The sequence below is a fragment of the Dermacentor variabilis genome, chromosome 9, assembly GCF_050947875.1.
Source record: "Dermacentor variabilis isolate Ectoservices chromosome 9, ASM5094787v1, whole genome shotgun sequence".
Lineage (NCBI taxonomy): Eukaryota > Metazoa > Arthropoda > Arachnida > Ixodida > Ixodidae > Dermacentor > Dermacentor variabilis.
In genome coordinates, this window is record NC_134576.1 from 136062300 (window position 1) to 136134388 (window position 72089).

Genomic DNA, 72089 nt, shown 5'->3' on the forward strand with positions numbered 1-72089 from the left:
ATGAAAAGCATGTTAAGCCCACGAAACGTTAGCCTGATAAGTGATTATTTCAGTGTGGATTGATCATTGCTAGTAACGTATTGAAAGACACTGAGATAGCGAACTCGGGAAGTGCATTTGCTGGAGCATCACAGTTACTCAGACAAATAAAGTGAACGGGACACATGATTTACGTTGAAACCACAGCACAGCGGCTGTCTAGAAAGAACTCTCGTGTGCTCCGACAATCTCCTAAGCGAGTAGATGAAAAAGCATCGGAAGTCTTTTACATCAAAAAAGCAAGAGAACAACGTGTAAGCATCCCATCGCAGCTACAAAAGAAACTGCCTATTCGGCAGGAAAGTCTCTACATTAATGTCTTATATTTGCGTGCCTACGGTGAAAGGAAACTCAAAGCTGCTTATCTGCGTCTGCGCTCAGTGCAACTTATCGTTTTTCATCTAGAAAGCGCAGAGTATCAGTTAATGTGTAACGTCGTGTGCATGCGTCCCTCTCAATTTGGTCCGGTGCATTTTTAGAGCTGGTGACAACTCCTAGCGTCGTAACAGACACCAACTAGAATAGCTTTCTTCTCTATAGATGTTCCTGCGAAAAAATTGGCCGGTCGTGTACTTATGCTACTGACAACGTTATATGTTGCTCGAAGATTAGCTTGTTCGGAATTAGCCGTAGTTAAAGCGACAAGTGCAAACTGTTAAACGCGTGGTTTTTGTGGTACCGAGCAAATAAGAATACTTACGCTGTTTTTGTTCCATTCCTTCACTCACAGGGAGACGACACGGTGAACTACGAACCGTTGGTATTCTTCTTCGTCTTCCTTAAAGCCTTGAACCATGCCTGTTTTTCTGTCATCTGTAGATTGCGCATTCATACAGGGACTGGTCATATAGTTGGTTGGTTGATGATATGCATTCAGCTGGCAACACAGCTGTGGCTCCAGAGCTTCATCCGAGACTCCAGGCACGGCATGCTTACGCCCCGTTCCTCCATATATATAGCCAAGTGGAGCGCGCAGTAAATGTTTCATTCTATGCTGACCACGTAGTCGTCTCTGTGCCATGTTTGGATATATCAGTTGGTTTGCCTTTATGAATGGATCGTAGCTACAGTGGATTGGCTATGAATCGAATGAGTTAAAAAATGAGTAGCTCAGTCTGAAAAAAGAAACACATATAATTTTGTCACTGCTGTCGCTGCTTCTACTGTCTGTCGTTGTTATTGTTGCCGTCTACAGTAAATGGCGCGTATGCAGGAGGGGGAATTGGTCAAGGTTGGCCGTGAAAACCAACAACGAAAGACCTCATTTTCCCGCTAACTTAGTAATAAAAGGTTACGCACATGCGCATATAAGAAAGCCCATCATAACGCTATTCATATTCATATTAAATTGAGAGTATTGATTTTTGACGTAGGCGCAATGGTAAGTTGAAAATGAGAGCTGCAATAATATTGCAGAAAAAAGTTGCTTTAGCACGTCAGGCTTCCTGTAGCCACTACTTAGTTGCAAAAAACACACATTTCCTTCTTGTTTCGACCGTGTATTTTATTCCCCTTCCACTGCCTTGGCCTGAACGACATTTGCCAGCGCCGAGAGTGATTCAAACCGTTTTTTCTTTGGTGAGAGTATTTATATTTATGGCTACTTGCCCTGTTGCCGTCGACACGTCACCCACTCTTTCACACGCGAGTGCGCTTCTCAATTCTCTTGGCAAACATTATTGTGCTCAGAAGACGACATTCTCTAAACGACAACAGGTTCCGCGCACTGCTTGTCACGCCAAAGCCTTCTGCCTCTTGAATAAGACCAGTTGAGAAGGACTCCTTGCTGGGCGAGTTGGTGCATGACTATGTTAGGAAGAGTTGTGCGTACAGGAGGACGAACATAGGAAAAAACGAAGCAGACGGAAAGAGCGCAGACTAGAACAAGTAGAATAGCTAGCATAAGACTAGAATGCCAGCTAACTGCGTTTGCTGTTTAATCGGTACTGCTGTCTTGCTTGCTCTTGTAACGTCAAGCCTGCTAGCTTTCATTCCGTCGCTCGCTGCACTGCTCTTTGCTTCCTTCCAGTGTTTGGTTATTCTGCAGGCTTACGCGCCACAGGTTAGTATTGACAGAGCATATAGATGATACACTTTCTAGAGCAGTCCTTAAGCTGCCGTTCGTGACTTGGTAGTGGATGCGAGATAAATACTCTGCCACCCATTTTTGATTAAACTTGAACAGCTTTCTCTGGCTGTTTCTCCCGTTTTCGTGGTCGGAGCAGTACGTGGCCTCAATTGGACGCATACTGATCTCGTGCCAACGACAGCTAGCTCTTCGAGACGCACGTGCGCTCACGCGAGAGCATGTGGCTTCCAGGGGCTTATACTTCGGTCACACGGGAGACTTTCAATCGCGATCAAGCCCAATCTCGATTGAATATGCGATCGGATCCCTCCAACAGCTTGCGCAAAGCAGGCAATCGTAATGAAAAACGTTCGTCGGCACTCACACGCTTTCACTCATAAGGAACCTCACGGCGACGGCGACAGCGACGCCGTTGGCAGAAATCCGCCTGGAGTGTCCATATAATTGATATCGCAATAAAAACAGAAATTCGATCCCTATCGGGCTCAGGCGCATTCTAAAATGATCCGTGTGACTAGGGTTATTAGGTACAGTGTTCGGCAGCGGCACCGTGTCGCGCCTCTCCGCCGCCTTGGCCTAGGGGTGCACGGGGCGTTCTTTGCCCAAGTGGCTGCGCCTCCCTTGACGAGATGCGCCGCTCCGTCTTGCCGGCTCACCAGACTTTCGCTTAGAGCGACTCGGACAGTGCGTGAGATCTGAACGATGCTTTTCTTCAGATTCCCTGCGTTACGGCGCTGGGCTTGCTTAGCCCGTCGTCGCGTTCACAATTTCCCAGCCACTGGAGCCGCAATCCGCCATCGCAATCTGACAGGGGCAGATTGCGGCTCGTGTACCGAGATTTTAAGCCCCGCACCACTACGGTGTCACCCGTAGCCCCTGTGTTGCTCGTCGAAATTTAACCCTATCGCCGATCGTCATTTCTTACAATTTGGTTCCCTTGTCCGCTACGTACGCTCGGCACTGGCAAATGAATCAAGCGGGCACCAACGGCGCCCGTTGTTTCGTGCTATTTGGTGCTGATACACAATTACCTCTTGCGCAGGAAAAACGGTATCTCATCGCAAGGGCAAGCTGTCAACCGAAATTTTACGGTGGCCTTGCTCATACTCGTGTGCTGAAGGAATTCATATATGAGCAGGATGAAACCAGAGGCCAGTCACGTACATGCCTGGTCATCATCCACCACTGCACACAGCGCAAATTTAATTAGGTCGTCGGTAGCAACACGGTGTGCCAACACCGCTGTCGCTCATGTCATCTCTGTAGTCTTCGAAAATTCATTCCAATCAACGTTTACTCAATTTCTGTATCAGTTCTTTGTGATATTCAATTCCAAGCCAATCCCACAGTGTATGAGCCGCTGATAAGAAGGGCTTCCCCTGCTACAGACTACCAGTGCTATCATCGTCACCACCACGATCATCTAAGGTTGCACACCGTTGGTCTCCCTTTAAGCGACGGTGCACTTTTTTAAATTCGGGCATCCACAAGCTTGTGCTGCGCTTGTGTTGCATTCGTGTAATTTTCTGTGTTCTGGAGCAGTAAAAAAGCAATCAAGCAGACGCAAACGATGGCCACGTCCAGAAGGCAGCGCTTTTATAATATCCCCAGTGCGGCGGGCGCCATGACCGGACGGTTTCCCGGCGCTGCCAGAGCGATCGCTGCGGCTGCGGCCTCGCTGGCCTCCTTCCGCGTGACGCTCAGAAAGATCTGCTCCAGCGATGTGTCCGTGATGAAAAAGTCCTGCAGCTTGAACCTCTTCTTGATGCGTGCCATGCGCGTGAACATCTCGCTCCACAGCATGTGAACCTGCGACATCTGAAATTCCAGCAGGCCCTGCAGAAACAAACGCCGAGACTCTTATAACAATGTCGAGGATGCGCACCCCCACGTTCGCGTGTTGACAAACGTCGCCGGAGTATACCCGACTTCAACAAGCAATTCTATTCGCTCTTGCTGAAGTCGTGCGTCATGTTTGGCGAGCAGAAAGGTGCCATTTTCGCTAGTACAAACCGATTCGCCCACGCGACGCTGCTGCCACGTGTAAGAGTCAACTTCGAGATAATGCTCAGGAGCATTTTTAATTAGCTCTGAACAGTTGACCAGCGTCGCTAGTTCTGACAATCAAGCTCTCGATACGACGCCGCGTTGGCCTGCACATAAGAGAGAGAGAGAGAGAGGAGCGTTTCAAAGATGAAAGAAGAGCCTATTTTGCTGAAATTTATCGGAAACATCACCGTACAGTGTCACAAAATTGGCGCGCCGACGACACTGCCATCTGCCTCGTTCTCCGCTTTCTCGGCCGGCACTGAAATCGCTCTAGTGGGCCGTGGCACCGTGTTTGCCGTTTGTGTGACGAGGGCGTAAAGATGTGCTTCCAGTTATTCACGACTTTATGATTGAATGTCTGACCGCAGGCGCATAGCGAGAAGGCGATTTCGTGGAATGTTTTCTGTCTGCATGTGAGCTGTTCCTTGATGTTCCCACAATGCTTAACAAAGTTTAAGATGACGATGGAATACCGATGAAGCCCACCATGAGCTTAAGGCCGCTGCGATGCACTGAATATATACATTTGTGCATGTGTATCGTAAAAAAAACATGTTTTCCATTAAGTGCTGTACATTGGACATCTGTGTTTATATGTTTTAGTGATAATTTATTGCATGTTTTCTGATACTTCACAATTGCCATTGTAGCGTAAAGCTCTTTTAAGATATGCTACCGCGCTTACGTTGCAATAAAACAACTCATCGGAAAAGTAAGAACTTGATGACAACTTCGAAAACACTTTCCGTTTCGTGGGCATTTTCGACGGCATAAACACCGAATAGTATCTCTGGTGCTCTATTAAGTGCTGTTATTGCAATGTTTAGTAACAAATGATCTCTTTTTACTTAAAATTAATGCGATGGTTAGAAAAAAGGCATTTAAATTTCGTTTTTTTTTTTAGAATACTGTCGCCAAAGAGGAAGCGGTGCTAGAAAGAGTTAACCGCAAACAGGCGCATACCTCATAGCTGTGCACTAGCTCGGCATCCGTAAAGTTCTTGCGCACGTCTTCAGCCACCTGTCGCTGGTAGAAGATGTCCTGCTTGCGGTCTGGGTACGTCTTGACGCTGATGGTGTAGCCCTTGCCGAACTTCTCCTTGAGGTGCGCCAGAGAGCCGAGGCACTGGAGGTGCCCGCCGCCCAAGATGGCGATGCGGTTGCAGAGGAACTCCACGTCGACCAGACTGCGATGCGCGGCGAGTGGTGACATCGTCGTCGATTTGCCAGCGGCATACGCGACGCACGGGGTCAGTGGACGCGCAGCACGAGTGGCTGAATCTGCCTACCTGTGCGAACTGAGCAGAACGGAGATCTTGCTGACCTTCTGCAGTGCGCAGATGAAGTTGATGATGCGCTTCCGAGACGTCGTGGCGATGGCGGCGTACGGCTCGTCGAGCAGCACCAGGCGCGGCATGCCCAGCATCGAGAGGCAGAGCGACAGCTTGCGTTTGTTTCCGGCGCTGGCCGCCGAGCAGAGAGCGAGGCATTTTACTTGCGATAGCGACTTACACTTCGTATTGCGGTAAATAATAAGGAGCAAGGGAAACATTGACCTAGTTAGCTCAAATGGTAGAGCGACCGCCCCGGAAACGCAGTAGAACTGGGTTCGAATCACGGACCACGGCGAATTTTTCTCCGACTACAAGGCTTTCTTTCTGAGAAACCTGTACGGGGTTGCCTTTTGTGGCTCCGTGCCACAATTCAGGTGGATGACAATTCGTTCCCTCTCATCAACTTATACTTTGTGGTTACACGGATTTGTAAAGTTGTTTTTTTTTTGTCTGAAACCTTTCGCGTGTCATATGCGACTCCGAGAAATCAGACAGAATGTCATTTGCAATGGGAATTTATGCGATACAAAGTTCGCAGGCTTTCTACAGGCAATCGATAGACTTCACAGAAAAAGATAAAAGTGAAAACATCCCCAGAGTTCTCTAAATGGTATATCTTGAAATGGTCCATTTTTTTTTTCAGGTTTCTCAAGTGAATGGGCGCAAGTTCACTTTGCCCCAACCTTAGTCCCCTTGCGCCTCGCATTGCAAGGACGTACCTGTAGGTAGAGACGAGCTGCCCTCCGATTTCATCGAGGTGGAAGATGTCGAGAAGCGCATCCACGTACTCAGGAGTCATGGATATGCCGCTGAGACGTCCAAAAAGCGTGAGCGTCTCTATGCCCGTGAGCAAATCGAGCAGGCCGTCCCGCTGTGGGCAGTAGCCGATGAAGTGCTGGAACTGCGTTCGCGTCGATTCGGACCAATATTGTGGTCAATCTACTGGTCAAGTTCTCATGTATAATGGCTTAAATTTCAGCGGTTTCCAGACAAAAATCTGTATTGCCACCGGCAGATAAGATTTAGAAAAGAAACAACGTAAGAAGCGCGTAAGTAAACCGACAGAGTACGTGAAACGAGTGTTAAACCGCGGTGTTTATGTTGTACAATATGTGAGGGTCGGGGTTAAGCGGTGAACATCGAAAGTTCTGTGCCACTGCTGTAAATGTTTGTAAATGATGCGAGAAATTTAGGGCGATTCCAAGCTGAGCTTCACACACTGAAATAGACGACCTCTTACGTGATTCTGCTGGCGTTGACTCTAGAAATACAGTTCGCGCTACCCTGGTGATATTCCTGGGGGAGATTGACAACACGGCATGCACCACAAAGCTGGGGGTGGCAGAGTCAGAGTGGGCAACAAGCTTATGTCAGCGCCAATTTCTCTCTCTCTCTCTCTCTCTTATATATGGCTACAGCGCTTTACACACACACACACACACACACACACACACACACACACACACACACACACACACACACACACACACACACACACACACACACACACACACATATATATATATATATATATATATTGTAAAGGTGTTTATTAGTCACCGGCGTTTAGACCGACCGTCAGAGCAGGGCACTGACTCTCAGCACGAGCGACGTTCCCGAACAAAGCATTGTATATGAGAGAAATAGAGAAAAATTGGCGAAGCTTTTTGCCCACTCTGCCACCCCCAGCTTTGTGGTGCACGCCGTGTTGTCAATCTCCTCCAGGAATATCCCCAGGGTAGCACGAACTGTATTTCTAGAGTCAGCGCCAGCAGAATCACGTAAGAGGCCGTCTTTCTCAGTGTGTGACGCTCAGCTTGGAATCGCCCTTAATTTCTCGCATCATTTACAAACTTTTACAGCAGTTGCGCATAACCGTCGATGTTCACCGCTTAACCCCGATTCTCACATTTTGTACCACATGAACACAGCGGTTTAACACTCGTTTCACGTACTCTCTCAGGAGTTCGCAAAGTGGATACACTTGGAATGAATTTTAAGGATGACGCCAGTTTCGATAGAATAATTCCCGAACTTTGCGAAAAAAAAATGCATTGGCGTTCCAGTTACTTTCGGGCTTCAATACATAAAAGGACGTTTTGTTAAGAAAGAAAGTGCAAAGACAGTGCATTTTTACCGCAAGTTTGACGGGGCATATATCGTAAATGGTGTCATCTACATAATTCGTTTGAAGTGGATATGCCTTGCAATCTCACCCGCTGGAATTTGTAAACCACAATATGTGCCGTAAGGTAATTAGTTAGAAACATAATTAGTGACTTCTTTGATTAGTCCATTAGACATTTTAATTTTTTGTTCAAGTAATGTCTGCCTCATGTAGTAGAAAACTCGTGAACTTGAGTTTTGCTATATGCCACAGGCAATTTTTAAGAAGTTTTGAAAGCGTTAGGTGAAACACCCTGTATGTCATATGCAGGGTATTGAAAGTTAAAACTAACGGTAGTTTTAATAAAAGCGCTATGACAGGCATGCAACATCTGCTTCTACTGCTAGATTATGCAGCTGGTTTACGCTGCATAAATCTACTAGTTATGCATTTTGGCGGACGCAATTTACACGAGAAATTTCTGAGTTCTCAAAGGGATAATTACCAAAAACGTCTAAATTTTCTTGCTATCACTATTATAGCACATATTTATATTCAAAACGCAGAGACAACTGTATTTAAAGACTTCACTTCGATTATCCTATATGCTTTCTGTTCCCAGATATTCGTCATTATATTTAACACTGAGCCAGCTAATTGCGACCGGCGATTCGATCAGGTGAGCCATGTATGCTTGAAGCTTCTGCTTATGTTACACTCAGTATATGTGTGGTTAGTCCTTTGGTCTTTTCTCCTACTTTTCAACTCTATGGCCGTGGGACAGTTCGTGTGTCCACTATAGCTGGTGAGATGTTCCTCCGTATCTCATTTCTAAATAATAGAATAACAACTCACCTGCTGTCTTTCGTGTACAAGCGAGAAGTTCAAGGCTACCGCGTCCCCTTGGTGCGGCAGTATTTCGCCAGACAGTATGCGGAACGTGGTCGTCTTGCCCGCACCGTTGACGCCCAAAAGGCCGAAGCACTCGGCGGGGTGCACAGTGAAACTCAGACCCTGCGCGCGCCGTGAAATTTACTCCAGCAGCGGCATTTGCACGTCGTCATTGAGTATGGGTTTGTTTAAGATCGCCCTTGGCTTCTATATCTTCTAGTTTACGATCCATGCCTTATAGACAGCCTGCATAAATTACCACTGATGACTCTCAGGCCACAGACCGGCGCGGCCCAACCCATGCCACCCGGCACTGCTTTGGGAGCCCTGTTACCATGGGCTCCCAAAGTGAACCGGCGTACCGGTCTTTGGTTAACTTTGAACCTCAACAAGATATCCCATTTAAAGCACAGAATGGCATCTGCGAGCGTTAGCGCTGGCAGCATTTCTCCTTTCCATAAAGCGCGCACCACCTCATATTTATTGTGGCCCCAAAGTTCTCTACATTTCATTATTGCTGCATTCCGCTTACCTTTTATTTTCAGATTCTCTTGTGGGGTGCTCGAGTGTCTTTCCTTCATTTATCTATACGCCGAGCTATTTATATTCGACTCCAATTCACTGTATGTTTCTCTCACTTCCTTTTTGATGATTCCTGGTTGTCCATTTACACTTTCATTTACCCTCTAGTTGGTTGTCACTTTCTTGCCCCCTTTCTACATGTTGTGTCCACGCTTTCCAGGTACAGATACTTGTGCACTTTAGCCGCCCATTTATTTTGACCCATGTTCCAGAGTCTTTCTTCAAAACAAATTTTGCCCTGCGCTTCTCTGACTTCAAAGGAGGCCCAACTCACGTCACCCTGCGCTTCATGCAGGGTGGCATGGGAGACCAGTAGCACCACTTGCCGTATTTCTTGTGTTTTCAAGCTTTTAGTAACTTCTGCATGTATGGGGGTGCGCGGGTGAGGGTCGACTCCGCCGAAGCCGCAGTTCGCTTTCGAACTAAGCGTGTTTTCTTTTTATAGCTTAAGCGGAAAGCCGATTTATTTGAGGTCAAGGTCGAAATTAATGGAGTCGAGTGCATTTGAGATGTTATGGCACAGTAAAGTTATCAAAACTTGCTAGGGCCTTGGTTCTTCCAAAATGCAATGTAGTCGTCCTCCAATGAAAAACAACTATGCGAATTCAAAAGCTGTGAAAATCCATGAAGTCGCGACGGTACCACGAAGTACTTGCCTGCAGCACTGTGTGGTTGTCGACGTAGCCGTAGGCTTTGCACAGGCGGTGGGCGAACATAAAGGGCTTCGTAGCGGAAGGCCCCAAGCGACCAGCCGCGAGTTCGTCGACGAGTTTGTTCTCATTCTGAACGTCCGTGTCCTCTAACCTTGCGAGGCGCCTCTGCACGGAAGCGTTGCCAGAGATATTCGCATCGTTGTAGCTGATGCGCACCCGAAAATGTGGGGCATCACGCGCGAGAGACTCCTAGCGTCTTCTCTCGGCGTGCCCAACTGCGTTTTCTCCAGATATTGGATTTTTCAACTGCATCTCATGCCCCGCAATTCTGAGCATGTGCGCTGAACTTATCCATCGTAAACTGCGGAGTGCTGTGCAAATGACGTGCTGAACAAGTGGTAATTGGCAACAGTGCACACCAACGTTGTACAATTACCATACTAATTCTTACCTTACCGTACTATACTTACCCTGCTATTCGCATAGTAATTTTGCGGGTGATAAATAGAAAATGTTGAATTCTTGTTCTCATGATTGCTATTACGCTTACACGCCCATTGAAATCATCATTGTCTCTTTCTTGCAAGAAAATAAACTAATGATGACGTTAAAATCCGCACCTATCGAAAGACAAGGAGTCACAAGGCCAATTAAATATACACGAGAAGGATTAAAGCAAGAGCCGTAGAAAAAGTGCCACATTGCCAGGGTGCCTGTATAGCGAGGTTTTAGCTTACTGTGATTACAACACTTATACTCCATGCTGCTGTTATTCCAGCAGCGCCAAAGTCTTAGGTATGGAGTTACGCAGCGACGCTTATTTAGAAAGGCGCACTGGTCGACCAAACTAATCAACACGATGGCGCTGCGGCTGTCTTTACTGTAACAGACAGACAGACAGACAGACGGACGGACGGACGGACGGTCGGACGGACGGATAGACAGACAGATAGACAGACGGACGGACGGACAGACAGACAGACAGACAGACAGACAGACAGACAGACAGACAGACAGACAGACAGACAGACAGACAGACAGACAGACAGACAGACAGACAGACAGACAGACATAGACATAATAGACAGACAGACAGACATAGACATAATAGACAGACAGACGAACGGACGGACGGACGGACAGACAGGGAGACATACACAGACAGACAGACAGACAGACGGACGGACGGACGGACGGACGGACGGACGGACGGACGGACGGACGGACGGACGGACGGACGGACGGACGGACGGACGGACGGACGGACAGACAGACAGACAGACAGACAGACAGACAGACAGACAGACAGACAGACAGACGGACGGACGGACGGACGGACGGACGGACAGACAGAACGACAGACGGATGGACAGATAGAGACAGACGGACGGACAGACGGACGGATATGCCAAGCATTGAGGTAGCTGTGTATACCTTTGCTAGGGCGAGGCCCTGCGCTACGTGTGGTGCTGCCGGCTTCAGGGCTGCTAACCCTTGTGGGTGTTCGGGCAAGCTCATCCACCTGTCTAGCGAGAGGCGCCAGGATTCGATGCAAAGCAGCAACAAGAACACGACCACGCCTTCGATGGACAGCGTGAGCACCTCGTAGAAGGCCGAGTAGGCGTTCGCTTCCAGCGGCTGGATGGCGTACTCGGAAGGGTCCGGCACGTGCCGGTCTGCGCAACACGGGGTCACGTTATTGATCGATCGCTTTCCCGTACAGAACAATGACATGTTTACTCAATATTTTCCCATACGAATTATTTTTTGTGTGCTGACATTTTATTTCTATCATTCTAGCGCATATTCGGTGGCAGTATTTTGCACACATAGGTCCGTTAATTACCTTCACAAATGTGAACTTTGTGGATGCATTAAGCGTAGCACTTCAGTTGCAGGAACGAGGGTCAACTGTTTCACTCGAACTCTACTGAAAGTAGCCTCCCCCCCCCCCCCCCCCCCCACAGCCACTTGATAAGTCGACCTAATATGAAGAGAACTCTCAAAAAAGAAATGAACGACAGCAACAATGAACCCGTTACATGACCACACATTGACGCCACTGAAAATCATTCAGTTGTCTAGCTTTCAACACATATATATTTTAAAAAATTAGACATCAATAATATTTCCTAGTTCTTGCGATTATCAGCTGTTGTCTTGGCGTGTAGAGTTGTAGACTCAGTGTCGCAAGGGGCTAAGAAAGGCGCTTTGGCCTGTTCGGTGTGGACAACGACGTGGGGGCGAAGTGATCCAGCAGAAGCTTGGCGTTGTAATATTTATGCTTTGCAGGAGCCAGGAACCACGCTTCACGGTAGGTTTGGCAGTGTCGCTAATTGGTGTTCATCTATCGGGGACCTTACTACAAGCTATTAGCCATGCCTGCTTACGAGGAGTACTCCAGGTTCATTTTGTTCTGCATGTGAAATAACGGATCACATACTAAGCAATATATAGCTAACCGTGACAAAGCTATGCTACCGCTATTCTTCATCAATCCTCCAGCGTTATTTAAGTACGTATTTTCGCAAGTTAATCTACATGTGGCTGCTGTAAAATTATAATGTTAATCATTGGCTCAAGGGTATTATGACGCATAAAGACATAGCTGAGCTTGCGCGCAGCATCACGTAATATCCACTCCGTTGTCATGCTACTAGCCCTAGTCAAAATAACTTGTTTTCGAGCTATTTGGTAGATACTTGAGGCCACGGTAGCGCAAGGAAAAGATAAACAACTGCGCCCGCAAAGTCCGGTCTTGTATTCTTTGTGTACCTTTTATCTGAGCTACAATGGATTCCCCGGCGCAAGCATTAGGAAGCATCTAAGGGGACACCAGAAAGAAAAATAATTTGAGCTGTATTAGGGAGTTACTCTTGTACAATAGGTGATGTAATCCAGCGACCACTTCCTCGGATTAACAGAAACATATCTCGACGGCGACGCTCTTGTGGGCTGCTTGCACCGGAAGCAATTGCACAGCCGGAAACAAGTCATAGAAGCCATGTCTTAAACACCACCTACATTAAAAAGGCCGCACTTACAGTCAGAGGAGGCTTGATAAGTCTAAACAGACGGAAAAACGAATGGTAGGCGAGGGTGCCTTCATGTTTGCTCATCAGCTTGCCGAGACGTCATACATGTAGATTTGGACGGCGTCTGCTCGCGGCTCGAGCTCTTTCCTTATCAGTAAAAATGAACTACATTGTATTATAAAAGCTCTAAGGACTGAACTTGGCAAGTTTCAAGAAATTTTTATCAAGCCACAAGAGCCGAATTATGAGAAAATAATCTGAAATGTTTGACGTCGTACTGAAGTGCCATCGATGGAGCTTCGGCACGAAATTAAAAAGAAAAAAAGAATCAACTGTGACTTTAACTTTCTCACCTAATAATCAACCTCCTACCACGTAATTAACGAAAGTAACGTTTTGAAATATTTTTTTATCAGTCTGAACTGATTTTGGTATCTGTTATGTTGTTTTTTGTCCCTCTAACAAGGGAACAAGAGGGATGGGGTTGTCGTAAGCTATCCAGTAGAGCTCGAATGTCTGTTTAAACAACACACTTTCTTTTAAGCCACCGTTCCCCGGAATATCGTGTTTTCTGGCGTAGATCTTATTTGGGTGCGCACTCACGCTGGCAGCACCGCAGCAGCGACAATTGTCGAGAGACGTCGGAGGCGTGGCAGTAGCTCTCGAGCTCGGCGCCACCGCTGCGGCACAGTGCGTTCTCGCTGGCCAGCTCCAGGATCTTGGTCATGGCTCTGGAGTACGAGTACGAGGGCAGCACCTGGAGCACCTGCAGCGCCACCCGGACGAGCGCAACGAGGCCGGAGCTCCTGCCGTCTTCGGCGTAGTGCTCCACGAACATCGCGCCGAGGCAGCCCACGGACGCTGGGAAAGCATACGTTCGCGATCACAGCGTGACAGCAGCGCGCGAGCACGCCGGTTGACAGCACGCGAGTAAACGCCCGATGCTGTGAACCCGTGTGGGAGCTGAAACGTCTTTTTGTTTCTCTCTTTTAAACTTCCAGGCCCGTACTCACAAACAGTTTCTTGCGGTAGAATTGTTCCTAAGAGAAAATTCCAGCCAATCCTGATGCTGGGGGCAATTGTCAGCGAAGGCGGCTGCCCAACGGCAACGTTCACTTACGGACGAAACGCTTCGTGAGTTCAGCGCCTAGTGTTTTTCTTTGTGTGGTTTGTGCGTGTGTTTCTACCGCAGCTGATCTACAGCGTGTGTACCGCGTTGCGCAAGACATTGAAGCAACGTTGAAATGAACGGAAATATGTATTTCGATGTGCCGTGCAAGTAATGTTCGCCTCCCTGAATAATCCAGATCAAGGTAGAGAACTACGAGTGTTAGCTGTTACAGGCGATTTTTAAAAATTCCATAAAACTTAAAAATGATCATGTTCACCCTGTGCATGGGCTGCAGTTCATCGAAGAGATGTTGGTGCAAGAACCGTTTTGGGAATTTTCATATTAAGAAAAGGCGCAGGATTCTCATATTTATGCCTCTAATATTTTTCTTCCCGTTGGTGCTGAGGGCTTTTTTCCCGACATTTCCGTAGAAAGTCTACAAATTGAAAGAAAAAAGTTGTTCCTCACACATAATAAAAGTTGAAATAGCGAGCGTGGAGAATCCGACGTTGGGGTCGTCGAACAGGAAGGAGCATGTGTAGACCACCGGAAGAGCCGCGTAGCCGTGGAGCAGGTTCAGCATGAAGACGAGTTCTGGAAAACAATGATTGGGCCGAAGGGTGAGTTCGCGGTTGTGAAATAATATGCGCAACATAAACAGTGCCTAGTGTTTGAAACTCGATGATAACGAGAAGAAAAAGAGAGAAAAAAGCTACGAAAGAAACAAAAGATGCGAGAACGAAGAAACAAAGAGGAGAAAAGAAAGAAAAATAAACGAAAAGGAATGAAAAGAAACATAAGATAAAAGAACAAGAAAGGAAGGAAAAGAAAGAAAACTGCTCACGGATGTCGCTCATCTTGAGAGATGTGTCCGGGATGAAGAACAACGGTGGCAGCACCATCATCGCCGTCCCCATGTAGAACATGAAGTCGAAGATGAAGTTCATCGTCCAGTACAGCAGCGGGGTCATGCCCGTGATCATGTGCAGGTGCTTCACCTGCAAGCATGCCCCCCGGCACCACGTTTGGCCTGTCGAAGTGAGTACTGCATTGCTAATGTGCTGCTCCCGGTAGCCTCCCTTTTCGTTTTGGTTAGCATTCGTGTCCGTTGTTCCTTCGAACTAGAGCTATGTATTCTTTGTTCGTCTTTCGGGGGCTTTGTTACATGTCAGTTGCTTCACAGATCTTTGCTTAGATTACACTGACTTCAACGCCACTGATATGTTCTGTGTTATCTATATATCCTCCTTTAGCAACCAACCAAAAATATGTACACACAAATAAACAAACAAGCTAACGAACTAGCTAATTTGCAGATGCCACTGGCGGCTATGAATTAGTGCACAATATAATGGCTCAAGAACAGCACAACAGAATGCTAACCACTTTTGGACGTAATTTTTCCTTCCTTACGTGAAATACTTCGCTTTCTGATTCTCTCCTCCTTTTCTTTTTTAATCGAAAAATGTCTTAGTCCTTTTCAGACTACTTGCCTTATCGCTGTAAAATTTGTCCGCTTCAAAAGTAACACCCATTCGCAGACATGAACTGAAGAAAGCACCTTCAGATAATCCGCTTATCTTACTGTGTGTCTTGTGACTCGTAATGCGCAACGTTTCAAATTTTGTTCAAGCTTCTGGTACAGTTTGTGTTCTAGACGTGAATCTTAGGAATTGCCCATCAACACAGATGCAACTTTTTTTCTTTGATTGCTCACACTTATTGAAAGCTGCATAAAGCTTCATTCTCGAAACAATAGTTCGCCATACGGCAATATATTCGCTATACTCTACGAGTCCAAGGTTCACTAGATTTAGCATTCCGGCTCAGCTAACAGATAAGGTTGTGTGTGTGACGTGGCGAGAAGGGTCATGCACCCTTTACACCTAATTAGTAAAACGCGCAATTAATGTTCAAGCTCATACACTCCAACATTTATTTTTTTGCCAGTATAGTGTCGATTCTCTACTGCAGGCTGTTCATTTACAAGCTAAGGCTGCCATTAGTGCTTGAACATTCACCAGGTACTTCGAATGACGTGTAACTGGCCATTTGGCGCTGCGAGGTTTTAAAAGATTTCAACGCGTTAATAATTTATTCCAACTGTTGGAGCAGCGACGCGTCTCGCGTCACCTCGGACCGCGCGGATCTCCTGCATAAGCTGCAACTGCGTCGCCACCCCAACATGATGGCGCTACCAACATGACGAGTGTCGCTTTGGCATTAATGAAAATTTTTAACTTAAATTTCGTTCATGCCCAGACAGTTGCGACAACGTCAGGATAATCAATGCGTGACTCTACGCCCTTAATCTGGTTTCTTCTTTATACACGTTCAATAACGGCAGAGCACGCTTTACAGGAGACACAAAAATAAAGGGGGGTTGGACACGCACTTGGTGCAGTCATCATCATCGTCGTCATCATCGTCAGACTATTTTAAGTCCACTGCAGGACAGAGGCCTCTCCCTGCGATCTCCAATTACCCATGTCCTGCGCCAACCGATTCCAGCTAGCGCCTTCGAATTTCTTCATTTCATCACCCCACCTAGTCTTCTGCCGTCCTCGGCTGCGCTTCCCTTCTCATGGCACCTATTCTGTAATCCTAATGGTGCACATAAGGTGCATATCATCATCATGATGGTAATCGTCATAATTTAAATAAATCTAAACAGGAAACCTTTCTGGACAAATTCCAGGACGTTGCTCCATGTTTGAAAGATAGGGTTTGGTTCTCGAGGGTTGATGCTATAGACAGATTGATATTTCGCTGGCACTGCTTGCAAACCGGAGAGAAGTAGGAACACATTTTAGTAAGGTGTAATCCCCTAACATGACTCGATTCGTCAAGCCTCGTTAGGAGGTGTACCTGCAGCTTCCTCTCCGTGATGGGGAAAAATACGAAGTTGCTGCACATGAGGCTGGAGACGAGGGGAAAGAAGATGGAGCGCAGGTACTTGGGCAGCATGCTGCGGTACGAGTTCTGGCTGTGGACGTCCTCATCGAGGCTCGCCTGGTTTCCCACCCCGCGTTCTCCCTCAATGGCCCCCGTCGTGACGTCGAAGTCAAACACGGCCGTCTCCTTGTTGGTCACGTTACGAAGCCGAGCGGTGTTGTACAACCTCAGCACGAGGGGCGCCATGTGCTGGATCTGGCCGTTGTACCAGAGTACGTTTCTGCGAGAAGTGAGTTTGTTTTGAAATTCATGACACTCTTAGAGGAAAGGGGAGGAGAAATTGGCACACGTATTACAGTACAGAGTTGTTATGAGAATACAGGGTAATGTAACGAAAGAAAAAGTTTGAAGAAGTCATCGACGACGATTGTTGATGTAAGCGAATAGTCCGAACGAAAGAACAAAGCGATCAAAGAAATGAACGAACGAATGAACGAGTGAGCGGACGTTTTCCTTGCCGAGTCTGACCATCTAGCTACCCTTAAACGGCAAATAGAGACAAAGAAATCTTGTTTGTGTGTGTGTGTGAACTGTAAGGCTTATGTGCAAAAAAAATTAGCAAAAGGGGTCAAATAAATGCATGCGAACTTGTTTGATGCAGGTGCTGCAGCAACTAATTTGCTTCAGAAATTTTTTGAAAAACGTCCAAGACGTATTAGCTGCTGTATAATCGCATTGTTGGACGTGCAATTCTATACGTCCGGTTTTGTTCATTAGATAAGTTAGGTACGACTCAGATTGAACCAAAATGACTCCGTAAATGACTGTAGCAAAGTGCTGCTGGAGATGTTTCTGGGGAACATGACGGATCACGGCGAATTTCTTGAGAGTTGTCCACGTTGTTACGCATACCGAACGTGCCAATGAAAGCGTTCCGATGAAGAAATTACTTGCGCATGTAGAGCCCTTGCGTTCCGTTGCAGTGCAGCGCACAGTTGGTGCCTCTTTCATTGTACGACTACAACGATACGTTTGCAACATCGAGCAAAAAACCGACTTTCGGGTTGAAAACTGTAGTAGTCAAATTATAACACTAAGTATACTCGCATCAAAGTTGATTATTGCTGCTGTCGGTGCTCTACCGCTATTATGAGTGCCGAAAACACATTCAGACAACAATGCACGTAGATTATCGGAATCACTAGGAATGCTATACTGTACCAATTTTTTTCCCTTAATTTTTGCGCGGCCTATGGATGTACGCGCAAGTCGTGGGCTAAAAGTATCATAACAGACGCCGCTGCAAGAAATTTGAAGGCAACGGAGATCATTCGTAGTGAATTTACTGCAGAAGGACAAACATCAAAATTTACATTTCGAACCCGTAGCCTGAGCCCCTTCGATTTAGAATCTGGTGTTCCAACAGACTCCACATCATCAGGACATAGGCAAACTAACTTCTAAGAGGGCCTAACGTCTCGCAAAGCATCACATTGGAGTCAAGGGAGATTGCGACGCGACGTAAGCACGAATCTTAGAGTAAGATCAGCGAAAAAAAAAGAATAAAAAGATGTCGCCAGAAAAAGTTTGCGGCAGACTGGCGGAACGCGGTCAGTAGGAGAAGCAATGATTTTCTGTTGCAAAGCTTGCAGTTTTTCGCTGAACTATAAACAAGCTACACGTTCCTGTAAAAAAACGGGTACAGTAGAGGCAAGAACAGAAGATGACCACGGTGACACTTCGCCACTGATCGTTACTCCGAACAGCAATATTTACAAAGTAAGTTTCGAAAACTTCAGCACGTCTATTACTCTTGCCTGCTTATAAAAACAGCAATATGCCTTGCAATGAAAGTGCACGCACGGAATGATATGCAAGCGTCGCCGCATCTACATGACGTGCCACGTTAGAGCTTTTCTATAGGTGCGGCAGTGGGAAGCAAACGTTGCACGGCTTGATTTTACAGCATAGCAATAGCGCAAGAATGAGACGCAGACACACGATGCCAGACACTGTGTCTCGTTGTCGCGCTATTACCATATTGTTATGTGCTAGCGCACTCAAACTACTCTCGTCAACTTCAACTTACAGTCGCGCATGCTAAACATTCCGGACGACACCAACCTCATCACAAACCACGGTAAAAATTTGTCACTTACCCAGCTTTCTTGGTCATCTGCACGCCGAAGTGCGTGTCGAAGACGTACGTGTAGAGGGACTCCCTGGAAGCATTAAGTAGCATATGGGTGACGTCGACGCTTGCGTCGATCGGGGTCACGTGGAAGCTGGGCCCGAACATTGGCTCCAGCCAGCGTTGTCGGAAATTGTCTTCTGTGTCCGCCTGAATAAAACCCTGTACGGGTAGCACAGCAGGAGCCTCAGTGCCATCAAAGTAGCATTCTAGAACAAGGCGCACTACAAAGGTACACTAAAGGGAAACACGATATAAGTTTCTGTACGTAGACTATGTTTCTTCAGTGCACCACAAAGTATTTTTGGTCTGTTGGAACCTGTTAGCCTATTATTACTTGTGGGGCGTAAACGTTGGAATTCGTGAATCTCAGAAACCTTTACATTGTCTCTACTATCAGTTGCTGTAATTTTGCGGAAAGAGCCACCTCGTCAAGCTACGCAGTGTACGCTGTTGCTTTCTTTCGTCAGACAGGAAAATAAAGAATTGAATTAAAAGTGGTTCGACACTATGCGGTGGTTCCTACGACGAGCAGCTGCTTGAAAATCACCGCCCCTCCCCACCCCCCAACTCTAGTGATCATGAATGGACGCGATTTCTTCACGTGCTTGCAAAAAAAAATGTGGCAGTATAGATGACGTTGCAGTGAAGTCATTGCACGAGGTATTATCACGAAATTCTATAGTCGAAAATTCGCGTCCTTCTGCGTTTATGAAGCCATGCCCCTTCCCTCAAATGCAGAGAGAGTTCCGAAAGACACTCACTCCAGTCCAATTTAGCGCCGCTCTACGTCAATCGGGAGCGACTGGGAAGACCAGCGTTAGTCGAAGCTTAGCGACCCTGTGCGGCTGGTGGAAGACGTTAGGTATTAGAAATATTGTCTAGTTGAACGGGTGCTACACTTTATGGCTGGTCTGAGTTAACTTCGGTATAGTAGGGCGCCTCTGTTTATTAAGTCTACAGATTTGTTTGTTGGACAATGCATTATGGCTTTACACTTGCGTAGGCGTAACATGTAAAACTTTCAGTAACAGCAGATATATGACTAATAAATTGGGTACAAAAAAATGTCCACAGAAAGGAGACGAAATTAGGAGACAAAGCTAAAGCTTAGCTTGGAGCCAAGGTTTCTACAATCGGTCTTGTCTGCAGGTGTACTATCGGAGCGTGCAGGAGTGACAGGCCAAATCCCGAATGCCGTGATTTTTTTTTTTTTTACAGCGAAGCTGTTTATGACTAGGGTTCCGTGAAATTTTCCTGCGTGCAAGAAAAAACTATTATCATCAGCAATGGCTCGTGCCACTGCCGACGCCTTCATCGTCGTCTTCTTCCACAGCTGGCTCCGATGGTGCTCATCATGCCAGCGTTCCCATAGTGCCCCTCCCTCTGCGAAGGCGCTGACGGCACTGGCCCACTGCCAGCCGGTGCGGTGATTTCCGCCGCAAATTCTTCGCCTCAATATGTCGTGGAATGAAAACACAAATGTACGTAACGAATGTGTCTAACGAATGTATAACACGAATGAATGCGAATGTAAAAAAATATAAACGTGTGCGCGTACCTTTTGTCACGAGGAGCACCGATCGAGACAATAAATGTGTTCGTACCTTAGTTCAAAATTCTGTGTCACCTCTTGGTCGTCTGCTATACAGCTTCCCTGGTCATCCAGTTTCGCAGAGTGGAATGGCTCATTTCTCTTTGTTACCGAAGATCATCGCGAACAGAAAGTGTAATTATACTAACCAGCTAACGCCACCGAAACCACGGCCGGATGTTCAAACTTTGCAGGCCATTTTGGGACGCTTCATGCGGCTCGCTCACCTTTGCTTGGGTGACCACCTGGAGAAAAGTGTAGGGGAGCGTGTTTCCAACGTGTCCCAATGTGCCGCCGCTGTTTTTCCCGCCGACGTACTCGAGAAAGAAGAGCAGCATCAGCAGCAGCGGTGGCATTATCCAGCTGAAAAGCGGTGCCGCCTTCTGGCGCCACACATGCGTGGCGCGTTTGGTCATCATGGCCACCATGCGAGCCGTGAGCGACGGTTCTCTGGTTGCCATGCTGGCCATCGTCTTCACCAAGCTCACTGCGGCGCGCCGATGCAAGCACGTTAAGTGCTGGCCGTATATAGACCGCGCTGATCTGGCAATCATGTGACGAAAACATAATCCTAAACATCATCATCATCATCATCATCATCATCATCATCGTAGCTATCGTACGTGAACCTATTTTATGTCCATTGAGGATGATGGCCTCTCCGAGCGATATCCAATTACCACTTTATTCTGCCGGGTGGCGCCGAATATATGTCGGCAAATTTCCACATTTCATCGTGCCGCCGAATTCCCTGCGATCCTTGACTGCGGCACCACTCCCTTTGACAGCCACTCTAATACACCGTTGGTTATCTGTTCCATGTATTGCATGACCTGCTAACTCCATTTCTTCTTCCTGATGACAACTAGAATAACGGCCAACTTCGTTCGCTCTCTAAATTCACACGCTGTCTTCCTGTCTCATAATGATACGCCAATCACTTTTCGCTCTACAGCTCGTTGCGCACTCCTTAACTTCTTTAGCTTCTTCGCCTAACTCTAAGTTCTTTCCCCCATATGTTGGCACCAGCAAAATGCAATTGCTGTAGACGTTTATTTATGGATCGCGGTAAGCTGTAGACTAGAAAGTGGCGAAGCATCGATTGCGATAGCAAATTAGTAGACAGCCATAATAAGTATGGATAGTAATTTAATCGGCCGTATCAACTTGTAAACACTAGCTTACTAAGTAAATTACCAACCATTTCGCGCACAGGCAAACATGCACACACCACATCGATGACCGCAGACACTCGCTGTGAAAACGCTGACTTGAGGAAGCGCGGCAGCATCAGCGAGCGAAGTGACCTTGGTGCTGTCTATCGCTTCAACGTAAGCTGAGCGGCGAGAACACAGCACACGCAACGCTACGAGCCGCCGGGCCGCCTAGACTGTGCCCCCAGAGTAGATTGTTTTCAAGATAAAGCCCGCGCGACCGTGCGCTATACGCAGTTGCTGCGCCCCCTACCTCCCGTGCCCCCTGTTCCTTGCGCGCGACGGAAGACGGCGCGCTTCCTCCCCGCTTTCCTCCGTTGCGCGCGTGAGGTTGAGCCGCGATCATCGGCTCACCCTCGCACGCTTTCACTTGCGCATATATTATACGGTGTTATCGCCCTTGGACTTTATACAGAACAGCGCGGCGATGGCGACGGCAAAAATGCACCTGGTATTCATATCGTTTCTATCGCAATAAAAGGAAGACTATGGATTGGCCAACTAGGCGCGCTTGCTAGCTCGTTTACGTCACACCAGAGTGAACTTCTTTAAAAAATTGGTGTCTCTAGGAAACTGTTTTGAAGGGCGGAATTACAAATGACTGGTGCATTGCGGCTTTGTGGGCAAAGCTGAATACTTACGTTGTCACTGAGTATAACCGACCTACTTCCTTTCACTGCTGCCAATTTCCTGGTAACAGCATGGCCGTCAGGCCCTCCTTCAACTGGTTAACTGACATCTTAACTGGAACAGCAAAACACGTTACGACATATTTTGATGCCGCGTTTCTCGGAACTGGTGAGGAACGTAGTTTCTAGCAAAAGGTTATGCTTTGACCACTAAATACCTCCAATTCTGCAAGTACACTATTTCCCCTAACCCTGCTGTAAGATTAATTAGAGAAATTATTACTAGTTGCATTCACGATTCATCATAAAACTATGATGACCACCACTGTTACGCAGCTTTCGTCGGCAAAAATTACGTATTCCTCGACACTTAACACAAGAAACCAAGTAGAATAAGCAATAAAGCCGCTAAAATATTGGCGTTATGTCCTCCATGTTGAAACTTTGCACCACAAGACGACGCCACCAACGTGGCTGGCAGACCAACGTCTGCGAGTATTCAGTAGATCAGGATACGTTTACGGACGAGCTAAAACTATCCACCGACTCACTCCTTGCGTCGAGAACAGAGGCATCGTCGCTGAAGATGTCCGGGTGCTTATGGTGATGGTGAAGGTGGTGCTCTTCGCCCACACGAATGAGCACGTCCTCGAGCGACGTCACTGCCAAGCCTACTGACTCGATGCCCAGCTCCTCGCTTTGCTGTTCTATATCCTGCGGGAGGAAGTGCTCGTTGACAAGGTAGTGTAACGTGACTACAAGTTACTGTTTCAGAACACAACAGAAGTTTCTGTGGGTAGCTTGATACATTGTCGCCATTTCAAGCGTTCTTTCGTCGACGTCATGACAATTACCCTTGTAACAGCGACGTGACGTCACATCCGCGGCATACTACTGACAAATTGCTTTTTCCGTCATTAAAATGTCCGAACAGCCTCCGAAATTCTTCCTTGCCTGGCGCAGTCTTTTAGCGAACTACGATACTTTTGGGACAGCGTTTACGACCCCCTTTATTGCAGCGACGATTTTATTATTATTATTTCAGAAATTACGCTACAGCAACGCAGCATATGCTTTGATACCTGATTACACGATGATATGATAAGCAATTTCAAGTACATATGAATCTCTCTCTGTGCTTACTATACTAACTGTTAGAATTCAGTTATGAACAACGAGAATACTGTTTCGGAAGGCTTACAGAGTCTCTTTTTCTGAAGGTGAACATTTTGGGTTTTATTCGGAGCGCACTGATGAGCAGCTTGTCCCTTTTGTATGTCGCGGGTTTGCAATTCCCGTAACTTTGCTTGATCACTTACACCTGCACTTCGTCGGAGATCAAAATTAATCTATAATCAGCGCGTGTACTTTCAAACTACTGCACAACTAGATAGTTCTAACTATATACGAATTCTGTAGTTTTACGTGCCAAAACAACGATTTCGTTGAGGCACACCATAGTGGGGGACTCCGGCTTAATTTTGACCACTAGGGAATCTTTAACGTGCCCCCAAATGCATGGGAGAGGGGCTTTTTTTTTTTTTTGCCTTATCGCCCCTATCGAAATGTGGCCGCCGCGGCCGAGGTTTGATCCCGTGACCCCGTGTTTAGCAGCGCAACACCATAGCCGCTAAGCCATCGCGGCGGGTAATTGTAACTTCTTTCTCGCATCTTTAGAAGACGACCACTTATGGTCATACCATTTGCTCTACCCGAGCGGTTTGCGCGCGCTAGTGCAGCGCCCAGTCTATTCCCGGTCTATTAAATTTGTGTTCTGTGCTGTTCCACTGCGAGGTGTCTTTCAGCTTTGATAACAACGCGGTATCTGATGGACCTATAGAGATCCACCGCATGCATATCGCGCATCAGTGGCAGTCCTCTACTTATTCCAATGGCGATAAGCTGTCATACGAAGCCTCATAAAGTTAGTATAGCTAATCATTCGGAAAGCACTCGGAAACATGAACACTCGGAAATATTTTCATTCCTCCATGCTCAGAAACTTCAATGTGACCTTGTCAGCACAAGCTTCCAGATGGCCTTGTGTGGCGGCGCCTCGGTAACATAGCAGTAGCTACTAGTGTTGAGAGCTCCGGTGGACTGAATAAGTCATCTACGCGGCGGGAAAACACACTGCGTAATGCGCGTGAGTAGGACATCTTTTAAGCCAATTTTGCACCTGTCTTGCAAAAAAAAAAAAAAAAAGATGGATACAACAGAAAACCCAAATAGGACAAGCGCTGCAATCCGCTTCTCGTCACTCCTTCTCAATGTGTTGTATGGAATAGATGACGTAGACGCAACCTTCGTAATTAAAGTACATAGGAAACCTAATTATCTAGTACGCACAGTTCGCACCTGTGGCGCCACTGGTCTGGCGAATGGACAATGTGGCAGTTAAGAAAAGGGTGTAACGAAGACTGCTTCCGCGCGCGAGAAAGAACAATATCAATGGACTGGTTTATCTTCTCCCCAAATTTACTGCAAGTTGTGGCCTCACCTTGAACATTGTGACAATCTTCCGCGAGGCCGCGATGTGACCGAGGATGAACAATGCCTCGTTGTCCGAGTTGCTTTGCAGCTTGGCTTTCGGTGCGTACTTTACCAGCAGTTTACCGATGCTCGGAATGTTGCACTTCGGCAACTTCTTGATCCGCATGTGATAGCCGGTGCTGAACCGCTGCTTCAAGAAAGTCGCAGAGCCGCTGCACCTGCATGAGATTGACAGATTGATTCATTCATTCATCTTCTTGGACAACTTAAAAAAATTGCTTGTATCTCTCTCTCTGTGTGTGTGTGTGTGTGCGTGTGTGAGAGAGAAAGGTTAGTTGGGCAATGAGGGGGAGAGAGATTATAATTAGGGTACGGGTACAGTGGGAGGGGCAAGGGATGATGCGGGTTGTGTGTGAATTGCGCTACAATTGTGTGTGTGTGTGTATGCGTGTGCGTGTGTGCGTGTGCGTGCGTGCGTGTGTGCGTGTGTGTGTGTGTGTGTGTGTGTGTGGTGTGTGTGTGTGTGTGTGTGTGTGTGTGTGTGTGTGTGTGTGTGTGTGTGTGTGTGTGTGTGTGTGTGTGTGTGTGTGTGTGTGTGCGTGTGTGTGCGTGTGTGTGTGTGTGTGTGTGTTTGTGTGTGTGTGAGCGCATGCAGGGGGTGCTATAGCGTATCCATACCTGATCTGGTGTTTTGAAATCAGTATTTCGAGGAAATACTGAAGGGAAATGGGCATAAACAGGACATCTAATGAGCAGGGAAGTTAACCGATGTTCATTAAGGGTTACGGACTGGATTCCAAGGGAAGGGAAGCGTAGCAGGGGGCGGCAGAAAGTTAGGTGGGCGGATGAGATTAAGAAGTTTGCAGGGACAACATGGCCACAATCAGTACATGATCGGGGTAGTTGAAGAAGTGTGGGAGAGGCCTTTGCCCTGCAGTGGGCGCAACCAGGCTGATGATTATGATGATGAAGATGATGATGATTTCGAGGAACCTTCAGGCGCACCACACCAACCGTTCACAAGCAAATGTCTTGTACAACGATTGACTCGAGAAAATGCACCCGCTGTGTAACTACTGCTGTTATCGCTCAACCTGATGCGGCCGTTGGCCATGATGACTATTCGGTCGCCAAGCATGTCAGCCTCATCCAGGTGCTGCGTGGTGAGTAAGATCGTGCAACTGCGGCGTATCTTGAGCAGCAGCTCCCACATTTCTCGCCGGCTGTTGGGGTCCATGTTGGCCGTCGGCTCGTCCATGATGATCACCTGCGACAGCCCAGTGATCGCAACGAAATTTAGTGCATATCCACTGAAAGTATACTGATAATCCAAGTTTGTGCTGCATACGTCCAGTAGACGTATCACGCACGAATTTTTTTTTTTTGAATTTTGATCGCATTTTCAGCGTCGTGTGAACATCCCTTGCATATGAGTGAGCGACAATGCACGGACATGTCAGGGCTTTTTGTAGTGTTTGCTATAATCAATATTGCATCTGCAGAGGATGTAATTACACGCAATGGGTAGTACGACCAAGCAGCATCGCGTGCACATGCGTGCACATACGAGCGTGCGATGAAGTAGTTTAATACACTTGCATTCTTTGGGTACTTCACGCACATTCCTGGGGCTATCTATCCATCCAACCGTTTTCCCGCCTATCTGGATCACTGAGTTGTCCGTAGTCGAATGGTTAGGGCATCGGGATGCTGTGCTGAGATAACAGGGTTTGAGGCCAACCATCGGAGCAGCTTGGGTCACCGAGTGCTTGTCGATGTGTACATGCGTGCTGCTCTTCAACGAACCTCTTTCATGTCGACATGGGTCACTATAGATGCGGGACTGGGAAGGCGCTGCTGTTCGAAGAAACTCCTTGACGCCTACTTGAACCACTGAGTGTGTGCCACTCGGTCTGTATATGCCGGTCTTCAACGAACGTCTTTGACGCCGCCTTGGCTAACTAGGTACGTTACACTGGGAATGTGCCGCTCTACAATGATAATAAATATCCTTAAATTTCTCCGATGCTGAGCGGAATTGAACCAAGTCACAAGGATTCTTCAAGGACAGCAACCGACGCATTAGCAGGCTGCGCCACAAGTGCACAAGGTATCTGCCGCTTTCAATGAACGCCTTTGACGCCAGCGCTTTACTGAGCTGCACCATGAATGCACTCTTCAATGTTCCTCTCGCTAACTTCACCCACTGAGTATGTGCCACTGAGTACGCTGAAAGCGAGGAAATAATTCTCAGCGGTCGCAGGCACCGACGCGACACGCTTCTCGTCTCGGAGGCCATGCGCGGACTTCTCGTCAGTGCTACTAGATGGCGCAGCATGTAGGTGCGAGAGAGGAGTCCGGTTGCTGCACCACGGGTTTCTCAGCGTTCGCACGCGCCGGTGCCCCACGTATATGAGATGCCATCCCAGGATTCGCGACGGGGGCTGCGCTAGATGGCGACTAGTATTCTAAGGGAGGCAAGAAAGAGGAGTCCCGCTGTAGTACATGCCTCATAAGTCGTTTCAACGATGGCAGTACGTCGTGCCGCTGCATTGATTCTGTGCTAAACGCATTACCATCAAAAGTCATGCCATTAGTTAAATTGAATCCTGGGGCTTTACGTGCCACAACTACGATTTCATTATTAGGCACGTCGTAGTGGGGGATTCCGGATTAATTTTGACCTCCAAAGGATCTTTAGCGCGCCCCAATGCACAGGACACGGGCGTTTTTGTATTTCGCCTCCATTTAAATGCGGTCGCCGCGGCCGGGACTTGAACCCGCGACCTCGTGCTTAGCTTCGCAACGCCATAACCGCTAAGCCACCGTGGTAGGTCGTGAGATGGGTTCTGTCATAGTTTTTTCTTTTGTTTTTTCTATGGTCATGCGCCTGGCGCGAGTAGTATATTGAACTAAATTCTTTGAACTAAGTCGCATCACAAAATAGGCAATACACAATGTACACGTGAGATGCAGAAATGATAGTTTCTGATTGTAACTCGAACATATTAAAAAAAACATTTGATGGTGCATGGACGGTGACATGGCGACAGCGTTATGACTACGACACAATAACTGCGCGATAGATCAGAAGACAAGTGCCACGATCTAATCTAGAAAGGGTACAAACGGAATTTCATACTCTCATACCGTCCTCAACGAATGTGACGCTTTATGCTGAATCGCAGCATGCTCCTGAGTTTGATTAGTGATTGTTGACGCCTGGTGGATTCTTCCGACTTTATCCACTTTTAGCGTTTACACTCGCATTCCACGTAAATGTCGTGTGCCGCCTCAGAAACACGTGAGTTCTTTTCGAAATGGGTCAAATCCACATACACAGAGGCTAAGAAAAAAGCGAAAATTTGTTACCGGACTTAAATGCAACGCTATCAAAGCTATTATATGATATGCTTTACATGTCAGCTAGGGCAAGTTTACGGCCACAAGTAATGAAAAATTATGCGGCGGATTTGACCAATATTAGGACGAGAACTTTGGATTTGGCTCGTATTGAATTGAAACACTGGATTTGATGCCGTATAGCTATGAAAACTTTATTTAAATTGACTTTCAAGAATGGCATGATGTAATTTTGGCAGAAAAGCTATAATAACATTGGCAGCAGGGTACTGCTGTGCTTCAAGAACACTAGAACTATATATAAAGAGCAGGTGCGTCTTCTTGGCAGCATAAGCAGCTCTCTTCGAATTGTTCCGCAGGATCATTTTCTTGGGCGCGCCTGAAGACACTAACGAAGTAAGCAATCTCTTCATTGTCTTGCCGTGAATTTCCAAAATGTTTCACAAGAAGGCTGATCACATCTCTGACTTTCATTTCGTTGACATGGTGTGTGTACAGTGCACATTTTATGGGTGCTTGTGCAAGGGACCTTGCCCTCTTTATCACTGACACGAAATTTGACACAGAAACTTTATAGTGGGGTTCTGCTCTAATTTGAGGACTCCTACCAGCTGCATTTCTTTGAATGTAGAAGACCTTCGTTTCGGTTACCTTGAACGGCAAGCTGGATGTCGACTTCATCAGCGCCGTGCAGTAGGCCTTCCAGTCATACGCATTTCCAAGCTCTAACACAGTGCCGTGATTTGCAAAAATCCTTTGGTAGCTTTGCGGATTCAGGATTTCTTCGTGTCGTCTGATATCTTTCTCAATTCTGCCAAATACCCTGTCTGGGGGTAAAAAACCGTGTCCTGTGACAGGAAACACAAGGGAAACTACTGAGACTTCTTCTGGAGCCTCATTCTGGAGCCACCAAAGAAGCATGCAAAGCAGAGTACTGTTCTTGTTTTGTCCAGCACAGCCATCAACTAGTAACCGCACCTCTTTAATTCCTTCGAAGTTAGCGCTTCGAAGTGTATTATGTACCGCACTGGCTACTTGGTTGCTTCCTTTGGAGCTTTCATCTTCGCTCCACGTGTAGGAATGGACGGCTTCTTTGGGCATTGATCCATCTGCCTGATTTTCCACCAGGCAGATGTGGTACTGATACACCTGGCGGCTGTAGTAGGCTTCCTGGTCCGGAACTTTGGGGAGCACTGGATTTTGTTGGCAATCAAATTAGAAAGTTTTCAAGTCTTCCCTCTTCTCACGCAGCAGGGAATAAAAAGGCCTTATACTTCAACCTGTGCACACGTTGCTCTGTTATGAAACGCTGCTTTTGTGAAACATCTTCACACGTTTTCATCTCGTACGCATTTTTCAGGCATACAGAGCAAAAGTCTGTCCTTGGTGTTCTGAACGAAAGATTGAACTACGCTCGAAAAATGTGGTGAAAGAAGCCATACTTCACCCTTACATCTTCGGGTGCTTGTTGGTTATAAGTCTGCCAAGCTTTCGGATGCTCTTCAGCTCAATTGGAAAGTATAACTTCATTGTATTCTTCCGGTTGTAGTGCGACTCTCTTGCCCAAAGTCGCTTAATGAAATCCACAACAGCTGATCGCTTTCGACCGCAGCGCTTGATCTTCTGGTCACCTCCACGACTGTCGGCCTTCACTTCACCTTTTTCATGCTTGTGCTTTATATAGCGAGTAAGTGTGCATTGACTAATATCAAGCACTGCGCAAAACATATCGCAACAAACACGAACTTCTTGCCCATTTTCTAGCCGTATCTTGTAAAAAGCAGCAAGGCTCCGACGAGGTTCCGCTTTTTTTCCTCTCCTGCGTTTTATGGCTGATGGCGTGCAGTACATCAAAACGAAGGCCTTTTGTTCCACGCTGCACAGTTCGTAAAACCTCCTTGAAACGTTTAGTGGATGCTTCTGTCACAAGCGCACACCTGAGAATCTTTTTCGCATGTTTACATTTTGGCAACGGCGCATTCTTGCTTTTACGGCGGTGACGCGGCTTCTGTTCACTTCGTCGTCGACGTCTGGGAACAGATCTTTCGCCGATCTCTTCATTGCAATCCGAATCCATGAAAAACGATATCAGAAAAGCGAAGAACTCGCGAAAACACGAACGAAACACTCTGAAATGTCAGGCGGGAACTGACAAGGAGGCTGCCATGTTGGCTAAATGACGTCACGCCAAAAGCACTCTCCTATTGGGCAAATGGATTTCGCTCATTTCCATTCGTGCAACAGCTGGATCTGGCTCATTTCCAATACGAAATACGATCTGCGAACATGTTCGCCTGGCGTTATTTGACTCATTTCGTTGCAACAGTTTTTCTATGGGAAAGTTGCCTAGTTTTTCTTGTCATTACAGTTTCATCTGACCTAGTTCCGGTTTGTGGATTTGGCTCATTTCGAAAAAAAACTCCTCACGTGTATATAGCTTACAGCCATCGAGAGCACGCTGTTGTCACTCTAGGCATAGTTTACTGTTACTGACGCGTAGGGAGCACGTAAAGTTACACCGCATGGTTTACCGGTAGATATTATGTACACTAGGTGCAATCCTGCATGTATGGACTACGACGGACGCTGACGACACCAGCGACTGAGAGCTCATAGGAGCCGTCGATGTAAAAAAAAAAATGATGCGTTGACAAAGCGCAATATTTCGAAGCACGCAGTGGGCGGAGGACAAGTGAAGTCACCTCACCTTCGGTTTCCCGAGAATGGCTATCGCCGTGCAGAGACGCCGCTGAAGGCCCAAGGACAGTTCCACGGCCAGCACCGAGCGGTACTCCATGAGGCTGACGTCGTGGAGCAGGGTGACCACCTCGTAGCGAACGTTTTTCAGTGGTATCCCCTTCAACTGGATTGGAAAATGAGACGCTCTTGTTAAACGACCCTGCTCTTCCTCTCTGAAACTGTGTCAATGTATGAATGAACGAGCGCATTTTTGGACAACGCTTTGTCCCGCTCGTCCTGACTCGGCATCAGACAAGTTTTGAATAAGGAATGTAAGAATGCGCTTTGGTTCAGCCGGCGTGGAGCCACGCTCACAAAGCGAATTTCCAACTTATTTCCAACGTATTTCCAACGTGGCCTCGCTCGGCGTTCACTTCCCAGCTAGAGATAACCGCATTATTGTCATTACGGAAGTTCGCAATGTAGAGCTTCCGGTCATCGCAACGTGCCCAGTGATCGCACATCGCATAGTTCAAACGAGGACACTGAACTGCCACACCCACAAAAAAAAAAGTACGAAGTGCGTGGTCGTCGCTTTCAGCAGCATTGTACAGTCACGAACACCGCCATTAACACCGTTCGTCATTTCTTCCTGCGCTTGTCATTCTCATTCGTAACATAACCTGCTCTTTGTGAAGTCTCGATGCATGCTACAGCACTAGCATTCGTTCTTTCGTTTGAGCGGCTGAGCGGCGGAAGTGAAAACTTAACGAAGTAGGGTCACTCATCATAGTGGTCCACTAGCACGGGCGACACACGCCTTGTAGCGACCCTGTGCGCATTGAATAATCCGACGTTTATTGACTGATTCCTCTGGAGTACATTATAACGTATGTTTTCCAAAGAGTAATGGCTAACAGCCCTTAGACATTCTTCCCAAACTCCTTTCCTTCGCTTGACCTGCCTTTGTACAAAAAGCCATCCTTTTATAGGCTCATTACATGATCAACTGAATAAATGGATGGTTCAGTGAATGATTGGTTGATGAATTTAAGAGCTATCAGAAACGCCGCTGTAGTTGTCAACGCATAGGGCCAACTAGGTTTCTTATCCATGCGCCAGAAATTGGAAATACGAATACTTTGCATTCTGCCTTTTAGGGAAGCGACTGCCTTGGCCAAAAATTTAACCTACCACCCAGCAGCTGCTCAGCAGCAGAAGGTTAGGCAGTCACTGCGGCGGATATAAAACAGGGGTAGAGGACAAAAACAAAGAAGCGGTAAACTTGTCAGAGGCAAAGCTCACTTGAATACTACGAGAAAACAAACCGCAACTACGAAGGCATATCCAAATCCAGCGTACAATTGCGAAGAACACCAGATGCTCCTCGACGGTGAGGTCCTCGATGAGGATGTTGTGTTGCGCGCAGTATCCGATGCTCTTGCGCGCGTCTCTGGTGCAATCCTTAATGTCGTAGTTGCCGATAAGAATGAGGCCGGACGTGCAGTCCAGAAAACCTGCACCAAAGGGAGCAGATACGGCATCACCAGGGGTCGAATTGACAAAGCTTTACATTCGTAAGTGCTGTTTGCCATTGAACGTCAACCAGCATCAGGATTGGTTGGATTGCGAAACAATTCGAGCGTAAGATATTTTTGTAAATACGGGCCCTGGTTCATCGTACAGCCCAATTACATTTCCGCACTTTATGTCTAAATGTTCCTCCCTCGAGATTCTTGGCTGTCCCATACTTCGCTCTTAGGATCTCGAAAGCTTACTACCGGTTGCCATTGGAGTGATGCGCTACAGCACCACACTTTATGGTCGAGTACAATCTTAGCACCACCAGTTTAAACACAACTTAATTTGTTCAATTTTGAGAGCCGTGTCTCTTTGCCCTGTCTTAGCATTCAAAAGCGTATTTAAGTGCTAAGGTTGGTAGTGCGACGACATGCACCTCTTAACAGGGACATGTTTCCTGTTGCGGTGTACTACTGGAAGACAAAACAAAACAGTGCAGACGATGGAACGAAGTTCAGCTGCTTGCGCTGCTTTCCTTCGTGTGTCTTTGGGCACGGCGCACGCAAATCATAATCTGTTATTGTGTGCTTTTGAGAAAGAACATGAGTCGAGATCAAGTGTGCTGTCGAAAAAAGCCCTGCATCACGGGCACACTCTATACCACCAAACTCTGCAGTGGTCGAGAGCTGCTTCACGATCATTGTCAAGAACTTCAATACTTTTCGGATCAGTCACGTGCACTCAACAGCGTTCTCAATTATCGCGCAACAGCGTCAAATACAATGGCCGTCTTAAGCAAGTATACAGGCTGAATCTGAAAGAGGTCATTTCCAAACACACATGCGACGTTGCATCACCTGTGATCATGTTGAGTAAAGTTGTCTTTCCCGCGCCATTATGGCCAAGGAGCACAGTGATCTGGGTATCGTAGATGCGTAAGTTCACGTCTTGCACGGCCACCACGCCAGCGTAGTCCTGCAACCGGGTAGTTCCGAGAGATGTACTTACTACTAGAGAGTGTGACACTGGAGGATCTTCATTCATCGTCCTATCATTAACAGTACTGGTCTTTCCAGCTCTCCAGCAATGTCTCCGTTGCAATGCCGAAAGACAAACGCCAAAAGAAGTTAGCGCACCGAGTTATACGTGTCCCTATTTTTCGAAATGAGCAATGTCTACTGTTTCGGTATGTAGCTTCGAGACCGACTCGAGTCGATCGCGGCATTTTGACGCCATTACCCTGGACATCGCGAGCACGTTCAAGAAGGGCTACCACTGCTCTCTGCAATAGATCAGAATCTAGATGTGCGTTCTTGATTTCAATATAGATATTGCACAAACTGTCAAAATACTTGCTAATAGTACCTAGGTCTCAAGTTTACGCGGCTAATGACGTCGTGCTTGAGGCCTTTAAGGACAACATAAATTCAAAAACTGCGTTTGGTGAAAGCTTCATATGTACATCAACTGTTTGCTCAAGTATAAAGCCGAAAATATGTTGCATCAGAGCAAATTTTTCACATGTACGACGGTGAAAGTGTTGTCCCGGAGTGACCTACAGACAGCGACAAATCAAGAATGCAAAAGAGGATTCTCTCCAAAATAGAGTGATGCGCCTGCCCCAATTCTCTACGCTTCGAGAAGCGGTTCCCTTACAGCAGCGGTACGAAGAGTAGGTACCGAGTTGTTCATGAGCAGTGAACCCTCGGCGATCACATACTACGTGCATCACATGCAGCCACGATCGTCGAAGATAAGACACTGGGCCGGGAGGCAGGCAAGGCAGTGCCATTGGCGAAAACATTTCGCGGCGTTTTTGTCCCTCAGTAATGAGGCAGACACCTTAGAAATTTTTACCTTGCTCGCGCCGACAAGTTCGATGGCGGGCAGAAGATGTCCAGGCTCAGATTCGAAGTTAAGAACTTCTAGGACCACCTTCAATTGCGGCTGGATGAACGTCATAGACGGCACCCAGTATGTAACCTGTAGCCAAAAGCGACGGGTGGACGAAGATATCGCGATGTGCTTGCTGTGAAGACTAGGGGCATATACTAGATTAGTACGTAAGCTTTTCCTATGTAACGGTTTTCTTTCCTTGAGAATTATCCCGAAAAGTACACCATGGAAGGTAAACATCGTCACCCACCTGAACTAGCATGAAGCTACAAACAAACCCATTCAGGTATCTCAAAACATTGCAGTTAAAGAAGAACAACTTTATTGAAGAATAAAACGCTCAATGGGTGGAGCCCCTAGACAAGTTGTGTTTTTCTTTCTCTGTCTTCGTCTTCCATTAGCGGTCAATATGACATGCAGGAATATGACATGCAGAAAAACACGGGAATGTGGGAGATGGAAATTCAAGACGATGAGCAAAACGACAACAAGGTGAAAGCAGGAGCCAACGTTTCGACTAGTCCACTTGTCGAAACGTTGGCTTCTCCTTTCAGCTTGTTCTCGTTTAGCTCATCATGCAGGAAGCTAGAAGTTTGTGATAATTGGCCGTTGGGGATTTCCGCCGAACTTATTTGTGATATGCAGTGTTCTTGCGTTTTGAGTTGTCGATCATTACTGCCTAGCTTTGGGATCTCCTATTCTTACGGATAGCTCAGGTGGCAGAGCAACCGCCTCAAAAAGGCGTTGATATTAAGTTCAGTTCCCGGTTCTTCTACTGCGAAGCTTTCTGAGAAATAGGTAAGGGCACCTTTTGTAGCTTCGTGATACGCTGTAACGGAGGACAATTTTTCCCCTTTCATAAGGATTCATCCACCTTGGGTAAATCTACATAGCTAATTTGCAGGAGTATGCCCTGTGATTGCAAATGTTATGTATCAGCGTAACAGTTAAGTCGCCTCGATTACTCGCCTTGAACGGAAACAGGTACGGTTTCGGTATTCCCGGGCCCTTCGCTAACACGTTGTCGAGGTACCACACGGTGACCACGATGGTACAGTCGGTGAGAATGCCCACGAACAGTATCTCGGCCAATGTCACATTGTCGGGTGTGGCCGCGCGATCGGAGAAGTTCGTCCAGCTGGCGCCATTTTCAACTGGGCATCAAAGACATGCTTATCGGTACTTATAAACGGACATCAAAGACAGATACTGCAGAAAAATATGTAGAATTTGACAATGAACAAGATCCCAAAGTAGTTTTTCGTCACATCTAGTTTGACAACAACAAGATGGCTCGCCTCAGACTAGGATCGTTAACGCATGGACGTGCGAACCATACGTCGACCTCCGTTTCTCGCAACATTCAAGCTTACAAAATCTGTCTTTCAGCTACTTCTGTAAGCTCGGCCATCTTGTTGAGGGCAAGTTATCTGCATGCGAAAGTCTACTTGTTCAATTTCGCATATTGTTTGAATGTTTTAGAAAGGAACGGAGCCCGTTTTCTATCAATCTTAAGTTTGTTCAACAGTGCCCCGGGTAAAATGTTTTCATAGCATCTGCACGGGCACAAGTGATGGTTTGTCGGCGATCAGATTACATGTAACGCCACGCGTAGACCTACCGAATTTCTCGAAGCGCTCGAGCACCCGGAAGCTCCAGTGCAAGCTCATGCCAGGGAATATGGATGTCCAGAGCTTGTGCTTGCGCTGTATGTAATAGTAGCCCTGGCCGCCGGCGTACTCAAGCGTCAGGAAGGGCATGACGCAGCTGAAAGTCCAGTAGAGCATGGCGCCTGCTACGGCCGATTGAGCTGCACGCAGCACGCCAGATGCCGCATTTGCAAAGATTGCCGATGGTCGAAGGCTTTCCGCAAGTAGATGCACTCTAAAAGGCCGCCAGGCAATGCACGAAGTGGCTATTCGCGAGCCAAATCTGCCGCGCCGACAGCGTCAACTGGACGGTTGTCAGCAAGTATCGGGGCAAAGGCCCTTCTCTCAAGTGTGAAATTACCCATGTGGTGCGCTGAAAGGGCTCTCATAGGATGACATAACAGCACATGTATTCTGCAAAGGCGAAAGCTGAGAGGTTTTCTTAACGTTTTAGTACTATTAAAGAAACTCGGTTTCTATATTGTTTTGCCGTCGCACTTCTTAAGGGTAGCACCCGTGTGTACCATGGTAGCGAGGCAAGCAGACGCTGTTGGGCAGTAGTCGCGGCACCTTCTCGTAGGAGCTTCTAAACGGTATGCCAATAATACCGCTATTCAATTTGTACTTCATTTTTCCATTCACGGTGAAATGGCGACAAGGGTTCCGCGAATGTCCATAGCCCACAAGAGTCCTTGATCCTCAGCGCTGCGATACACGGCGTCACAGGGTTAAAACCGCAGAAAACTATAGTGCAGGACATGCTGAGCAGACTTACCACAACGATCCATCCATCCATCCATCCATCCATCCATCCATCCATCCATCCATCCATCCATCCATCCATCCATCCATCCATCCATCCATCCATCCATCCATCCATCCATCCATCCGTCTATCCGTATCTAAATCTGTCTATATCTGTCTATGTCTGTCTATGTCTGTCTATGTCTGTCTATGTCTGTCTATATCTGTCTATGTCTGTCTATACCTGTCTACGTCTGTCTATCTATATCTGTCTATATCTGTGTGTCTATATCTTTCTATGTCTGTCTGTCTGTATCTGTCTATCTATGTCTGTCTGTCTATGTCTGTCTATCTGTCTGTCTGTATATTATGTCTGTCCGTCCGTCCGCTGTCTGTCTGTCTGTCTGTCCGTCCGTCCGTCCGTCCGTCCGTCCGTCCGTCCGTCCGTCCGTCCGTCCGTCCGTCCGTCCGTCCGTCCGTCCGTCCGTCCGTCTGTCTGTCTGTATGTCTATGTCTGTCTATGTCTGTCTGTCTGTCTATTATGTCTATGTCTGTCTGTCTGTCTATATGTCCGTCTGTCCGTCCGTGTGTCTGTCTGTCTGTCTACTATGTCTATGTCTGTCTATGTCTGTCTGTCTGTCTGCCTGTCTGTCTGTCTGTCTGTCTGTCTGTCTGTCTGTCTGTCTGTCTGTCTGTCTATTATGTCTATGTCTGTCTGTCTGTCTGTCTGTCTGTCTGTCTGTCTGTCTGTCTGTCTGTCTGTCTGTCTGTCTGTCTGTCGCCACCGATAATGTCCCAGTGGTTCGAATTTCAACCTGAAGGTAAACTGATTCACCTCTGCCAGGTGAACTCCAAACGATGCTAGAATTGGATTGAATCTGTGGTTATACCACTTCTATAGCGCTCGTTTTTTGGTCTGCATCAGTTCTGTTAACGGGCTCCTATGTGTGACAAATTAAAACGCAAGATAACTGAAATTCGTGAACAATCAGAGCAGACAATATGCTCTATGAAAAGCGTCGGGTCCCTCCGAGGTGATACCATTGCGATGGCTGTACAATAGGCAAAATAGTTTATTTTTTACATTCAACAACAACTTTTTTCATACCAGCATCTTTCTATCTCGCACCAAACTGCCCAGATGATTCCTGTCTGGGAGGAGGTTGCAATATTAGCGATCAATTGCGGCACTGCTAACTTCTAAACACTTTTTTTTTTCATTTCGTTCAGGAAAACATGCAATGCTGCTCGAGGTCATTCACGCAAGACAATCTCACTAGAATGGGAGCCGAGAACTGTTCCAAACTGCAATGAGTGGTTTGTATTATAGTTCTGCTCTTGGCATAAACATAATTTATTATCAGGTGTCACTCTAGACAACATACTCATGCTGCATAAACCTACGATATGTAAACAGCCTCAAATAAAAGGAAACATCACTATCATGATCATTATCATCACCATAAGCCCATTTTATGTCCAGTGAAGGACGAAAGCCTCTCCCTCCGATCTCCAATTACCCCTGTCCTCCGCTAGATTATTTTGCAATTTCATCATCCCACCTAGTTCTCTCCTGTCATCAACTGCGCTTCTTTTCCTTGGCAGCCATTCTGTAACTCTAATGATCCACCGGTTATCTGCCGTAGGGATTACATGGCGTGCAAGCTCTGTGTTTTACTCTTTGTGTCAAGAAGAATAATGGCTATCCCCGTTTGTTTTCTTGTCCACACCGCTCTCTTCCTGTCTTTTAAAGTTAATCCTAACATTTCTTTGTTCCATCACTTTCTGCACGGTCCTTAATTTGTTCTGGAGCTTCTTTGTTGGTCTACCGGTTATCCTCCCTACGCATTACATGGCGTGCCCAGCTCTATGTTTTTCTCTGTGTGCCAACCAGAATATCGGCTATCCCCTTTGCTTCCTGATCCATATCACTTTCTTCCTGTCTCTTAACGGTAATCCTAACATTTTTTGTTCCATCGCTCTTTGCGCGGTCTTTCATTTGTTCTCGAGCTTCTTTGTTAAATTCCCAGTTTCTGCCCCATATGTTAGCACCGGTAGAATGCAATGATTGCACATTTCTCTTTTCAATGGTAAGCGCCCAGTCAGTATTCGTTAATACTTGCCGAATGCGCTTCAACTGATTCTTATTCTTCTGTATATTTCTTTCTCTTGATCAGGTCTCCTGCGAGTAATTGGCCTAGACAAACGTACTCCTGTGCGGACTCTAGAGGCTGACTGATGATCCTGAATTCTTGTTACCTTGCCAGGCTATTGAACATTATATTTGTCTTCTGCATATTACTCTTCAACCTCGCTCTTACACTTTCTCTGTTGAGGTGATCAATCATTTGTTGTAATTTGTCCCAAGTATTGCTGAACAGGACAATGCCATATTCAAACCCAATGTTGCTGAGATATTCGCCGTTGAGCCTCATTCCTAAGCCTTCCCTGTCTAATATCCTGAATGGTTCTTGTAAACAAAAAGAAACACGAGACTTGATAGTTTAACAAACAAGTTGCAACATAAACGTTTATTTTAACAGGTTTAAATCGAGAAATAATAAACTATCTATCGTCCGCGTAAATCTACAGCACAGGGTTGTCATTCAGGTTACGATCGTCGCATATGCAAGGCCTACGCCTGTCAATCGAACACAGGAGACGTTCGCATCGGACCATAAGTCCTTGAAGTCGTCATTCGCAAAACGTGCGTGCTCGCGGCTCACTTACGGCTCGCGAAGAACACGGACAACAATATGGCGTGCATGAGGCACGAACTGCAGAAGCACATGAGTATGGTGAAGAGGAGCAGCGGGTCGCTGAACTGGATGAAGGCGCGCCCCTCCTCGTTGCGCTTGACGCTCAGGAAGAGCATCATGAGCGTCACGATGATGATGTGCATGAAGAAGCCGCTCAGGTAGTGGCTCAGCCAGTACACCCCGTCGCCGAGCCCGACGACACGCAGCATCTCCCTCAAGCCTGTTCCAAGAGCCGCGAAAAGGTTGCAGCCAAGAACAACACCCGCGGGAATCGAAGCATTGCGTCACACGAAGGCATGCGCGACGGCGGAGGCCAGCAAGAAAATTTTCATGCAGGCAACAAATTTACAGGACTTCGGGTCCCCGCTTCAAGAACTAACCAGTTAGAAGTAAAAAGTTCCAAAATAGTAACTTTCATTTTTTCTCATCTCACAACACTAAATATATGAAGCGTAGTAACACTAATGTTTATGGTAGTCAAATGTACAATATTGAGTACCGTATTCTCCGGACTACAGTCCGCAGATTTCACAAGTTTGAAACTTGAAATTCCACTGGGCGTGGACTATGTATGGATGCGGACTGCACATGATTTTTTTTCCTAAGATACGAGACGGCGCTTGAAGATAACGGGGCCATACTGTGCCTGCGAACTTTTGCCATGCTAAATCACGTACCGAAATCTGCTCCGCGATGGTCTCCGCTACGCCCGAGCGATATTTCCAGCTGATTATTCTGGCAACTAGAGATATTGTTTTGGGTGTAAGAAACATGCGCCGTAAAATATGAAACACCGGGGCGACAAGCAACCGAATGTTACATCTTCACGGCGTTGTTTAAACTCGGTGTAATCGACCGTACGAAAGAACAAGGTATTCTGAAGGGAGATGAAGACATCGAGAAGTTGTTCATCGAATCCGACGTGTTGACTTGTTTTCTTCTGGTAGCATCGACACCGAGGAGAGCGTAAAGAACCCAGGCTTATTTTGGTTGACAATAAAGTTTTCGCTTACCTACTATTTACTGGTTGCCGGCAAGCTCAAACACCTATTTCCGTTTAAGCTCGTCCATGCTGACCATAGGCGAAGACTATCTAAGAGTTCTTTTTAAATTATTTTGAACACAAATTCGCCCTGCGGACTATAATCTGGAATATACGGTACACATCTCGTGCTGCACGATAAGTAAATGATTCAATGTAAGACATGCACTATATAGACATTTTTAACAACAAAGTAGGGGATGAACAGGCTCATCTGAAAGCGCCCAGCACAGTTCACTACTTCATTTTATCTTGCAGAAGAATAATATCATTGGCATTTCTTTCCTCATTTGCAGTCTTTCAATCATGCCAGTTGCGAAAACCTCCTGCGGTCCCATGTTTCAATAATCTTGATACAGTCATCGGTGAAAAGTTAGGTCTTTGGTCTATTGTCGCTTCAATTACTCTAAAAGAATAAAATAAATAAACACCTCTTAATAAGAACCCAAGCAAGTCCCTTTGCCCTTAGACGACAAATTTCCGCTCAGTTTTTTTCTTATTCTTTCTTATTTTCTTATTAAATTTCTATTTCAGACAAATTTTAACAGGCACTAGGCGAAGAGACATCCAAGGGAAGTTTCAGTCTGCCATTCATTGGTGGTGAGCCAGATTTAAACCATGGGTACTGTTCCGGATACTGTCAGATTCCGCAATAATGTCGCATTTTGTCATGTTTGACTTTTGAATCGATTAGTGAGGGCGTAGCCGTGCTTTGAGTCAATCAGAGCTGATAAGATGGTGAACAAGAGGTACAGTATGTCCAGATTAGCGCCTATTGTACACACCTGGTGTTTGAACTGGAGTCTAGCAAATGGCATGACTAAATAACTGTAGTTTCTAAATAACACTGCCCTTACGTGCTGCCCAACTCCGGTTCGCAATACTTGACTTCTGATCACTGGCGGATGCAGACAGGGGGGGCGTCGTGCTTGTCGCACTTCAGCGCTGACAAAACTGAGTGTGCAGTAAAAAAAAACTTCCGCTCCCGCCCACCTTGAAGCTTCACTGAACGTTTTGATAAGCGCTGCCTCAACCCCCGTATTCGTACAGGCTACCCTTGATGCTGCCTTGATTACGATAAACAAAGCAGGCACCGATTCCCTTCTTGTTGCTGGGCTGGTTGGGTTCATTCTTGTTCTCGGTGTAGTTGGGCGCGAAACAATATGAAGAATAGGGCAGGAAAGGCGCTCCTTTCTTTATTGTCCCCCATGTTGTTTCGCGTCCAAGTTACGCCAATAAGAAAACACAAGCACCGCTCACCCGTGGATTTCTCGTCTACCAGCCGGGCGACGAACACGGAGAAGGGCACGAGCATCCCGATGCAGAAGCGGGTCAGCACGAGGGCGTAGTTCTTAGTGTCCCGGTACTCGATGTACGAGGGGAACGGGAACCGCTGCAGCTGGACCGGCTCCACGGGGTGCGGGTACTTGAAGCGCTGTGCCTGCATCTCCAGGTGACGTTGCTGCAAAGCCCCGATGATGGGGAGCAGCGTGTTCAGCTCGGGAAGCTCCTCCTCCACCACGGGACCCTCGGGCATCGAGATGAGCCGCTGCGGGTACTGCACCTGCACCGAGCCAGAATTGAAAGAGAAAAAACAAAATGTGCAAAAGCAATGAACGACGATTGTCGCGGTAAGCGAATGGCCAAACGCTTCGAGAAAGCTGCGCTCTTCGTTAACGCGTCTGTTCTGTACTTCGTATCTTGCAAACTTGCGATTTCGTGCGCACTGCGATGGCGCTCGCGTACGCTCAACCCACTTCCAGTATTCTATGTCAGATACCTCCAAAGTGGGTAGGTCCACGTATAATACTGCAAGTAAATACGTGAACGATGGTGGTATCGAACGTCTGCCTTCCAAAGCAGGAGCTTAATGCTCTAACCATTCAGTCACAAGCGCACGCATGCTTCCCTAGGCCCAAAATGGCGCCAGCAGCGCTTTGAAATGTGCGACATGTGCATACGTGCCAGTTTCCCCTCGTGACAGCTAACGCTTTGAGACTGTGTTGAGAGTGCACTGTCTTCGGAATCGGCCCACGGCGAGGAGTACATACAAGGAAAGAAAACTGGCCTGATAAGCCGATGAAATATATGCGCTTGAAATCTATCGTCAACCACGGAGTAGTTCAAAAGGACTGTTGGGCTAGTTGGGCTGACATCTTCAACTGGAAATCTAAGCGCGAATAAATTAGACGAAGACGCATGGAACATACGAAGACAAGCGCCTTCTAGTTAACAAACCGCAGAGTAGCATGACGCTACAAAGGATGCCCACACGGGTTTTTCAAATCAAAGGCTTCCCCCAGACCAGGATGGATGTTTATTCAACTGCGAGGTTGTCCTTTCTGAGAAACCTACATGGGTTTCCTTTGTAGCTTCGTGATACTCTAGTGTAGATGGCATTTCTTTCCTTTCCTGAAATATCCTCCACCTTGCGGATTTAGTCGTGTAAATAATAGGGAACCGGGAGCACGGCCCCCTTCAGTCGAGAGGGGGCTCTGCGCTCCTTTCAATGGTGGAGTTACTGCACAACGTTACCTCTGGGGGAGGCAAATGCGCTTACAGTAGCTCTACTCCTTTGCTACTGAGGCGTACCTTACGTGATAAAAGTAGAAATAGACGGAATGTTACACTAGGCGACTGTGCCTCAACGCTATTACCGATTGTAATCATCACGAGATCGAGGTATAGCTTCGAGTCTGCAACCACTTTTGAACACGAGGAAATATTTCGTGCTCTTTATGTTTTACATCCATCAGCAGTTACCTGTTATGGGCCGATCACGCCGTCTGCCTACCGGCATGGCAGTGACGCCTGGGTTCAGAGCTCGATACATTGACAAGTTGCTAGGCACAAGTGAGCAGGCCACAACGCACCACCTGCTACAAGCTTGTCCTGGTCTATCCACACCGTAAAACGTCTGCCTTACTGGGCTACAAAGTTCATTCACAACATAACATGACGAATCACTTCCAAGAGGGGCCTCTGCCAACCGGAAGGCCATCTAGCGGTTTGGAGCTACAGCTGCCCAGGAATAAAGCGGTCAATCTTAACAGGAAGCACCAGCCTAATATTCAAGAAATGTGCTAAAGGACCATCCAGTATGCTTTAAAAAAAGTTCATTTCACAAATTTTAAGATGCATCCATGTGTTCACCTTTAAAGTACCCTCTATTAGGCTCAATACATTGGTTCCACGCTTCCTTTACTGGAAGCAACTTTAGAAGCCTTCTGTTAGGCGCTACTAGTTACCCGGCTCGTGCCGAAGGTCAACCTAGTGTTCCCGTATATGGCTATACATAGAGTCACTAAGCCTACCTGATTTTCTTTAGTGGAGAGAGTGAGAGTGGTGCGGCTACACCCCATCCCACTATCTTTTGCTCACTCACTTCTCACACACTAGGGACAAAGCTTAGACTAAACTGTTTCTTCTTCTTTCTTTCTAATCTCTTTACCTCTGTCATCGGCGTTTCACTCGGTGCCAAACGTGGGACCCGCCAATGCAGCCACAAGACTTTGTAGAGTGTCGAAAGAATCGGGCAGGCAAAACGCAAAGGGTGACGGCGCACCTGGATGTCGAAGGGCAAGCGTCCCGCGAAGAACGTCACGTGCAGACTGAGAGGCTCGGACTCCGTGTCGTTGCCGACGCCTGTGTAAAACAGGGCCACCTCGCGGGCGGGCAGCGACTTATTGGCCGCCTGGTGCGCCGCCATGAACAGCTGCTTCTCGGTGTCGACGTTGATTACGTGTCGCACACCGAGGTCGGCCATCGCGGTGCGGGTCAGCCAGTCCAGGTACTTGTTGTTCGGCGCGAAGTACACCTGCTCGCGAGAGCACCCGAGCGTTTTCGTGATTTCGTGCCATGCGCAGTGAGCCTACAGTGAAAATCTCTTTTCCGTGAGCGGGTTTGTGTGCAGTCCATAAGCGCAATTACATCTATGCACCGAACCACACGCGCCATCAACTTGCGCCTGGTAGTTTACGTTAGAAATGTCTTTGCTCCGACTGAAAATGGACATCTTTACACCTTTGAATGGTTCTTTCATCTTGGCATCGTGCGCCAACAGCCATGAAGTCATTATCATCATTGCTTATCATCATATTTCGTATCCGCTTCGAAACTAAGGGCCTCCCAGGGATCGTCATTCGTTCATTCATACTCACCACCACCACCACTGTTACCACCATATTTCGTGTCCGATTCCAAACTAACGGCCTTCCAACGATCGTCATTCATTCATTCATTCATTCATTCATTCATTCATTCATTCATTCATTCATTCATTCATTCATTCATTCATGCCTCACAGGCCCCGAAGAGCATTGGGTGAGGAGAGCGCATATCAATAGAAATACAGTACAGAAATAAGAAACCAGAGTAACGGTACTACGGGCGTGGTACTAGGAATACAAAGTTGATTTAAAAAGGCCACAAAATAACCTAATTACGCGAACATTAAAAAACAAAAACGCACAAATGATAAGAAGTGATGACAAAGTGAAACAGTAGTACAAAATAAAACAACATTTAGAGCAACCGAAAGAGTAGTACCACAGAAAACAACATTTAAAACAATAGTAAAACGATAAATGCAGACAGCAGTGGTTTTTGAACTCTCCAGGGTCAGAAAAATAAATTAAGTTGTCAGGAAGATCATTCCAAAGCATAATTGCTTTAAATTGTGCAGATGAATTGAATGCTTGGGTTTTTTCATATATGCGGTTAAAGCAGAGATGATTATGTAAGTGCCGTGAAGATCGAGGAGGCGATTTCAGAGACAAAAATGAAGTGCGGGTATGAACATATTTATGACATAAAAAATTGAAATAGAACGACAATTTTCAAGTATCGGTAAATCATGAAGGTGGGAGACATTGCCGAGGGGAGAAATTGTTGGAAATGAACCGGGCAGCTCTGTTGTTAATGGAATCAAGCATTTCAATTAGGTATTTTTGTGGGGAGAGAAAATATATGTCTGAGACGAATTCCAACTGTGGATGTGCTCGTTTTCGAACGGAGCTAGGCGAGTTTCGCAGGTTTCGGCGTGTGAAACCTAATGTCTCCGATACTTTGTCGCAGATTAATTGAAATGTGACAACACCGTTAAAGACGTGGTGGGAACTGGATTCCGAGATATTTGTAGGACATAGCTTTGCGCGAGAAGGTGTTATCAATACAGTAGTGGAAATAAGAAATATCATGCTAGCGGCTAATTTACATTTAGTAGGGTTCATGATCATTTGCCAGTTCTTTTCACCAATCAACAATAGTGTTAAGATCATTTGAAGGGTCAAATGGTCAGTCTCTGAAGTGATCTTATGGTGAACAACACAGTCCTCCGGAAAGACAAACGGTATGAAATGTTATTGGGAAGGTCGTTAATGTAGATTAGAAAAAGTAAGGGTCCAAGCACGCTTCCCTGTGGTACACCAGAGATTACGTCACACAGTGGCGAGGAAAATCCGTTGACAACTGTGAACTGTTGACGGAATGAGGGACAGTTACGAAGCCAAGATACCTTGAGTTACGCTGACTCCACCTCCTGCCCTGTGAATTTCCCTAATCTCGACACACCATCTAATGTTTTTCTTCCCACAGCACCCGTTCTGTTACCAATAGCAGCCCGCCTGTTATCTACCACACGCATTATACGACCTGCCTTAAAGAGAAAGTATGGAAAAATACGGCACAAGCCTGAAACTCTTACAAAGCGTGGAGCTTTGGAAGGAAGAGTTGTCACCCGCTCTATCGTGGCACGATTCTACAAAAGAAAAGTTGTTCCGGTTTTTTTATAAGTCTGGCATTAACCACGTACGGCAGTCACTCTGCACCATTATCTGAATCACTACTTTGTGCTAGTATTACCAATACTACAACTACAACTGCCATTTCTGCTACGCTGCTGCTACTAACATCTGCTAACTGCTAACTACTAGTACTACAGCTAATAAAAAGCGAGAAAAATGAGGCGATCCGGGATTTCGTTAGTCTAAACTGTATGAAGTTACAAGCATTGAAGCAAGAGAAGGCGTATGGAAAGCGAAATGTTATGTTGATTAAAAAAGGCTGAAATAAACAGGTAGAGGGAAGTACTCCTACAAAAAAAACATACTACGCACTTTCTGCACGTGGGCGACGTCCGTCTGCGTGTTCCAGAAGGTGTCGGTGCGCGTGACCGCGAAAGTGGTGTCGCCTCGTCGCATCAGGGGTTCGCGGACCACAGAGTCCTCCTCAATGCCCATCAGCAAAGTGACCATGAGCGCGATCTCCAACACTGTGGTCGTGTAGTGGCGACAGAGGCGCTTCAGGTAGATGTTCTTCCACAGGATGATGTACAGCTGGCGCGCCCACAGGTACGGCCGGCTCGCGCCGTCGGCGGGGTGGTGTACGGCTCCGGGTGAGGCTCCGGCTGAAGCTCCGGTTGATGCTATGGGTGGGGCTTTGGGTGAGGCTTCCGGCGCGGCTGTGGGTGAGGCTGCCCGTGAAACTCCGGGTGTGGCTTTGGCTGAGGCTCCCGGTGCGGCTCCGGATGAGGCTCTGACTGTGGCGTTACGAATGAGATGTTTGCGCGGCGTTAACTGGTAGGCGTCCGGCGCCCTACTCGAAGCTATAAAGGCATTAAAAGGATTTGTCCTCCATATCAACCCGAATAGCACGCAAGGGGTACTGTCCAAGGATAGTGCCGAGTAACTCGAGGTGTACGCAGTTAACGACAAGGTCACCACGAGATCACCGGAAGCTTATACAGAATGCATCAGGATGCATTAGCATACGACAACGTGTCGCAGCTATTGCATTGGTTTTACTATCGCTTCGCTGACTACTACTAGCTATTACTACTACCCCGACCACTACTACTAGAACTAGCGGTGCTTGTCTTGTCCACTACCATCACCACTTCTTCACTACAGACTGTACGTATTACTATATACGACCTCTGCTACTACTAGCAGCAGTAGCGGTGGCTGGTTCTTCACTACTCCTGACACTGCTAATACGGCTAACTGCACACACTACAATTAATACTGCGGAGTAGATTCTACTAGAACGTTGGTTCTCTACCAATATCAATAGTACTCACATTGTGCTACTACTATACTGCTAACTGTAATTGCTACCGCTATTACTCTTAAAGGGCTATTCAGCCCCGTCAATGCCGACTAGCCCCTCAGCTTCACGTAGGTGTCCGATACACGAGGCGGCGGCGGCGGCTCGCAGTGGTACTTCTAGGACTCCCAATGAACCGGGGAGGCACGTAGACAATACGTCCAAATACTACTCACTCTGGGGCATTTTTCGAGTTCCCTCTAGGGCTTGCGCGGCGAGATCGTGGCGAAGGGCAGTGTCGAACGGTGCCGATCGAGCGTCGGGAACAGGCGTGTTCTTCTTGCTCGTGCCTCGAGAAGCGGCTAGTGGCACGAGAAAGTGCGCGTGAGCTTCTTTCTTCTTTCCGTCGATGATGATGATGATGGAAAACATTATTTATCCCTCTTTAAAGGGAAGGGGGCAACGGAATAAAAGATCGGGGGAGGAACCACTTGAAGTAGGCCTCCTCTATCCTCTCAACCTACTCCAGGATGGCCTCCTGAAGGTCGGGCCTCGATCTGCGCAATGCAGCCTCCCACTGCTCCTCACTAGATATTCGTCGATGCTCGCTCTCAGATTAATGTTGTTCTCCATCACGTCACTGCAAGGGAAAAAATATCTTCGAAGACTCCAGGCTGGAACCTACCCGAACGGAGCACTGCTGCACGCCGTGTATTCCGGGGACCTACGGGTGGGACTGCAAGTTATACTCACCGGACACGCCCAGCACCCTGCGCCGCATTGTGCCGGGGTGCAGGAGTAAACCGGATGTACCGCCGTCACCACCACCACCAGGCGATAACGAGCAGGAAGAAGCGGAACCAGAAGCAGAATTGCAAGACCAGTGGGGGGCTCTATTGGTGATTTAACACCCTAAAAACCAGCTACATTTGGTGAACAGGGCTCGGGTGGCGGTAGGGAGCCATGGCTACCTGGACTGAGCAAGGCCCGCCCACCTTTGGCCTCAAGTCGAACAGGTCTGGTCAATCAATAAAATTAATTTCTCTCTCTCTTTCTGGAGCTACCTCTTTGAAGACTTGGCCTGAACTTAACAGAGGGAAAGACAAATGTTCATTATCAATATATCATAATAATAATAATAATAATAATAATAATAATAATAATAATAATAATAATAATAATAATAATAATAATTATAATCATGAGAAGCAGCATCAGCAGCAGCCTAATTTTATGTCCACTACAGGATGAAGGCCTCTCCCAGCGATCCCCAATCGCCCTTGTCTTGCGCTTGCTGATTGCAACTTGCGCCTGCAAATTTCCAACTTTCTGTAATATATATATATATATATATATATATATATATATATATATATATATATATATATATATATATATATATATATATATATATAGAGAGAGAGAGAGAGAGAGAGAGAGAGAGGCCCCAAACGACAGAATCAGAGGTTATGTTAAGTTTAGGCTTCAATATACATACATACATACATATATATATATATATATATTGAAGCCTAAACTTAACATAACCTCTTATTCTGTCGTTTGGGGCCTCTACTCTGAGGTTGAGCCACAGGGATGTTTGCTCCGCCATGCAGGAATTTCTGTCCGAGTCCAACCGAACGCCCTGTTAAATTTGTATCTCTTTTCATTTTCCTTGTACTTTCCAATGAATAATTATCTATTCGTATTGTTAACATTGTCATAATTATAACATGTAATTTCACCTTCCAACGCAATTTACTGTGTAGCAGTCCTGGAAATATATTTAGCATAACTTCGAATTATCCGTCCATATATTGGCCAATCTTCCATAGTTAGTTGGTCAACAATAACAACTCCATAGGAATAGAGGATACCTTACAAACTGCCACGCTCAGCTCTAAAAAGCAATACTATGCGCACAAATGTCAAGAAATTCTAGCGGAAGTAAGATATATAGAGATATTTCAAATCCCAAAAGTGGGTATCAATGTTAGACGAACCATTTTGCAGGTTTCTGGTTACCTTTCATCTTTCGGGGTTCCTCGAGCAACTGCGTTTGTGGCGCGAACGTGTTTGTGACGACAATGGCAAGGCAGTTCCTTTAATGCAAAGTGAAACGGTTTTGCCTGTGGCGGCACGCCTAACATGCTACTCCAGCGGAATGCGACGACAAACGAAATAATAAGACGCAGGACCTGTGACACTTAACACACAAACACACACTTAAAACACATATTGCAACATACAAGATTGCAGTGTCTTGTTGAGACAAGTGCCGTCAAGAAAGACATCTCTGCTTCCTGGCTTTACGCCAGGTAGGCGAATATATTCCTATTTGTCATAATCATCTCCTCTCTCCCCACCCTTCGATAGTCATCTGCGATGACTATCGAAGTTTGCGAATAGCTGAAACGCGTCATGTATGGGGCGTGTGCTGCAGTGATGCAGCAGCGTTCCTCTTTTGCACTTCCCTCTAAACACGCTGCGCCTGCTGGGGAGGAGGGGGGGGGGCGCTGTGAAGTCGCGCATGTATACCTAGTGCCGAATAAACAGTGACCTAAGTCGGCGTCAAGGAGGTTCATTGAAAAGCCGCACATACCCAGTGGCAGGTACCAACGTGAACGGTCCACATTTTAGAGTGCACTACCTTCGGGATCGATTTTTAGACTGCACTATATGCGAGATAGGCCCACAGTTCGTGCGGTATAACTAGATAGCCTAATAGAAAACTGGTCTGACAATGGCAAGAATGCTATTCGGATTGAAAACACACAGGAGTAGGCCGCGAGCCATACTTCCCTTCAACAAATGTTTATTCATTCATTCAATGTTTCGCTAGCGACTATGTGCGCTCATACATTGATATTCGAAGTTTTAATTTAGACTAGTCAGTATTCACGCAGTTAAACACCAATTTTATCGATCCCTAGTAGCGGGTAAGAGCCATAGCTTGGGAACAAGAACATGATCGGCCCGTCAACCCCGACTAGGGCCCCAGCGGTCCGCTTATCCTACCCCACACAACAGATTCCCAGGGGGCCACTCCGGTCAGCCCCTCCAATGTCGCTCTCGCCGCAGTTCAGGAGAAAGGACCGCTACCAGCGCCTGTTCCCTGCTACCACGGGACCGACTCGGTCTCCTGCAGGCGCGCTTTCCCCACAAAGCGGAGTCCCCATGGGTGGAGGCTTCGCCCTGCCAGCCTACGGCGAGCAAGGACACCCCATCGTCGAGCAGTTCGAGACGACCTTAGACGAAACCAAGACATTGTGAGCCCATCGCTGTTTTGTAACAGAGTTTTCTGCATTGCACGCTTTTGTTAGCAATAAGTATTCAAATTATCGTTGTCGCACGTTATTGCTCGCGTACTAAATTTAGAACGTTAAACTTCACAGGGTCGAAAATAACCCGGGCAGCTAACACACGCTATAGCCCTGTGCTACGCCATGAATGCCAGCGGCCAGCGAAGGAGCGTTAGCACGCGCCGGCGCGTCCCACGCCTACTGAGTCCGCGGACTTCGCGGGCGCGCCACTAGGTGGCGTAGCGTGCCCAGAGAGAAGCGCGAAAGAGGAGCCCGGCTGTAGTAAACGGTTCACGCATGACGCTTTTCGGCGGGGGCAATATTTTGAGTCGCTACGTTGTTTCAATGCTAATCGCACGTACGTCGACAGTCATGAAGCCAATGAGCAATGGAGTCACGCAAACAAGCAAAGCATCAGAAAAAAATAACAGAATATTTTCGAAATGAATGAAAAATTAAAAAGCAAAATGGCAACAAAAGTTTCGGAAACGGCAAACCACCGCCAGTGGGAGCTAGGCCTCTGCATTACATGTTCTATGCTGTATATATATATATATATATATATAGAGAGAGAGAGAGAGAGAGAGAGAGAGATGGGCTCGATATGTGTTAATCACGACCATATAAAACCAGCAGGCAGTGAATCCAAGGAAAGCATAAGGGTAATTAACGGTGGTTGAAATTGAAATGTAGTAGGCAATGAAGATAAGGGGAAATAGAAGTGGACGAAAAGAGAACTTTTCGCTTGCCGCGACCGTTCCACAATCTTCGCATTACGTGTGCGATGTGCTACCAATTGTGCCACAGCGACGGCCATCAATCGGTCGACCAACTATTTATGTGTACTAAATCAAGCACTAGGACTGTTAGCCAGCGCCACCCAGAGGCATGGCGGGTGAATGCGAAACAAGCTTATTTTGCCCGATGGCATCACGTAACAAGTGAACTTACGATAGCAGGCACGTGGTATTTGTGTGTGTGTGTGTGTGTGTGTGTGTGTGTGTGTGTGTGTGTGTGTGTGTGTGTGTGTGTGTGTGTGTGTGTGTGTGTGTGTGTGTGTGTGTGTGAGTGTGTGTGTGTGTGTGTGTGTGTGTGTGAGAGAGAGAGAGAGAGAGAGAGAGAGAGAGAGAGAGAGTGAGTGAGCAGAGCCACGAAAGAGAGCCCTCAGCGTAATTTGCGAACGGTTCTCGTGCTCGTAAAAGGAATAACGCGTTCGTGCTCTTTAACTCGCGCACAAGGATATCCTCGGTTGCTGGATTCCAGGTTTTTTGAGAGGCGGGTATCCATTTTTCAAGTCTGGCAGCTGTTCATCATGTGGCTGGCACTTACTGGCACTCTGGTCTTCATCGCCAGCCTTGTAGGCTTCCGACACGGTGAGCGTGCTATAGCAAGTTGTATTAAGGATATTCTGAACAGGCTTAGGAAGGAGCAATAAATAGCCTAACGGGAGGTGCCAACGATCGCAGATTCACTGCAACACAGTACGCCGTAAGGCACCTGTCCCTTTAGACTTCTTTGTCCTTGCCTATGGTATAAGTAACTGTTGTTAAGGGAGCCGCATACTCTCTCGGATGTGGCCTTGTATACGGGTAGCATTGAGTTTTGCATAGATTTTCTTTGCAATTTTATCTACAGCTAGAATTGGCACTGCGCCGCTGTTTAAATTCACAGGAAATGCCGGGATGTAGTGGCTTCGAATTGGCATCGTACTCGTTTATAGCCACAAGGAAATAGATAAAAGAATCCTTCGTATGTGGCATAAATTTTCTCTCTCTTTCTCCTTCTGTGAGCAACGGATTTCATTATTCTATCATTCATACAACTGAAAGTTTGCTAAAACAGATCGAACCCACAACCTTAGGCTAATTATCGTCCGAAATTAGAAATGAAATAAAGGCAAGTTTTGACATCAGTAAGAAGTTCAGAAATTAATGTAAACCATCTGTACAGAAAAGAGCACTAAGATAGTAGTGAATAATTATACAGCTTTTGTAGGGAGAGGAAGCTGTATAGAACAATAAGGTACGCCAGATCCTTAGCAGACGCAAAAATTGACAAATGCCGCCTCGGTGACGTCATGCCACATCATCCTCCTCGCATTCCCAAGGGCGCCTGCGCCGTCTGCAAACATGCGAGTAAGGCAAAAGGTGCAATTAAAATAACGTGGGATATTCCTTTGTCTGAAAATGTCTGTGGCGCGTCTAGACGCATACGCCTGGACTGCGAGTCATTTCTACATCAGGAGTAAATCAATAAATCAATCAATCAATCAATCAATCAATCAATCAATCAATCAAAGGATTTTATTTCCAACATAATAATTGGGGGTCACCCCAGGGGAAAAGCGGCAAAATGCAGCTTCAGTATAGTTCGCTACGAAACTACGAAAGTAGTTCGCTACAAGCAATTAGTAATTGAGTAAAAATAACCACATTACTATGAAACCACACAGTACAAGTGCCTTTGAAAACCTTCATTGCATTTCAAATATAAAGCTTTATTATTGCTTTTTTTTACAGTTCTGATGCGTCAGTCACAAAGTGAGTACACGAAGTTATCTCTAACTTTGTAGCAGACCCATATTGATCAATGCATAAAATAATCCTGACAGCAGAAAATCTTTCGTGTCTAACCGAAGAAATAAATGTACGCTATTTCCGATCATTCGACGTGGTCAACGGCCTTGCGTCCGTATCCTGGAACGAAAATCGACTGAAAATCGATTGTGCGTGCAGCCAAACCTTGACTCAGTGTTCTAAATTCGATGCGTTCATTGTCGCCGTTACGTTGGTACAAATTTCATTTATGCATGTGTAGTCGACGCAACGTCGTATATGCAAGCGACCAAAAAAGCAAAGCGCAGATGACTTCAAGTGCTTTTATGCCCCGCTGGCATTACTTTTTTGGCCTCCGCGTCTATATTGATAAGAATTCACTGACACCAAATAATCTCACTTGCACATGGAAACACTCAGATTCATCGGTACTTGGTATCTTTAATAGCCTGCATTTTCAATAATAGGAAAGGGCAAGGATAGTGAATTGAATGACGTGAAGCTGCCAGTGGGATACGAACTCGCGACTTCAAAATGACGCGCGCAAGTTTTTTTTTTCTTTCTTTTTTATTCGAGATGCGTCGGCGGTTGCACCCGACGTCGTCACTTTCCCCTTAATGTTGAGTGCCTAGGCACAGATGCCTGTGAATTGACCTTGAGATTATTAACAACCGTCGCCACTGGCTGTGGCGCAGTTTCTTTGTTTAATGAGCTGCTTAATAATTTAGTACCGATTATCTCATTTGCGAAGTATGGCAGCGCACAAGGGTACAGCCGTGAGCAGAAGTGTACGGACCACGGATTACGCGATAAAGCAGATTTTCTTCCTCCGCCTGTGGTTGCAACTTGAAATTCATGACTGCAGTCCAAACTTGACATTGCGAACTTTCCAGTGTACTCGTCAATTTCAGTTTATGCATAGTAATTACGAAGAAATTCTGTTTTTTCGGCAACCCTGTGGTCCGTATACTTTTGCTCACGGGTGTACATCGATTTACATATAAGAGTAACATGAAGGCTTTAATCAATCAGTCAGTCAGACAGGCAGGCGAGCCAACCAAATAATTAATAAATTAATTAGTTAATATAGTAATCAAAATAAAAATATTTTTAGGCAGTAGCCTATCAGCAACACATTAAAGAAAATGCATATTCAGTCAAACAATAAACAGTTCAATTGTTGGTAAGCACCGCTCTATTCACAACGCATTTAAGTCGTTATATCGTATAATCAATCACTGAATAAACAGATACATTAATCGTAGGCGCTCACTCCATCGACAACACATTTAAGTCATATGACATCGCTCTTTATCAATGAATCAACATATACGTTATTCGTAGGCACTAATTAGCTCATTAGCAGAACATTTAGGTTGTATTACAGCGCCCTCGAATATCAGTAAATTGTCATCATGGTATTGATAACCTTCTGCGGCTGGTTACTGAAAAAAAAACATCAATATTGGCTAAAAATTCGCTTCATTTCTGACGTCACAATAATTTCGTGCACAATTATAAATCGATGCTTGAATGTGAAATTCAAGTATTGGAAGTTCTGTTCTCGTTTACAAAGGTAAATATCAATCTTTTGCACAGGAAGGAATAAAAGTGCAGTTCTTATCGATCACTCGGTCGGTCTGACCTCTTTTACTGAATACTTTTGGCGTCCTCCTAAGTAGTAGTGTAGCCGCCATGGTTACGTAGTGGCTTTGACGGTGCGCTGCTGAGCCCAAGGTCGCGGGTTCACACACCAGCCGCGGCGGCCGCGTTTCGATGGCGACGAAATGCAAAAAATGCCCGTGGTCTATGCATTGGACGCAGGTTAAAGAACGCCAGGTAGTCCAAAATAATCCGGAGTCCCCCACTATGACCTGCCTCACAATCATAACTTGGTTTTGACACGTAAAACCCCAAAATATAACATAATTTTAAGTGGTAGTGCGCATTGAAGTACGTATTATCTCGGTTACTTATATGAACAACGCAAGAGTAAGGAGCGAGACCAAGTGGTAGCATTTATGGACTTTGCATTAACGTACAGGCTGCCTCATCCCGCGTACCTAGTTTGTCTGACTTTTCTGCCTTCGTCTAGCACCATCGTGTATTTGTAAGTGCGATGTAATAAAGTTTTCCTTGTTATTAGCCAGTTTCGTGATGCTGAGCAGACGTCGCTAAAATGTATGACGTCCTGGGGCGATGGTGTGGCAGTACGAAAGGGCCGTCGGTACTGATGTTTAGTCATTTCTTCCACTCTTAATCGAGAACCATCTGCCCACTATAAAACTGGACCGTTTTGTAATTCCAAAAGTAATGTAATAATGATACCAGTCCAACTGGAAGTGCATCTCATTGTCTTATTATTATTCTTCATCATCACCATTATCATAATATGTTATCTCCAGTCCAGGACAAGGACCTCTCCAATGGATCTCAAACGGCCCCTAATCTTACATTAGCTAACTCCATCCTATGCACTCAAATTTTGTAATTTCATAACAGCGCGCAAAGTCGTCTGTCATCCTCGATTGTCTTTTCCTTTCTCTTGGCACCCTTTCTGCAACGGCAACACAGCACCGATTGCCTGCAGTACGCATTACGTGACTTGATATTTCTCTTCTTGATCCTATATGTTCGGCAATAATGTAACATAGCGTTGTTATAGTGCCATATTTCGAAAATATCCTTGTACTGAAGTGAGAGTGCACGTTGACGTCTACGTCACGCTAAAATTAATACGGAATCTTCGACTGCAGCGTACTTCAAAAGTATGCATTTGACTTTCCGTGATAAAAGACGATCAACCGGCAACTGAAATTGTATTGTGCCCTGCAGGTACCACTTTCCCACCAACACGCATACACGTTTTCCGACCACTTGGCCTGCCTAAGCGTAAGTACTGAACATATATGCCCTATATGCCCTATGCTGCGTCATCTATATCAAACTGCCTAATATTCCTTATGACTATATACGAATATATCGTCGCATTTCATTTTTTTTTCGGATGTCCAAAGTACCTAAATAATAGCTCCTAAGTAGAACTCCGGACAGTGTCATCTCCAACGTACTATTTCTAGTGGGTAGTGGGATATTACATCTTTCGAAGTACTTTCGCAAACTTAAGTACGGGAGGTGTAGGATATTGTGCGAATAAAATCTACCTTTCCTGTAACCTTTGCATAGGTCGTATCTTTGGCTTTCTTGAAATTCAATTAAGTCCTTTTTTATCGATGAACATTTATATAGACTCTAATAGACGTTGTAAAGATACGTGACGTCATGACGAAGTAGTGCGGCAACTTCACGGCAGCATCACCACACATATTTCCAGACACCAAGCGTCCTCAAGCGGTTGTTTTGCTACCGAAGAGACGCGGTTCACAAATGCTGCATAAAAAAAATATTTCTGTTTAGCATATGTAAAAATTTACGCTGTTCACAAGGCTTGGCGTTTCCCCCAGTACGCACACGCCTGCAAAGCTTCGTACATGGTTCATACTACAAATGGGCATTTCTGCATCGCTATAGCATGGCGCTTCTAATTGATTGGATCGCTGTATACGTCGCGAGGACATACTGGAACCTTGAATTCGAGGGTTCCTGCCCAGGCTTAGCGGGAATTCAACTTTTACCGCAAGTGCTTTGTCTCGTAAACTTCTACAGCCGATTGTACGCACTGTAGGGCGATTCCCTTGTTTGAGAAAACCTGCGAAACGTCTCTTACCGCCGGCGCCAAGCGGGGACATGTCCAAACCAGCTAGCAGCATATAGTACTAAACTCAGCCACAACGATCGATGAAAAGAGAGTGAAACGGTATTTAAGAAAGACATGTTATATGGCTAGCTGCCGCGTGACAGTAAATAAGAAGATCCTGGTGCAAACCAGACGACCACAAAACTGAATACGCACTGTGTATATGGACGCACGGTGTGTATTCCTTTTGTGGGCGTCTGGCTCACGCAAGCATATTCTTATTTGCAGAAAGAAACAGTATTACGCCTCCGCTAACCACGCATACTTGAAGATAATTCAACAATGCTGCATCCGACTACCGCGCAGCGGGCGAGGTGAACGGAACGTGTGACGCGGTGACCCCGTGCGGTGGTGCGGCCGAGTGCGTGGATGGCTGGTGCAGCTGCAACCCGCCTCGGTTACTAGTGGTCGGAGGCGTCTGCGTTAACTCAACGGAATCGACGACGTCAGCTGACTTCACGGACGTCTACTCACGGTCAAGGTAGTTGAGACTCAAGGTCAAAGTAGTCGAGTGAAATCCCCTTCACACTGCAACATGCGGTCGACATACCGAAGCGTTCGCTTCCCACCGGAAGCGGCGGGGGCATGCAAGGTGCTGCCTCTTGCTTCACCGCGTCTCGGAAACTTGATATTACGCGACCCCAAACATACCATCATCAGCAGCATTACCATCATCATCAACCTATTTTATGTACACTGCAGAACGATGGCGACTTCCAAATAGCCCTATCCTGCGCCAACCGATTCCAACTAGCCCCTGCGAATTTCTTAATTTAATCACCCCCCCCCCTATAGTCTTCTGCCGTCCTCGACTGCGCTTCCCTTCTCTTGGCACCCATTCTGTAAACCTAATGGTCCATCGGTTATCTAACCCACGCATCACATGGCCTGCCCAGTTCCATTTTTTTCTCTTAATGTCAATTAGAATTAGGCTATCCCTATTTGCTCTCTTATCCACACCACTCTCTTCCTGTCTCTTAACGTTAAGCCTGACATTCTTCGTCCCATGGCTCTTTGCGCGGTGCCTAACTTCTTCACGAGCTTCTTTATCAATCTCCAAGTTTCTGCCCCATATGTCAGCACCGATAGAATGCATTGATTGTGCACCTTTCCTTTCAATAATAGTGATAAGCTTCCAGTCAGGAACTGACAATATCTGCCAAATGCATTCCAACCCACTTTTATTCTTCTGTAAATGTACTTCTCGTGATCAGGGTCCCCTGTGAGTATTTAACCGAAGTGAACGAACTCCTTCCCAGACTCTAGAGGCTGACTGGTGATCCTGAACTCTTGTTTCCTAACCAGGCTATTTATTATTTTCTTTGTCTTCTGCATATTAATCTTCAACCCCCCCTTACATTCTATCTGTTAAGGTCTTTAATCATTGGTTGTAACTCGTTTCCAGTGTTGCTGAACAGGACAATGTCATCTGCGAACCGAAGGTTGCTGAGATATTCGCCGTTGATCCTCACTCCTATAACTCCTAAGCCTTCCTAATTTAATAGCCTGAATACTTCCAAGCATGCAATGAATAGCATAGGAGAGATTGTATCTTCTTGTCCGACCCCTTTCTTTATTGGTATCTTTCTGCTTTTCTTGTGGATAATTGAGGTAACTGTGGAATCTTTGTAGATATTTTCCAAGATATTTACGTAAGCCTCCTGTACTCCTTGACTACGTAATGCATCTATGACTGCTGGTATCTCTAAAGGATCAAGTGCGTTTTCGTAATCTACGAAAGTCATATAGAGAGGCTGATTGTACTCTGCAGATCTCTCGATCACCTAATTGATGACATGGATGTGATCCATTGGGCAGTATCCCTTCTTGAAGCCAGCCTGTTCTCTTGGTTGTGTTTGGATCGCACCGCTGGTACGATCTGTTGGGAACTCGGCGCTGACGCCCGTGGTTGTACCTGGGTCGCAAGCCCCAAGGGTAGCGTTGGCCTGGCGGCCTGGGGTACAACTGGAAGCATCCGAAGGTCCCGGCAAAGCATGAGTCGACTGGTAACAACGAAACAACTTGTTTATTTTAACATCGCAAAGAGTTGGCGGTCAGGTTTGACCGAAGTAGAAAGACGGGAGAGCACTTCACTCAACAGAAGAAATCGGAGCCCTCTTTCTTGGCGTCCGGGGGCAGCTGTTTTTATACTCTCGCAGTTGAGGGCAAGAAGGAACCCCTCAAAAGACGAGCACGTGAATGTACAATGGGCTAATGGTGACGCACACTGTCGTAGCGCTGCCGTAGCACCATGTCGAGCACGATCTCGTAGCACCCTGTCGAGCACGATCTCGTAGCACCCTGTTGTAGCGCTGCCGTAGCACCATGTCGAGCACGATCTCGTAGCACCCTGTTGTAGCGCTGCCGGTCGGGCACAATGACTGTAATGAGAGGATGATCCCTGCTTTGGCATCGCCTGTTTCGGGCACAATGACTGGAATGAGAGGATGATCCCTGCTTTGGCATCGCCTGTTTCGGGCACAATGACTGGAATGAGAGGATGATCCCTGCTTTGGCATCGCCTGTTTCGGGCACAATGACTGGAATGAGAGGGTGATCCTTTGCGGTCGCATCGCCGCAGTCGCGCCTGGAAACACCTGCCGATGAGTGTTGCGGCGACGACGATCGGGCCAAAATGTCTGCCGCCCCGCCGCAGTCGCGCCGGCAAAACCACGTGTCGCAGGCGAAACGCAACAGTTGACTGAAGTCAAGTGTTACCCTTATTCTGTTGGAAATTATTTTGGTGAATATTTTATACAATACTGGAAGTAAGCTGATGGACTTTTAATTTTTCAATTCTTTAACATAGCCCTTTTTGTGGATTAGTATAATGTTGGCATTCTTCCAGTTCTCTGGACCCTTGAAGTCGTGAGGTATTTTGTATAAAGGGCCGCAAGCTTTTTAAGCATGATGCCTCCTCCATCTCTGATTAAATCGACTGTTATTCCATCTTCTCCTCCCGCTTTTCCCCGTTTCATGTCTTGCAAGGCCCTCCAACTTCATCGCTAGTTATAGAAGGAGCCTCTGTAACCTGTTTATAACTACTTCGAATAGAGGTATCGTGGCTGCTCTGGGTACTGTACAGGTCAGTATAGAATTCTTCCGCTGCTTTTACTGTATCTTCGAGATTGCTGATGATATTACCCTGCTTATCTTTCAGTGCATAATGCTTGGCTTGTCCTATGCCAAGTTTTCTTCTTACTGCTGGGATTTCATGCTGTGTCCATTTTTTACTGCTTCCTCAGTCTTTCTCACATTATAATTGCGAATATCCATTACTGTTTTCTTGTTGATCAGTTTGGACATTTATGCAAATTCTATCTGATCTGTTTAGTCAGACACTTTCATTCTTTGTCGTTTCTTTATTACATCCTTCGTTACTTGGGAGAGCTTACCTACGGGTTTCCTTGGTGCTTTACCTCCAACTTCAATTGCTGCTTCTGAAACCACCCTAGTTACGGCTTCATTCATTACCTTTATGTCATCTTCGTTCTAAGGCTGCATATTTGTTTCCAAATACCAGCCTGAATTCGTCTGCTTTTATCCTTACTGTGTGCAGCTCGGCCTGTTTCTTCTTGACCAATTTTACTCCTTCTCTCTTCATATTGAGGTGAATTCTAGACCACCCTAACCTACGATCACTGCACTTTACCCTACCTAACACTTCTACATCCCGCACTGTGCAGGGATCGGCGCGCACAAACACGAACACGGAGCCTGTGAATCCGCCAGCCATCTCTGCTCGCCCTAACCATTGCACCTGTACCTGCCACAGATTACCTCCAAGATAATGCGTGCGGGCCCCGTATGCACTTATCCGTGCCGACAGTCCTGTGTAGCTATGATCGGGCTAAAGGAGAAGACGCGCGCTTGATTACGTGACCTCCAACAATGCGCGCGCACAAAGACCGCGCGCATCAAACCACCATCCTTATCGACTCCCTCCCCCCCCCCTCGCACACACACTTTTCCTCGCACTCACAGCCTAGAGCGCCCAAGGAGCGATCTTATGGTCCTTGGAGACTATAAGGTCCATCATGGCGACGGTGACAACGACGGCAAAAATGCTCACGGAGTGTTCATATAATCTTTTATAGTGTGTTAGAATATCGGCCATAACGGACGTATTCGCTGCAGGAAGCTATTGCGTCAGCTCGCTTCAACGTGTCTACAGCGCTTGCGAGTTTAAACTAAGTCCTATATTTCATGCATTATAGCTATACTGTGATATGGACGCATGCTACTTACAATGTTGTGCGTGCTTATCTGTGCACCTAGTCACCTTTCTTCCATAGGATCTCTTAAGATGCTATTTCCATTACCACAAGCATGGTAGTAAACCGAACGTTTATCTTATTAAGCTACTTGCCTTTCCCCTATCATGAGGCACGCCGTAGTGGTGGGACTCCGGAAATTTAGAGCGCCTTGAGTTCCTTAACATGCACCTAAATCTAAGTACACGGGTGTTTTTGCGTTTCGCCCCCCTGGAGATGCAACCGCCGTTGCCGGGATTCGATCCCGCGACCTCGTGTGTAGCAGCCTAACACCATAGCCACTAAGCAACCACGGCGGATAACAAACACAATATTTGTATGTGCATCGCCATTAAGACCTGCGTAAACGTACTACCATCCTTCATTTGCAGCCACACTGCCTGCGAAATGAGCTTGTCTTTTCTGACAAATCGTTTTCTCGCTTTGCAGCATCCTGGAGGGATAAGCCATGCTGAAGAAGCAGTCACCCCCTTGACAAGGCGTGTGTATCCAGTCCAGACATATTGAAGTGAACATTTATGACCCCTGTTTTGCTAATGGGAAAATCATTTACCAACGTGTAGCATCGACTTTCATCGGCGTTTGGCCGTTTGATCAAGGCTGCTAGCGAGTGACTTCGCTGAAGCCTCGATTCAACAATAAAAATTGCCGGCTGAATCAACCTTTGGTTACCTGATATCTTTGTAAGTGGTAGCTTGCGCCATTGAAAAAAAAGACGCGTTGCAGATTTCAGCGACGAACGCGTCCCTCAGCCTCCGTGATGAACCTTGCAGAGAAAGCGGTACCTTTATTGTGCATTAAAACGTGTTGACTCAGAAGACACGAACTGCTCGATTATGTAGATAGACGCCACAGTGCATCAGTACATACAAACAGAGACGGGCACGCACACACACACACACACACACACACACACACACACACACACATATATATATATATATATATATATATATATATATATATATATATATATATATATATATATGTGTGTGTGTGTGTGTGTGTGTGTGTGTGTGTGTGTGTGTGTGTGTGTGTGTGTGTGTGTGTGTGTGTGTGTGTGTGTGTGTGTGTGTGTAATTGATAAATTAATTGCATCGATAAATTGATAAATTGGCAACGATTCAAAATTTGGCTGCCCGGTTTGTGTCAGGCAATTACCGCAGGACTATTGGGGCGGAAAGTATAAAAGACACTGAATTGGGAGCATTTAGATACTCGTCGACACAAGTTCCGATTGAAATTCTTTCATGCTGTTTACCATGGTCGTGTCGGGATTGAAAATACAAAATATTTGCTTGCACGTCACTATTTCTCAGACCGAGTTGATCATATGTTCAAGGTACGGGAAATCGCATGCAAGATTGATTTATTTCGATTGTCTTTCTTTCCTAGAACAATCCGCGAATAGAACCAATTGCCGTCAAACATTGCCTGTGTTATGGCTAATGATGTTTTCTTTTATACGTTAGCATAACCGCGTTTAACTTTGCTCCAATGACGTGTATTTTGTGACTGATTGTCAGTATTGGGTATTTTTATTAGTTGTGTGACTGACATTGTATGTATTTCTTTATCTTTTTTGTGTATGCCCTTCCCCACTGTAATGCCTGTTAAGACGTTGTGGGTAATAAAGTACATAAAATACATGAACACACATATATATATATATATATATATATATATATATATATATATATATATATATATATATAGTAGCGGCGTGTCTTGCTCAAGGAGGTTAAAGAATAAATTCTTTAACCTCCTTGGTCTCGCTTGCTGCGCGAGACCACTAAGCAACACTCACCGACTAATCCTTGGAGGACGTAGTAGGGTGGCGTAAAATGAAGCTTCGGTATAACTACGCGGTAAAACATCATGCTGCTGAAGTGACTATACGTTCAAATCACATCCTGGGCAAGTTCGCCGTGCGGCTAATTATGCGCTCCACGCAGATACGCGAAGTACAGCTGCACGCAGTCACGGTTTCGCCGGCAGTCGGTCCACAATATACACCACAAGGTGTTTGAACCAGCCACCTCCCATCTTCGTTCAATACGAAGCTGCGTAAAGCGCCAATCGGCATCAGCTCGCGGAGATAGGCGGACGCGGCGACGGCTTCATTTTACACCACCCTACTACGTCACATCAGAGAAGGACCCTGAGTCTCGCATGGCAGTCTGGCATTGCAGTCTCGCATGCGTAATGAGGCAGATGGAATGAATAATTGGGCGGTAGTTACTTGGATGTGCACACGGGCATAGAAACACGGAATTGTACGCTTTTATCGCCCTTCAATTGTGCAATGCAGCCAAGTGCCGTAAAATTCGTAATTCAGAACTTGGATGAGGTAATTCGTTCATTTACTGATTGTATTGATTTGGTATTTCCTGATCAAATTAAATTACTGGATGTTGTGTGCCAAAACCCGGTATGATTACGAGGCACAGCATAGTGGGGGAATCTGGATTAGTTTTGACCGCCTGATGTTCTCTAACGTGCACCCAATGCATGGTGGGCGGACGTTATTGCATTACGCCTCCCATCCAAATGTGGCCGCCATGGCGGCGATTTGATCTCACGCCCTCGGGGTTTAGCAGCGCAACATGAAAGCCCCTACGCCACCACGGTGGGTTGGTTTTTGTTGAAAACGATGTCTACCTGTCAGGTAATTGCCCTCCAGCGAGATAATGTAAATAAATTTTGTAGGCGATTTTGTTAATGTTAAAGTCGGGCCCTAAAGACCAAACTTTACATATTAAACGTCTACAGTTCCCCGACTGACAGACTCATAAACTTTAACAAACTTCTCACATCGGTCGCGTCGCAAGCCAAGGACAGGCCACTGATCGTTGCCGGGGACTTCAATGCGCACAAGACCGTCTGGGGCTACGCCACCAATCACAGGAAAGGAATTAACCTTGCCGAGTGCGCGGACACCCTAGGCATGCAACTCATCACGGACTCAAGGTTTCCGTCGCGCAGAGGCAACTCGGTTCAGAGGGACACCACCCTGGACCTGACGTTCCTCAGAAACGCTGACGGGTCGTGGGACAACCTGCAAGAGGACCGTGGCAGTGATCATTACATCCTAGAAATCAACGTCCGTATCACACCCACTTCTCCCAAGAATTACACCTACGTCGACTGGGACCTCTTCAGAAGAATGAGGGGTAATGCGGACCAACAAGAAGAAACCTTCGAAGAGCTCCTGGAAAATCTGAAAATTACGGTGGCCAATGGCACTAAAGAAATAAGCGTGGATCTGGAGATGCCAGCCATGGACTCCAGACTCGCACACCTCCTGGAGGCCAAGAATGCGCTAAGAGAAAGATGGAAACAGCAGAAGCTAAACAGGAGGCTGAGGTCTAAATTAACGAAAATCAACAAAGAGATCGTAGAACACTCCAGAAAGTTGAATGCGCAGCAATGGGACGAAGTGTGTAATGAGGCGTACGGTAAAATGAGAAGGGGCAGCAAGTGGAGCCTTCTTAAGAACCTATTCGCCGACAACAACAAACCCTCGAAGAGTTATGCCCGACTAACGATCGAAAGGCTCGTTCGTCTTCACACCAAAGAAGGCACGAGTCCGCGGGACTTTGCTGACGCACTGGCAGACATCTACCTACCAGGAGAGCGCAAATCTGTCCCGTGGGACGACCCGACACGCGAGTATAAGGGGAAACCTCAACTATCGCTGGATCATCCTTTCGAAGTTTCGGAGATTGTGCACGCCCTTCATGAACTAAACGGACGCTCGGCCCCCGGCCCAGACGGACTAACAAACAAACTACTCAGAAATCTAGATGACAAAGCCATACAAATCATTACGAGCAAAATTAACGAGGTATGGTCTGAAGGCCGGGTGCCGGACGAATGGCGAACTGCCAGTGTAGTCCTCATCCCCAAACCCGGAAAACCGCTTCATGCAGACAATCTGAGACCCATCTCCCTTACGTCGTGCCTCGGGAAGCTCGCAGAACACGCCATCCACAATAGAATTGGAGAGCACATTGAAGAAAACGGCTTATTCCGCCACAATCTCATAGGCTTCAGAAAATCACTATCCACACAGGACGCCATGCTACTCATCAGGAACGCCGTCATAGACAACAAATCCAGGGATGTAAAAGGCATCCTGGCGCTCGACCTAACCAAGACCTTCGACACGGTCAGGCACGAGCACATCCCCAACGAAATCTCCACTTTAGATCTCGGAGTAAATTTCCACAATTTCGTAAGATCGTTTTTGGATAACCGAACGGCCACCATAAACGTCGGACAAATCAGAAGCGGAAAGCACATGCTAGGTAACGTCGGTACCCCGCAAGGGTCAGTGCTTTCGCCGTTTCTTTTCAACATCGCAATGCATGATCTCGTAAACAAACTCTCGACAGTCCCGGGGATAGGGCATGCGATTTACGCCGACGATATCACTATTTGGTCCACGAGCGGCCCGCTAGGCACTCTGGATCAGAACCTACAGCAAGCGCTGGACACCACGGAAGCTTTTCTTGCAAACACGGGACTGAAGCTCTCCCCCAGCAAATCGGAGCTCCTTCTGTGCAAACAAGGCCCCAGGCTGAGACAGCCCCTTAGCTCCAGGTGTAACACAATCAAGGTCCTGAGCATGGTCATTGGGGCTTACAGCAATGACAACGCGGAGGCACTAAAACGCATCACAAAGAGCACCCTCAACTTCACCAGGGTCATATCACGGGTCGCCAGCAAAAGGGACGGACTGAAAGAGGACAACGTCATGAAAGCATTTCACGCCTTCCTCATCAGCCACGTGACCTACGCCGCCCCCTCCTCTACTGGAAGAAGACGGAGCTGAATAAAATTGATACATTCATCAGAACGGGATTGAAAAAGGTCCTAAGCCTCCCTAGAAACACTAGCACGGAACGACTCCTCCAATTGGGGCTACACAACACGGCAACCGACCTCTTTGAGGCACAGCGAAACTCCCAAATTAGTCGGCTCTCACTCACAAGGGCGGGCATCGAGATCTTACTAGAAGCAGGCATACAGCCCCTCTTCATGCCACCAGAGAAGTCGCAACTATGCACAAACGCCAAGAGGCCAATAACCGTTGATCCCATCCCACGAAACATACACCCCACCCACAACGAAGGGCGGAGAAACGTGAGAGCGAAGGCAATCCTTGACAACATCAAACGTAACGGAACGCAAGTCCTTTTCGTTGACGCGGCCAGATATTGGAATCGAGGCGCCTACGCGGTCTCTGTGGTGGACGCCCATGGCTCACTCGTCAACGCAGCCACGGTAGTTCCCAACTTCACTCACGAAGCAGAAGAAATGGCATTCGCGGTGGCCCTTCGAAGCTGCAAAGGAGTGTCAGTCATTTACTCGGACTCAAGAACAGCTATTAGAACCATCTCGTCGGCCCTCGCCTCTAGGAAAGCAGCTATGGTTATCAACACCATCTTCTTCCAAGAAACGGGAGGAGACAACCTCACGTCCCCACACATCACATGGTTCCCGGCCCACATGGGCAACATTTCCGGACCTCCTGACTGTAATCGGAGCGAGCGGGCACACCAACTGGCGCGAGAGCTCACATTTCGCGTCTGCGGTTCGCCCTCTCGCTTCAACCCAGCCTGGAGGGACCTAGACAACAAAGACCCACTCGTATCATACCACGAAATCACTTCAAATCATAGGTTATCACGAAGAATTTTTCCTCCTCCTCACCCAAAGCTCAAAAAAGCACAGGCCGTCACTTACAGACAGTTGCAGACTAGGACATACATCACACCAACAACACTAAGCAGGATCAATCCTGACCTTCCTACTGAATGCCCACACTGCAGCCACGAATTCAACAACTTCGAACACATGCTCTGGCTGTGCCCTGCCAACGCGGGCACGGACTTTCTCGACCAGTCCTCCTGGGACTCAGCGCTCAGAAGCACAGAGCTCATCACTGAGCTCAAGGCTGTCCAGAGGGCCCGGGCCATCGCCGAAGGACTCTTTCTACCGGCCCCGACCTGGGTGGAGCCGCCGGATTGATTTCCCCTCAAGACCTAAATAAAGTTCTAACTCACTCAAAGCGAAAAAAAATAACCTATATGTTACACAGCAGGCGCAAAACGTCCATCTCTGACAAACCATATGAAATTTAAAAACAACCTGGCGAAGCAAAAGAAGCTCCCTGGGTGCGTATGCACCTTCGCACAGTTAACAGCCTTTGAGGACGGTGGGGACAGACAGACTACGGCAGTAGCCGATGCATCACCCAGCCGCCCCGGCCAGGGGCCACAAAGGCCTGCGTTAACCGACGGCAGGAGCTTCCCCCAAGCATTGATTCACCTTTGGCCACCGGGTGCCTGGTGGGGAACCGCTTGTACCCGTTTCACCGGTGGGTGCCCGGCGGTGGGGTTTGAACCCAGCACCTCCCGCAGCCGCGCCGGACGCCCTAACCATTTGACCACGGCTGCGGTGAGTGCCGATGCGCCCGGCATATTAATTTGACTCTGCAACTATTGAACAGCTGGGCTTAGATGCTTTGGCAGGTCCCTCTTGGCTTCAAATCACTGGAATCACGAGTCTTAACCAGTTTGTAAAGAAAATCTGCAGTTGTGTACAAAGCGCTTCGGTCATATTATTTTGTGGTCTGAGCACATGCTTCTTTCTCTACACTATTAACATCACCTTTCACGCTCTTTCTCTTCCTCTTCGTCATGAAGCTTTGACAAGCGATGGATACTTCGAAACTTTCTTTTTACTTCTTTGTATTCTAAGATATAACTACGCTACCTAACTGCCTGTCAGTTAACCACATATGTTTATGGCAATTAAAGTTCTACCTTTAGCAATAAAATTTGTTACGATAGATGAATTAGTGTAGGGAGTTGTCTTGCAAGTACGCACGGGAGCCTGATGTCCTCAACAAGAAATTATAATTGTCAAGTAGTCATTACGACGATGAAAATAATGTCTTAATCCGTCTTCTCCCTTTGCAGCATCCTGGAGGGATAAACCATGCTAAAGAAACAGTCGCCTCCTTGAAGCAGGGTGGCTTGTCAGCCACCGTAAGCAACCACGGACTATGCAGGCATCCCTACTCATGCACGGATCCCTCCGTGCAACAGCAAGCGCACGCACCGAGAGTACCCAGCAGTCCGCACTACGCCCACGTGCACCACGGCAACCACGACTTCCGAAGAACGATATCAAGATCGTCATTCGCCCAAGAGACAGTTTCAACGTGTCCAAACTAGGAGACGCCCAGATACGCGACTCAATACTACAGATCACGGGCATTACAACCAAAGAAGCAGAGGACGTCATTTACCGCTCATGCACGGATAATAACGTCATTGTAGTTAGCATGCCAATCATGTCTAACGCCGATATATACTGCCACATCCGCAGTCTCCCCATCGGAGCAGTCCGCTACGTTGCCACAGCGTACGCCACACCGCCGGAGGACACAGCCAAAAGAGTTATACATAACATCCCTTCATATGACACGGAAGAAGACATTACCAACATTCTCGTTTACAAGAAGAACTCTACGATTCTGCAGGCCCGATGCACGGGCAATACTAATTCAGTGCTCATCGTATTCGACGGAAACCAAGTACCGTACCATGTCTACTACCGCGGAGCAGAATATAAATGCTGTCTACATAAGAAGCGCATCGAGGTCTGCGACATCTGCGGTACAGTCGGCCACAGGGCCGATGTATTCCCCACGCCAACCCAGAAGAAATGCAAAAGATGTGACGCAGTAAATCCGCCGGTTCATCAGCCCTGTCACACTTGCTGCGCGCTCTGCGGCAAGACCATCCGGCTAGTGATCAGGCCTGCCATCGCCGCTTCCAGACACAACACCTCCGACTCCAACGACGATGGGAACGCCTACGACTGGAACAACAAGGAGCGGACCAGGAGACGGGGTCATCGACTTCAGCAAATGGAGACTCAGCTCTGCCAACACTGAAGTCGTCGCCACAACTGCAGGTTCCCGAACGCAGCAACTCACGAGGACGCAGTCGGTCTCGTGGACGCAGCCGCTCTCGAGGTCGCACTCAGTCACAGGGATGCAGCCACTCCCGGAGCGGACCGGATTCAACACCGACGCAGCAGCAAGGAAACGCCAGCCTTAGAACGACCACAGTTAAAAGTGCAAGACGCACCCCCCAAGGTAAGTTGGGCCAGCATCGTCTCCCACACAGGCCACACCACACAACCTATAGCAACCCCAGCGAACACAGTTAGGGACGCTACCATGCACAGCTTCAGGCAGGAGCTCCGATCCTTGCGTGCTGAGATACAAGACCTCAAGACAGAAAACGCTAAGCTCAAATCGCAACTTGCAGACACACAACCCAAGCACTTACCATCAAATGCAGACATCCTTCCTGTCCCTGCAATAGATTGCCCGCAAACCACCCAAAAACCAACCCCGCACAAACGCAAAGCCCTCTAACCAATCTCAAAAGCGGCAACACCAGCATACACTTCAGAAGTAAATGTCGGCTGTGAGGCCCTCACTCAGCTGCACCAGTGGATACAACGCAACCTCAGCGAAGCATTAGACTATAAGCTTGCCACATTACTCGACGCCTCCATTGCAAAGGATCTCGAACGCGCAATGGACACCCTCCTTTCTGCGAAACTCGAAACGCTACTACTGCCCATAATTAAACAAGCCTTCGCGGAAAGAGAACAGTGACAGGAAAAAATGGACGACACGCGCAAAGTGCTTCAAGACATGGTCGCTACTCTGGCTCAAGATCACAACACCCGTTTGACAGAATTGGAAAACACCCTACTCCGTCCCAGAGCAGGTCCCCTAAAGAAGCCGTACTCGCATCCGGACAAAGATGGTTACAAGAAATCCCGAACTAGTTACCTACTGCATTTGGCAGTGGAACTGCCGGGGCTTCCGGCGAATACGAGCACACATAGAGCAATACATTACCTCTCTCGCACCACATACTTCCCCCGATGTTATCGCATTACAAGAGACCGGAGAACCGGCTAAGCTGTCGGGATATGCGGCATAAACCGCAGTTTGCGATGATAACCGCAGGCCCTAAGTAATCACACTGGTTAAGCGAAACATTCCGGTTTTACAGCATCACACAGGCATTGATACAGCAGCCCACATTCTCCTGGCGATCATCCCGTCTGCAAGGCGCAGGCAACAGAGCCTCTTCATCCTCAATGTGTACAGCAGCCCGAAACAACAACATAGGTTTCTACGACTTTTCACCAAAGCGGATCAAGTAGCCAGGGGAGCCCCCCTGCTCATCGTAGGCGACCGAAACGCCCCTGCGGTGGCATGGGTATACCCAACGCACCGCCGAAAGGGAAGGCAACTATGGCTCGACGGACAGAATCTAGGTCTTACTCTTGTCACGGATTCAACTTGTCCCACTCGTATGGGAAACAGCGTTAGCAGAGACACTACTCCGGACCTGACATTCGCAAAACGAATTCCACAGGCAGACTGGATCAACACACAAGACAACTTGGGCAGCGACCACTATTTAATCCTAACTACAGTTCGAGCGGGTCCGCAAAAGCCCAAGGGCCGTCAACTCGGCATAACGAACTGGGACGCTTTCCGGCAGGCCAAAGCCATCATCTCTTTCTCCGGTACCCAACCCCCTTTAGAAGATTGGGTCGCATCCTTGCTGCAAGACGCGAGAGAAGCCACTAAATTGGTGCCTGAGGAAGCCAATCTGTAGGAGGCAGATAGCAAGTTACTGCATTAGTGGGAAGCTCTCGCCAGTCTGCAACGCAGATACAAACACAACAAGCTCAACCGAGAGAAGTGGTTCTTGTGGGGAAGGAGAAAAGGCTAGCGCTATTTTCTGCAACCCTTGCGGTAGCACGGCTCAACGCCAGCAGGGTGTACGGGATGGGGTTGAAAGAGAGAGAGGGTAAGAGGGAGAAAGGTAGAGGGTCGTAGAGATGGAAGTGAAGTAGTGGCCGATCAAGAAGTCCGAGGTGGTGGGATGGCGTAACGCTCAAGGAACGTATTAGCACTCTCACCTTTCACATCGAAGACTATGGCACAGCAACTTACTCGTCAAAATTGGCATAGCACATGCGACAGCATGGAGCGGCAACCAAACCTGCCCAAAATGTGGAATAACCTCCGTTGCCTCCTCGTTCCGGCCAACAGCAAGAACACCCAACAGCACAACTTGCAAAAACTTATTCACACCCATCCGGGCACGGACGCACAAGTTCTTCAAGAACTGATAGACCGATACGTACGACCTCAACCTACTACACCCGCACCAGCATACACTGGCACCGCTAACCACCACCTGGACGCGCCCATAAAAGCTGTAGAAGTACGTGAAGCCATCCTCGCACTCCGCCCTAACGCGGCCCCGGGACCTGATGGCATTACTAATAAAATGCTTCGCAACCTGTATAAAGAATCTATACGAGCCCTTACAGCTTACCTTAACGCGTACTAAGAAACTGGAAACCTCCCCTCACAATGAAAAGAAGCCAAAATTATGATGATTCCCAAACCAGGGAAGCGCCTCCTACTCGAAAACATCCGCCCTTTCTCCTTTACTTCATGTGTCGGAAAGGTCCTCG

At 47.0% G+C, this 72089-nt stretch overlaps 2 protein-coding genes across 2 annotated transcripts; both read right to left on the reverse strand.

Annotated features, from left to right (window-relative positions):
* Window positions 1–3668: 3668 nt before the first annotated feature.
* LOC142557617 (phospholipid-transporting ATPase ABCA3-like) lies at window positions 3669–34447 on the reverse strand. Its single transcript, XM_075669582.1, has 20 exons — window positions 34326–34447; window positions 33326–33443; window positions 32310–32464; window positions 30976–31131; window positions 26000–26172; window positions 24913–25123; window positions 22964–23126; window positions 20797–21056; window positions 18944–19137; window positions 16758–17064; window positions 14734–14887; window positions 14358–14483; window positions 13382–13639; window positions 11178–11419; window positions 9747–9908; window positions 8473–8631; window positions 6230–6411; window positions 5466–5639; window positions 5141–5363; window positions 3669–3964 (listed from the first exon to the last, which is right to left on the reverse strand). Exons 1-20 carry the CDS (start codon window positions 34428–34430, stop codon window positions 3725–3727), a joined length of 3762 nt encoding a protein of 1253 aa, XP_075525697.1. The 5' UTR covers window positions 34431–34447; the 3' UTR covers window positions 3669–3724.
* A 773-nt stretch (window positions 34448–35220) lies between these two features.
* Window positions 35221–47953, reverse strand: LOC142558556 (uncharacterized). The gene is made up of 8 exons (XM_075670689.1): window positions 47839–47953; window positions 46675–47096; window positions 44124–44375; window positions 41819–42122; window positions 39488–39736; window positions 35986–36174; window positions 35334–35518; window positions 35221–35277 (listed from the first exon to the last, which is right to left on the reverse strand). The coding sequence occupies exons 1-8, from the start codon at window positions 47846–47848 to the stop codon at window positions 35221–35223; spliced, it is 1668 nt and encodes a 555-aa protein (XP_075526804.1). The 5' UTR covers window positions 47849–47953.
* Window positions 47954–72089: the final 24136 nt, after the last annotated feature.

Coding starts and splice junctions, on each gene's coding strand:
- LOC142557617 (XM_075669582.1), bottom strand. CDS start 34,430: ATGACGTTCATCCAGCCGCAATTGAAGGTGGTCCTAGAAGTTCTTAAC. Junction 23,127..24,912: donor AGATTGTCACAATGTTCAAG/GTGAGGCCACAA, acceptor TTCCTCCCGCAG/GATATAGAACAGCAAAGCGA. Junction 9,909..11,177: donor AGGGCCTCGCCCTAGCAAAG/GTATACACAGCT, acceptor GCTTCCGTGCAG/AGGCGCCTCGCAAGGTTAGA.
- LOC142558556 (XM_075670689.1), bottom strand. Junction 44,376..46,674: donor ACGTCGCCCACGTGCAGAAA/GTGCGTAGTATG, acceptor TCTCGCGAGCAG/GTGTACTTCGCGCCGAACAA. Junction 35,519..35,985: donor CGAGCGCTTCGAGAAATTCG/GTAGGTCTACGC, acceptor TTTGATGCCCAG/TTGAAAATGGCGCCAGCTGG.